The following is a 72089-nucleotide window of genomic DNA, read 5'->3' on the forward strand; positions in this document are numbered from 1 at the left end:
AATCTGCCTTTTTACGTATTTAAGTTGATCAAAATGTCATTATTCTATGTCTTATAAAATTATAATGAGCGTTGATACATTCGAAACGTTAACAGATTAAAAATGTCAAATTTAAACATTATTATCTTGTCTTCAACTAAACCTACATTTAATCTTTATTTTGGTCATCTGTCTATTTAAAAATGTAATTAGCCTAGAGTATTTGCCAAGTTGTGAAAGAACGTTATTCAGGTGTTCTCTTTTCTAGACTTACTTTCTGTACAAAACTTAAATCCCTATTCATGCTTTCTATGGTAATAGGTGGTCTTACAATCTCGCGATTATTTGAAAACAATCACATGAATTTTGGCACATTTACACCAGCAGGCTGTGTGCCTTAGTGGCGTTAGCAGGCTGTATGGCCCCGTGTAATTAGCAGGCCTTTTGGCCTCCGGAACATTAGCAAGCAGGCTGTGTGGCCCCTGCGGCGTTAGCAGGCCGTGTGGCCCCTGCGGCGTTAGCAGGCTGTGTGGCCCCTGCGGGACATTAGCAGGCTGTGTGGCCCTCGGGACATTAGCAGGCCGTGTGGCCCTCGGGACATTAGCAGGCTGAACAGGCTGTGTGGCTCTCGGGACATTAGCAGGCTGTGTGGCCCTCGGGACATTATCAGGCCGTCTGGGCCTCCGGAACATTAGCAGGCTGTGTGGCCCTGCAAAACCAGCCTTCCCTCCATAACCTTACCGCATCGCAGCCCTCGTTTTTACCTCGCAGCGCCCCAATTGCAAACTAAGCCTTCATTATCGAACTTGTTAACCGAAACTGCTACAACGTAAGACTGAGATCAAGTATTTGCGCAAAGGCAGCTCTAAAAGTTCTAAATAACGACAAGAGATCAAGAAGTGTACGTTAGGCTATAGATTATGTTTATAAAACTATGTAATGAGCAGCTTATGTGTTAATCTATCTGAGAATCAAAGGCGATTAGTTTACATTATGTATATAAAATACGCAACGTGCAGTTTTTTGTGTTAATCTATCGGAGAATCAAAGTTTAAATTAAAGCATTTATGACAGCCTAGCTGTGTCTCATGAGCGAGTTTTTGTTGCTGTTATTATTTTGTTGTTGTTATTATATATATAATAGTCCGCCCAATGAATGATGATTGATTGCGTCTTATTATGAAATTGAGACTAGCTAATTAAAAGCTTTATCATTGAGAATTTTCTACCTGAAAATATGAGCCGTGGGTGTGATTATACCAAATCAAACACAAGTATTTGCCGCAACAAAATAGAGAGAATTACATTTATTTTAATTTCAAGCTCTACAAAAAAATATTTATTGCGCGCTATTATATTAAATAAAATATAAACAGTGTAGAACAAGCGCGTTAATTTTTCATCAGGCATTTATTTAAAAATTCAAATAATTCTAATTCAAGCCCAATTAATAAACTTTAGCTTGCACCACATTTGGCACTTAGAGCTCTCAGTCTAGAAGAGCAAGAAAAAGCATACGTCATCATACAAAATTAAATCTCAATACATGAGAATAAATATAACGACGACTTTAAGGTTTAATATTAACTGGGCATAAATATAATAACTTCTTTAGTTATTTCATTCATGTGTAATTGAGAATAAGAATGGACTAAATTAATGTGAACACATATATCGATATCCATTCAGTATTTCGAATTGAGGCAGAAGAACACTAAATAACATTAAATATTAGTTTATTTCTATTGTTATTTAAAACTAATTATGTAAATATAAGTTGCATAAATATCTCAATTCAAATTCAAAACGTTTCAAACGAGCCATTTTTTGAAGATGTATTGAATATGATATAGAAATAGAAAAATTAATAAGAACTAGAGGTCTCTTTACACACCACGCAAACAATGAAATTTGTCTCAGTCTAAAATTCAGAAGATGTTAGTGATCATGCATCTATACGGCAGCCTATCTTCTGTGTTAAATACGAAAGATGCTATTTGTTTAGCTTTGAAGATGCTATTTGTATCGCTTTAAAGATTAAAGATGCTATTTGTATCGCTCTAAAGATGCTATTTGTATCGCTTTAAAGATGCTATTTGTATCGCTGTAAAGATGCTATTTGTATTGCTTTAAAGATGCTATTTGTATCGCTTTTAAAGATGCTATTTGTAGCGCTTTAAAGATGCTCTTTGTATCGCTTTAAAGATGCTATTTGTATCGCTTTAAAGATACTATTTGTATTTCTTTAAATATGCTATTTGTATCGCTTTAAAGATGCTATTTGTATCTCTTTAAAGATGCTATTTGTATCGCTTTAATGATGCTATTTGTATCGCTTTAAAGATGCTATTTGTATCGCTTTAAAGATGCCATTTGTATCTTTTAAAAATGCTATTTGTATCGCTTTAAAGATGCTATTTGTATCGCTTTAAAGATGCTATTTGTATCGCTTTAAAGATGCTATTTGTATCGCTTTAATATTATGGGAATAATAAATAAATAAAATAAATAAATAAATAAAAAACTGAATAAATATTAATATTTATTCAGTTCAATACAACCGGCGATTTATCGGAACCCATGATAGGCTGGCTGTCGGCCAGCGTAGACGCGACGTTAAATGAATCTTCAGGCTTTACGGATGAAGTGCGCAGTACACTGCATTATATTCTTATAGCTGCACATGTATATATACAACTGCCGTGCACTTGTATACATACAGCTGCGTTACACATGTATACATACAACTGCGTTGCACATGTATACATAAAGCGGCGTTGCACATGTATACATACAGATGCGTCGCACATGTATACATGCAGCTGCGATGCACATGTATACATACAGCTGCGTTGCACATGTATATATACAGCTGCGTTGCACATGTATACATACAGCTGCGTTGCACATGTATATATACAACTGCGTTGCACATGTATACATACAGTTGCGTTGCACATGTATACACACAACTGCGTTGCACATGTATACATACAGCTGCGTTGCACGTGTATACAAACAACTGCGTTACACATGTATGCATAAAACTGCGTTGCACATGTATACATACAGCTGCGTTGTACTTGTATACACACAACTGCGTTGCAGATGTATACATACAGCTGCGTTGCACATGTATACATACAGCTGCGTTGCATATGTATACACACAACTGCGTTGTATATGTATACATACAGCTGCATTGCACATGTATACACACAACTGCGTTGTATATTATACATACAGCTGCTCATGTGATGTGCGCTGCAGTTTTACGATGATACGGCTGCTGGCACCCAATGTTCATTGAAATTTCCCCACCAGCTCCCTGTGTCGTTGGAGTGAAACAACAACGATATTTCCTGCCACGTTTCTAACATTTAATTAAATTTTGCACTGCTTATCGGTACGCATTCATTTATTAACGTAATGAACAAATGAAATGGAAATAAATCAATTAGTAAAGTAAAATGCACTGTCAGGTTTCAAAATGGAAAAGAAATAAATAAGACATGAAATTAACGCTAGTATACGGCCTATCTATTTACTATTTACTCTTGAAATAGGAAATAGATAGGCCGTTTACTAGCGTTAATTTCATGTCTTATATATTTATTTTCCGTTTTGAAACCTGACAGTGCATTTCACTTTATTACTTTACTAATTGATTTATTTCTGTTTCTAGGACTGAACTTTTTCTGAACAGAATTTTGTGTTATGAACTGACGATGGAGCTGGACTCCGAAAAGTTTTCTCTTATAAAGATATGGTGAATTTTTGTGGTATTTTCTTTGCTTTTAAATTCCTGGTTAACTTGCGATTCAAGCAAACAAGTGATTTTAATACAAATGAAGTGAAAATTTGATTATTGGCAAGCTTATTCACTTATCGTGCAATTCACGATATATTTCTTACTCGTTACCTTTAAATAACGCAATATTTTCTATAATGACAAGACTAAAATAGCGGCACTCCGTTAATCAGCAGCTAAATAAGCAAGCATTGAGCTCTGCACAAAATAATAAACAAAGACTGAAGGCTTTTCATTTAGCAACTCAAAACAATGCTAAATTTACGTACTATATCAGCAGCCGTGCCCTCACTTCACTTCAAAAAGTCCGCGCATTTGCTTCATAAAAAGCTAAAAAAAATTATTCCTTCAAGTTCACCTTGCTTTGGACATCGCAGCCATAGAGTCAGGAACTTTGTTCCAAACCCTCGAGCGAAACTTGCCAGATAAAGAGAAAAAATACCAACGAAAAACCTACTCCATCTTCTCAGCTTGAGCTACATTCCAGCGAAATTTGTCAAAGGGAAAAACTACCACAGAAAAATTTACTCGAGTTTCTCAGCTTGAGCTACATTCCAGATGGCAAATAAGATGACACAGTGATCCTGGTCTCAGGGCGACAATGAGAAGATCAAAGGACCAGCCGTTGTAGAAACAAGCCAGGCCGTTGTAGAAACAGCCGTTGGAAACAAGCCAGGCCGTTGTAGAAACAGCCGTTGGAAACAAGCCAGGCCGTTGTAGAAACAGCCGTTAGAAACAAGCCAGGCCGTTGCAGAAACAACCGTTTGAAACAAGCCAGGCCATTTTAGAAACATCCGTAGGAAACAAGCCAGGCCGTTGTAGAAACAAGCCAGGCCGCTGTAGAAACAGCCGTTGGAAACAAGCCAGGCCGTTGTAGAAACAGCCGTTGTAAAAAAAATATAACTCAGTACTCACTGCAGTGAATGACAGAGAGCGCATTTTCTCGTCGACGAAAACGTTTTCACGGACGGACGGACGGACGGACAGACAGACAGACAGACAGACAGACAGACGGACATGACGAACACAATAGCGCCTTTTTTCCATAAATGAGAAAATGCGCTAGCAAGCCAGGCACCGACGTCTAACAAAATCAGACCCATCATCTCTGGCCCCAGAAATTGGAAGCGAAATAAGGTAGTTGTCTTGAGCCTGTATGACACTGCACGGCTCGTATGTTAAATTGCGTCTTACAAACCTGACAAGATTTAAATGAAGTTGAGCGTGGGTGTCGTCTTGCCAAAGCTACAGAGCACTCGCGAGCTCTCTATATTAAATTTCTGCATCTCAGAGAATGATTTTCTAGCTAATTTCAGCGAGCATAATATCCTTGTGTTATACAGAGGGTTTTGAATGTAGGTGTGTTAATAAAGTTCTTCTAGTTGAGAGGGTTTGGTTATGGCAACAAATGGTTACTTAACTTAAAGAATAGGAATAAATTGAAAAGCTTCTCGTAGCGTAACAATAAATGAAATTAAATTATTGAATGTGAGTGTAGTAATAATGTTCTTATTGTTGAAAGGGTTTAGTTGTGGCAACAAATGGTTATTTAACTAAATGAATAGGAATAAATTCTATTAGCATTTTTTAGTAGCGTAACAATAAATGAAAATCAATTAGTAGATTTGGAATAATTAACTTTAGTTATTAACTTATTTTTGATGGCAACAAAAGCGGCTGAAAAATTGTTTAGACATATTTATTCTAATTAGCTGCTAATTTTTTAGCCGAGTGCAACCAAACAGCATATCCGCTTCAGACTATTTTTTTGTAACGTTGCACTGAAGTTGAAAATCGCTAAAAATAGTAAAGAATAAACGTGACATATTTTCGTCCGCCTAGTTTGTAAATATTATCAATGACTTTGCAAAATCTTACTAATCTTGCGAAAATTTCGTCAATTTCGTTTTCGAGCGTTTTAAACTTTTGTTTAAATTCACGTGGTCTCTACACTGACTAAGGACGTGACCTTCACACAGAGATCCTACTCAACACTTCAAGGGTTGGCTGAAAGATTATCTACAACTTTACCCGAGTCGCAAAGACACCATGGAGAAATTTCCCTCTTTTTTCAGAAATTCAATCTCTTGTTCCGAGACTTGCCTACAGAACACTGAGCTTGTCAATTGCTAAATAAAAACGTCATGAATAGTTCTTTGATTTCATGTTAAGAAATTTATAGCTGTACTTGCGGGTAGTTCACGAAAACATTAAAGGTAATTGTCCCACAACAATTAAAACTGAAAAGCCATAATTTGATGAATTACTTTTCACTTCTAGAGCGGACAAGTCATAGGTAAATGAATTACATTTCACCTCTAGAGCGGCCAGTCATAGGTTGAATAATTACATTTCACTTGTAGAGCGGCCAAGTCATAGTGTGATGAATAACATTTCACTTCAAGAGCGGAAAAATCATAGGGTGATAAATTACATTTCATATCAAGAGCGGTCAAGTCTAGGTTGAAGAATAACATTTCATTTCTAGAGCGGTAAAATCATAGGTTGATGAATTACATTTCACTTCTAGTAATCACTGTGAGTAATCATCGAGTAAGGTAAAACGTATGGAATCAATAAATTTGAATTCATTCTAATGGTTTTTCTTGGTAAAGAGCGACCAAATCAGAGAGTGATGCATGACATTTCACTTCTAGAGCAGTCAAATCATAGGGTGAAAAATTACTTTTCACTTCTAGAGCGGTCTAGTCACTTAAACTAACAGCTTCACTTGCCACAGAGCCTCTGAGCCCCTCAGCTGCTGCCTCCACTGAGGAGCTGAGTGCTCAGCGGCAGTGCCACCCACAGCCAGCTGCAGCTGAAGCGTGCAGCTGCAGCTGAAGCGTGCAGCTGCAGCTGAGCCGTATAGCTGCAGTGCCACGTCTATAGCTGCCAATTTCCGCAGCTGCAGCTAAAGAACATCGCACGCTTGCCCTCTATTGCACACAGAAATATCAATGGGTCGTGTTGTATAAACAGTGTCAAACTTTCAGTATGGAAAATTGATGAGCCTGTATTTTAGCGCATTTTCTCATGTATGGGAAAAAGGCGCTATTGTGGTTGTCATGTCTGCCCGTCCGTCTGTCCGTCCGTCTGTCCGTCCGTGACTTCAAGTTTTCATCGACGAGAAAATGCGCTCTCTGTCACTCACTGCAGTGAGTACTGATATATATTTTTTTTGTCGACCTTAGTCAGGAAGATGACCCGAAAAATATAACTCAGTATACTCACTGCAGTGAGAGACAGAGAGCGCATTTTCTCGTCGACGAAAACTTGAGGTCACGGACTGACGGACAGACGGACGGACGGACAGACAGACAGACCAGTACTCACTGCAGTGAGTGACAGAGAGAGCATTTTCTCGTCGACGAAAGCTTGAGGTCACGGACGGACGGACGGACAGACAGACAGACGGACATGGCGAGCACAATAGTGCATTTTTTCCATAAATGGGAAAATGCGCTAAAAAGGCGCTTTTGTTCTCGTCATGTCTGCCCGTCCGTCCGTCCGTCCGTCCGTGACTTCACGGACGGACGGAAAATGCGCTCTCTGTCACTCACTGCAGTGAGTACTGATCTAATTTTTTGGCCGACCTTAGTCAGGAAGACGACCCAAGCATGAGCACATCGTTTATTTGGACAAGTCCCACTCATTTCTCTCCATGCAAGTGCTGCTAAATTTACTTATGCGGCGATGTTTGTTGTTTGAGGAGTTTTACCTTCAAGGAAGTGGAATTACTTTTTCGACTTGAATTAAGCTTTTGTAATTTCCTACGACATTCATGGGGTTTAGTCTAACTCATTTGAATTAATTTGTGATAGGGTAGTTTGCGCTATTGTCAAAGTTGAAATTATGCACGGACGCTCTCCATCAAAAAAAAAAAAAATCTACGCTGGCAATCAAAGTTGGATCAATTCATGTCAGCTCCACCATATCTCTTAATTTAAAATAGATTTATTTAGTATAGTATAAGTACAGTATATAGTAGAGTATAAGTATTTAGGAGTATATCATGTATATAGTAGATTTATTTAGTGTAAGTCAATTATATTTATATAACATATAATATAATAGTCAGTACGAGGATGTTGAATCTTATGTGTTTTTTATGCGCTAGGATTGGATCATACGAAATTAGGTGAAAAATATGAATATCTTTTCCCGCTCAACGTTATACAATGTGTCTGATATTATTTGCAAGCAAGTATGAGTGTCTCAGGTTATTTTTAGCGCATTTTCTCATTTATGGAAGAAATGCAATATTGTGCTCGCCATGTCCGTCTGTCTGTCCGTCCGTGACCTCAAGTTTTCGTCGAGAGAAAATGCGCTCTCTGTCACTCACTGCAGTGAGTGCTGAGTTAATTTTTTTGTTGTATTATTTGTTAATGCACACACTATCATAAAGAATTATTAAATACTTTTTCGGGCATTTTCGAAAATTCAACAGTTAACTATGTATGGCGTCGGCCGATGGCTGTTAGCCAATCCTGGGAGTTGAATCTTCCCTTTGGGGAGGAAGTTTTCAATTATGGATTGTTGCCAAGAAATGAATTGTATAAGTTACATTATCGTCTCTCATTCTCCATTTCAAGGAATTAAATGACAAACTCAACATTTAGTTAAATTTAATAGAATTTGTCGTGTGTTTTTAGCGCATTTTCTCATTTATGGAAAAAAGGCGCTACTGTGCTCGTCATGTCCGTCCGTCCGTCCGTGACTTAACGTTCCAGATCTAATTTTTTACGTGTGCCTGCAAAAGCTCACAAGTTTCCCTTAAATGACTTCAGAAACAATATGCGTCATAAATTGAACAGAATAATATCACATCAGTGCTTTTGCTTACTATGATTATTGGCTGAAGTACCGAAAGTTTTATTCTAGCTTAGACGAAATCATTTCATAAGATTCTAGAATTTAATAAATTATTTTACAAACTTTGACACGGAGCCAAGCTTTATTCCGTCGCAACGAAACAAAGGAAATTTTAAGATTAAATTTCATGTACCAAAAACTTCGAGAAATGAGAGAACGGTTGTCAGCCTGAGACAATGATAACCATTATATTTTATTTATTTTACAATTGAAAACCTTTTGTATAACAAGAAAACCTGCCTCTTAAAAGGTCGAGGGGGTACTCTGGCTAAATTAGATAAAAATGCTTTTAGTTTACCAGCGCACTTTTGTAACAGGAAACTGACGACACCAATTTAAATTTCGAAAATTAGGATTAAATTTAAAACCTGACAACTGGCACAGCTGGAGTGAACCTGAACACCCATACCCCGACGTGTACATTGTGCTGCAGCTTCAACAGTACATTTGTGCTTTATCATCACTTGACACGTTGACTACGTATTGGTACATATGCGTACCACGAAATGTATTTCTCCAGGACGTAGTGGTACATAATTCAGGTTGACTAAAATCGGCCAAATATGAGAACAATAAAGGCCAAAAAGGCCGATAACTCAATATATACTAGTTTATTTGTAGCTTCTGCTATAAAAATTCCATTTATTTTCTTTTTGCAGTATTTAAAATTTAATTAGGAAGTACCCCTATCATAAATTTTAGCCGGCCAACGCAATTGAGAAAAACTAAATCACGGAAATTGTTCGGAAAAAATGACCGTCTGGCAAAACTGTTTAAAAACGGTACTAAAAATGAAATAATAGTACAAGATGAAGCAATCGTAGTCAACATGTTAACATCATCTCTTGGTATGTCTGCATTGCAGCTCATATCTTCAACATTATCAACTGTCGACTGCAAAAGCTACGATTTAGCGTATTTTACATAAGCAAGCAATTTTGTGTATTTTACCCTATATATAAATTATTCATAGGGATTTTCCAAATCATCTTTTCTAAATTCACAAATGAACTAATTGATCAAATTTTCATTACAAGCAAGAATAATTTCATGGAAACACACAACATAATCGAAAAATGTCAAACAATCCTTCGCTTTGGAGTGTGTAAAAAATAAAGAAAAAAATGTGCTGGCATGGAGCTGACAAGGAGCTGGTAGGAGCTGACAAGGAACTAGTAGGAAGCTGACAATGAACTGGTAGGGAGCTGACAAGGAGCTGGTAGGAGCTGACAAGGAACTAGTAGGAAGCTGACAATGAACTGATAGGGAGCTGACAATGAACTGGTATGGAGCTGACAAGGAGCTAGTAGGGAGCTGACAAGGAGCTAGTAGGGAGCTGACAATGAACTGGTATGGAGCTGACAAGGAGCTGGTATGGAGCTGACAAGGAGCTGGTATGGAGCTGATAAGGAGCTGGTATGGAGCTGACAAGGAGCTGGTATGGAGCTGACAAGTAGATGTATGGAGCTGACAAGAAACTGGTAGAGAGCTGACAAGGAACTGGTAGGGAGCTGACAAGGAACTTGTAGGGAGCTGACAATGAGCTGGTAGGGAGCTGACAAGGAGCTAAAAGGAGCCGACAAGTACCGTCTATGAAGTCGCTTTGCTCCCCAACTTTTGATGTAGTTGAAGTGATGCTTGGAAAGAGAAGGCCGCCCAACTAGCGTCGCTCGCCTTTCATGAGACGTGAGCAAAAAGGAACAAAAACTTTTAAAAAATAGTGTCGCTGAAGACTTTTTCCATTACTTCATGAAGCTCAATGAAAAAAAATATCTAAGGTTCTTTTTAACGCATTTTTTCATTTACGGGAATAATGCACTATTAATTGTGCTCGCCATATCCGTCCATCTGTCTGTCTGTCCGTCTGTCTGTCCGTCCGTGACTTCACGTTTTCGTCGACGAAAAAATGCGCTTGCTGTCACTCACTGCAGTGAGTATTTTTATATTTTTTTATATTTTTCTTGCATTAACTATCTCAGAGCTTGCCTTGTAAACTATTTGTAGAGTTTCGCTAAAATGAGACTACGGCTGTTACAGCCAAACTAAGGTATCACAAATTTACAAGGCCTTCGGGTCGATATATCCAGTTAAAAAGTTCAATGCGAACTCAAACGTTTAACTTACGTTCGAAACTTTCGGCCTCATTAAACTGTTAACGACGCGAAATGCAAGCGATCAGCTCTCCGATCTGCAGTTTTGTAAGCGAAATTCGTCGGCCAACAATACTTCGGTCTAAAGTTGTCGAAAGCGCCAAACTCTACGGAAAATGCCTCCAGAATTGCTAATTCCCGCAGTGCACTTCCAGGCGTGTAATTTTAAATGCAGTTTCGAAATGAAGTTCATGGGAACAAATTAAGCGATCGAAACTTCCAAGAAATTTCCGAAATCTATTTTCTTTCTCACAATCACGTTTATCTTTAGTAGTTATAAATGGAGTGCATTCGTGGTAATGTACGTATAAAAATAGAAAAAACTTAATTTACAGGAAAATAATGTGATATGAAAGACTTAGAATTTCCGCTATAATTTTCAAATACTTCCTTCGAAGTGAAAATTGCAACAAAATAATTAGCAATCGAAGCTAACAGAAAAGCTACTTTGGAAATGCAGATGGAGTTTTCATTTACTGGTGATTTTTAATCCCACTGAACGACTGTTGGCTGCGGCTCGAAACATATCGACGTCTTATTAAGGTCGGATTACTTTTCCCCATTTATCTTGAGTGAACTGATAAAAAAAATTCATCGCAACGAATGTTGGAATGTAGCTATGGTGATGATATACATCCAAGTCCCCTAGTAAGAAAATGTAGATGAAATAAAATGTTAGAAATGTAGCTGTAAGAAAATGTAAACGTTCATTTTTTTCAAATGTTAGAATCTTTGCTGAGAAGAAACGTGTATGCTATTGACTAGTTCCCCTTAGTTAATGTTCAATGTTTCATTGCACGACCGACTAAAAAATATCATACCAGGTTTTTAACTCTATGCACATTACAGATACACGCTCGAATGGCCTCTATGTATTAACAGAGCATGACTTCGAACATGAAACTTTTTTACTAATATATGAATTGTCAGTGTCAGAACAGTTTTCACGAGGGGTTTGAATACAAAATATTCATCACATTGGCTTTCATTATTCAGTACACCGATGTTAAGTTATTCAAGCCAACGCTTGAGAAAAAAATTGTAAACAAATGTTGAAGAACTTGGTAGAATTATCAGTCAACTGGTAACAATTAAACACGATTCCAGTAAATGAAAAGTTATTTTGAATGTATAATCCAACTCCTTTTCAATGTTTCATGGCTTCAACACTCTATTTCTTATCCAAGTTCCCAGTAGGCTATATATATATGAGAACGAACCCATATATACTCTATTGCCAGTCCGGTTCCCAGTATATATATGGCAATCTATCCCTGTATATAAAGAGCGGAAGGTTCAAGACAAACGCCCACTCGGATAATAAAATATGTGCGGTAGATTGGCTCGGTGCCAATTCTTTTCAGCAGAATTTTTATCCTCTTCACAAACTGGATGGTAGAAAATAAATTAGGTATCAATACTCCTGCATTGGATGGAAATAATAGAAAAATTTGAATAAAAATGGCGGCTGCAGTGAGTAAAGTCAAGTTGCAACCACATATAATTAATTTACCAAATGCGTTAATCAATGGAGCGCAAACGTTTTAAATGTAATGCGAGCGTTTTAAATAAGATCTGAACCATAATCTGTCATGATAGGATGTTTTCAAAGAGGCCGAATTTAAGAGAGTACAAATTTTGATATATACAATTACAAATAATAGTAGAGTACAAGTGTTGAGGGTGAGGTTCCGATAACCAAATATTACTTCATAATGAACATTACTGATAGTACAATAAAGATGGTGCACGACAATAGATGGCCACAGCCCTTGGCAGCAATTCCCAGCTCAGGGAGTCCCATAACTTTAGCAATAGGACATCGGACTTGTGACTTGGATCCTTTATTTGTTTGCCATTCAACTGACTTGACCTTAAAGCCCGACTCCGAACTGGTGTTAAGTTCACTACATTTAGAAGGATGAAATACAGTTCTTTTCGGATTTGTCTTGATCGATCTATGTTTAACGGTTCCTAGGAAACATATCCCATGTTTTAATGTCACCTTCAGGACATTGTTGGCTCATAAACGATTTATTAGGCAAGACACTTCAATGTTATGGATATAGTTTTATGATTGTTCTATTGTTACCGATTATACGGCAATGAAATTTTAGTGACTATTGTTTCGTGCAGTTCTCATCCGGATTTGTCTTGATCGATCTCTGTTTGACTGTTACTAGGAAACATATCCCATGTTTCAATGTCATATTCTGGACATTGTTGACAAAGAAACGATTTAGTGAGTAAGACACTGCAATATTCTGGATATAGTTTCATATCGGTTCTATCGTTACCGATTATACGGCGATGAAATTTTAGTGACCATTGTTTCGTGCAGTTTTAATTTGTCTTGATCGATCTATGTTTAACGGTTACTAGGAAACATATCTCTTAATTTAAAGTCATATTCAGGACATTGTTGACAAAGCAACGATTTATTGGGTAAGACACTGCATTATTCTGGATATAGTTTCATCTCCGTTCTATCGTTACCGATTATACGGCGATGACATTTTACTGACTATTACTTCGTAGCAGTTCCCTTCTGACTACACGTAAATACTAATTAATACTACAATAATACTACGTAATGCACTATATTGCAGTGCAACTAACTATTAACTAACTAACCAACTAACTAACGAATTGCACTGTATAGTAAGGAACTGCACAATGCGAACAGGAACCTGCAGTTAGTGCTGCACAATAGAACTCAATGTAAACTTGAATGACGACGTATATTATTAGTGTTAGATGGCAGGATTATCTCAGCTTCGTTATACACGTGTGATTAATGACCAAAGAATTCATTTAATTAAATTTTTAGAATCGAACAATTCTTCAGATGACGTTAGTTAGAGTCTAAAAATAATAATAAACTAATTAATATTCGCACATTTCAATGCCAACTTATGTGTGCACAACATCTCAGCGCTAACTGTTAACAATACAAAAGTGCATTGGCGTTAGCTTGTAGTCCCACATATGACCAGCACGTTGTGCTGCTGATGTTGAAAAGCTCTGAAGTGAAAGTACAAAGCGCTGAAAAGCTCTGAAGTGAAAGTGTAGAGCGCTGAAAAGCTCTGAAATGAAAGTACAAAGCGTAAACCTCTGAAGTGAAAGTGCAGAGCGCTGAAAACCTCTGAAGTGAAAGTGCAGAGCGCTGAAAACCTCTGAAGTGAAAGTACAAAGCGCTGAAAACCTCTGAAGTGAAAGTGCAAAGCGCTGAAAAGCTCTGAAGTGAAAGTGCAAAGCGCTGAAAAGCTCTGAAGTGAAAGGGCAAAGCGCTGAAAAGCTCCAAAGTGAAAGTGCAGAGCGCTGAAATGCTCTGAAGTGAAAGTACAGAGCGCTGAAAAGCTCTGAAGTGAAAATGTAAAGCGCAGAAAAGCACTGAAGTGAAAGTGCCAGAGCGCTGAAAAGCTCCAAAGTGAAAGTGCAAAGCGCTGAAAAGCTCTGAAGTGAAAGTGCAGAGCGCTGAAAAGCTCTGAAGTGAAAGTGCAGAGTTGTACTCGTGCCAAGTCTGATGCTAGCCCCACTTCCGACCCTGGGCTAGTGACGTCATCAAGACTGAGGAGGGGGGGGGTTTATTTTAAGCATGTGACATGGGGGGGTTAACAATGGGGGGGCTTAAAAAAAGCATTACAGAGGAGAGATGGGGGGGGGCAAGATACATGCACTCATGACCTCACATATGTCCTCAAGTGCAGCTGTATGGCACTACGGTACAGCTGCATTACGGCTGCTAGCTGCAGTACAAATGTATAATGATAATTTCGATTACAATGTAAGGTTTTCACTGCGGCAAATTGATAGCAGCAATTTGCATGTGAAAGATTTTTTTAATAAAGCGAATACAGGCACGAAATTACAATTTCGTGTACAATTACAATTTCGAATTATAATTTCGAAATTACAATTTCGTGTCGCACTGTAATTACAATGAGCAATTGGTGTTCAAACAATTCAAACAAACAAAACTACGTGTGAAAACAATTCTAAGTGACTTTTAAATAGTCACTTCGAATTAAGTAGTCACTTTTACTTTTTAAACAATTCTAAGTGACTTTTAAAAATAATGTTCGTTTCCTATATTTTTCACAATTCACGAATTAACTTTGATTTCTTTGCTATTGCAATTTAAATAGTCACTTCAAATTAAGTAGTCACTTTTACTTTTTAAACAATTTTAAGTGACTTTTAAAAATAATGTTCGTTTCCTATATTTTTCACGATTCACGAATTAACTTTGATTTTTTCGCTATTGCAATTTAAATAGTCACTTAAAATTAAGTAGTCACTTTTACTTTTTAAACAATTCTAAGTGACTTTTAAAAAAAATATTCGTTTCCCATGTTTTTCACAATTCGCGAATTAACTTTGATTTCTTTGCTATTGCACTGAGCAAGCGAGCTTGGCTCAAGAATCCGTTGTCAACTTTAGCATATTCAGCGGTGTGTTTTGTTCATCGCATTATTTATTTTCTCTATTCACATTTATAAATGTTTAAACGCCATTTAAATGAACAAAATACGCGCGTATTTAGTTATATAAATGCGCTTCAAATAAAATATGCTTCGGTTTCAACATCCAGCGATATTGAAATACAGTTTAGGAGTCGATAAGTTCTCGCGTGTAGCTGTATTATCTTACACCAGATTTTCGCCTCATATTTTTGATGTCATTTAAAAGAATACTTGAGAGTTCCAATATATTGTCTGAAATTTGCATCAAACCGCGTCTTGCAAAAAAGATTAAACAGAATAAAATATTGCATGAATTATGTCATTTAAACTAAAAGAATACTTGGGAGTTCCAACGTATAGTCTGAAATTTGCATCAAACCGCGTCTTGCAAAAAAGATTAAACAGAATAAAATATTGCATAAATTATGTCATTTAAACTAAAGGGATACATGAGAGTTCCAATATATAGTCTGAAATTTGCATGAAACAATGTCACTCAACTTAACAAAAAAGATGCAGAAAACAGTACAAAATAATGCATAAATGTAATAAAAGAATTCAGTTGCAAAAAGAAAACAGATCAAATAATGCAGAAATTTAATAAAGGAATTCAGTTGCAAAAAGAAAACAGAGCATAATAATGCATAAATGTAATAAAGGAATTCAGTTGCAATAAGAAAACAGATCAAAATAATGCATAAATGTAATAGAGGAATTCAGTTGCAAAAAGAAAACAGATCAAAATAATGCATAAATGTAATAGAGGAATTCAGTTGCAAAAAGAAAACAGAGCATAATAATGCCTAAATGTAATAAAAGAATTCAGTTTCAGTTTTTTGCAAGGTTCCTTCAGTCTCCACTAACGTCATTATGTCTTTAGCTATAAATATCGTCGCTAGACGCAGTTTGCAGCCTCAGAATAGATTATGATAATTTTATTGCCTCAAATGCGCTTTTAAAATCTGAACATTAAAGGGATGCCTAAAAAATAAAAATTACTCTCGAGCGCGCACAAACTCGTGAATAATAAATTTCGATGTTATCACGATCTTGTGACATCAGGGGCCATTCTTTCAAAACTCGCTAAGTGAACGTAAGTACTTACGTTCTATTTTCTTGTCTATGATTGGTGGATTTTGCTTGAAAGGCCGTCAATGATTGGCTGATGAACTTACGATCTCTTAACTTTTTTTGAAAGTATAGGCCCAGGACTTGAAAAATTTTAGACTGCTGTAACAATAGACGTAGTTTTACTTAGAAAGTAGACGTAGTTTTACTCAAAAGTAGACGTAGTTTTACTCAAAAAATTTGACGTAGTTTTACTCAAAAAGTATAAGTAGTTTTACTCAAAAAGTAGACGTAGTTTTACTCAAAAGTATTCGTAGTTTTACTCAAAAAATAGACGTAGTTTTACGCAAGAAGTATAAGTCGTTTTTCTCAAATAGTAGACGCAGTTTTACTCGAATAGTAGACGTAGTTTTACTCAAAAAATTAGACGTAGTTTTACTCAAAAAATAGACGTAGTTTCACTCAATAAGTATAAGTAGTTTTTCTCGATAGTAGACGTAGTTTTATTCAATAGTAAACGTAGTTTTATTCAATAGTAGACTTAGTTTTACTCAATATAGTAGACTTAGCTTCACTCAATAGTAGACGTAGTTTTATTCTATAGTAAACGTAGTTTTACTCAAATATAGTAGACGTAGTTTTAGACATTAGTAGACGTAGTTTTTCTCAATAGTAGACGTAGTTTTACTCAATAGTAGACGTAGTTTTACTCAATAGTAGACGTAGTTTTATTCAATAGTAGACGTAGTTTTACTCAATAGTAATCTAGATGTGTATAAGAGACAGAGGCACTAGACACCAGCTGCAGGCCACTAGACACCAGCTGCAGGCACTAGACACCAGCTGCAGGCACTAGACACCAGCTGCAGGCACTAGACACCAGCTACAGGCCACTAGACACCAGCTGCGGGCCACTAGACACCAGCTGCAGGCACTAGACACCAGCTGCGGGCCACTAGACACCAGCTGCAGGCACTAGACACCAGCTGCATTTGCAGCCCGGTGACCAGCCTGAATATTAGGGCCGATTTAAGGCCGGCCGTTCGTCGCCTAATGTTTGGCCACCTATTTTTGGTCTAATGAATCATAATTGGGCAGATGATGGACAGTAATTTGTGCTTATGAAGAGCTTCTTTTGTGGTGGTGGTGTGTGGTGGTGGTGGTGGTGGTGGTGGTGTGGTGATGATGGTGGTGGTGGTGTTGTGGCGGTGGTGTTGGTGGTGTGATGGTTGTGGTGACGGTGAGGTTGTGATGCGGGTGTTTGCTTGCAAGTAAACAGAAGAAGGTCTTAATTTTGACGTACCCATTCTACTAAATATCGTATCCTATCTTTTAAAGGAATATTTTCCTCTTAAATTCACAGCCAATACATCCAAACTAATTCCATGTTACCGTTTTCACCATTGCATACCGTTCGTTTTGCAAAGAACTATTTTAAAGAAAATGGAACGAAAAATCTTGCATTTAAATCCTTCGTCGACGAATATACATACGTTACAATATTTTTAAAACCCTGAACTTGTATTTAAAACATACATTTTTTGACGACAAGCTAAACCGTTGCGTTCATTTCCCTTCATGTCACCGCAGGTCCGTTCAATAGAACACCCAACGCGGTCAACAAAATTTTATTAATTGATTCAATTAAAAAGTGAACTACCTCTTGTTTGAAATGCTGGCATGCAAATGACATACAAACGACCGAAATCTCTTTCATTTTGAACTTGCAGCGGGGCTGAAAAAATAAGGTCTTTGATATGAAGGTCGGGTCAATTTTCCGGCCTCGGTCATATTTTTTTTCTTTTTCTTTTGATGTTTTCTGTGATTTGATAATACATACAAATTTGCCGCAGGTTTTTTGAGGTAATTGAGCTTGTGTGCGAGAGAGACAGTTTGCCGGCCGAGTTAATCTGAACGTTAGAATTTATTTTAGGACCCTTGACTAACCAATACCTGATATTTTTCAGTAAAAAATAGTAAAAAATAGTAAAATATCTATACGGAAATATAAATAAACATGTGTAATTTATTATGCAGCTGAGTGTGTAATAATAATTATGTAACCCAAGCAAACTCCATTAATACAGTTTAAAACAAATTACAAGAACAAACAAATAATTCTACAAACAGACTTAGTGCCGGCATTCTTATCATTAGAGGCAGTTACATGGTAAAATGGTACATTAACTACTTCAAAATTTGTTATTTTAAATTTGAATCTTTCAGCAGTGTCTTTGTGGCAACAATGAAAATAGTTTGATTGAAAAAATTTTTTAAAAAGATATATTTAGCAGGTGTCCACAAAAATATCGTAACTAGATGACTCATTTCCAGAAGCCTCGTTTTCGCTTCATGTAATATATACGGTATCCGTTATCATAGGGTGGCATATTCGTTTTATATTCGTCGTATATTTGTAGTATATTCGTTTTATATTCGTTAAATATTAGTTGTATATTCGTCGTATATTCGTTGTATATTCATTGTATATATGTTGTATACTCGGTGTATATTCGTTGTATATTCGTTGTATATTCGTCGTATATTTGTTGCATATTCGTTGTATATTGGTTGAATATTCGTTGTATATTCGTCGTATATTTGTTGTATATTCGTTGTATATTGGTTGAATATTCGTTGTATATACGTTGTATATGCGTTGTATTTTGGTTGAATATTCGTTGTATATACGTTGTATATTCGTTGTACATATGATTGATTGCTTACGTCAACTATTGCAAAAAGAAGATTGTGTTGTTAGTAACTCCAGTGTTATTTATGGACTTGCTGACGGAGATGCTAAATGCTTATTAAATTCAAAAATTTCTACTGAATATAAGCTGAATTTTATGACCATATCAGGAAAAAAGGCACACGCACAAAGCTTACTTCAAAGGAAAAAATAAAGGAAACAAACTTCAAGGAATTTTGAAATTAATAGAAAAAAAGGCATAAAAATTAGGCTAAAGCCTTTTTCCTACCTCCTCCTTGAGTCTGTCCACCTCCTGCTCGAGGCTAGCCACCTGGGCACGCAGGCTAGCCTCCTGGGCACGCAGGCTAGCCTCCTGGTCTCGCAGACTAGCCTCCTGGGCATGCAGGCTGGCCTCCTGGTCACGCAGGCTAGCCTCTTTGGCACGCAGGCTAGCCTCCTGGTCACGCAGGCTAGCCTCCTGGGCACGCAGGCTGTCCTCCGACTCGCCCGTCTGCCGCCGCCAATCTGCAGCCTGCGCCTGCAGCCTCGCCTGATGCAGCGCCTCGGCGCCCTGCAGCCTCGAGCTCAACGTCGCCTGCGCGTCCTGTAGCTCCTTGACCTGCTTCTCGTGGGCCTGCACAGCTGCCCTGCGGAGCCGACAATTTAAAGGGGCACTAATATATATTAGTTCACTCAATATATTAGTGCAGGGCAGCTTCTCGTGGGCCTGTACAGCTGCCCTGCAGAGCCGACAATTTAGAGGGGCACTAACATATATTAGTTCACTCAATATATTAGTGCAGGGCAGCTTCTCGCATGGGCCTGCAGAGCCGACAATTTAGAGGGGCACTAATATATTTTAGTGCGCTCTACGTCTTATTCCGTATATACTCTATGAAGGCATGAATCATTAAATTTTTCATGAAATAATTCTCTTCATCATTTATGAAAAATCATAAATAATTTTTATGTAAAATGAGCAGTGAGCCGTCTATGTAATATTGTAGTTACCGCAATTTCTGCGTCCGGTGTCTTTGCATGCTATCGGAAAATTTCAGAACCGAATCATGAATTTCTTTCAAATATTCCATTAATAATTCATATATTCCATTCTTTCATATATTCCAAATTGAAAATACGCAGAACATCCCATATTAAATGCCATTAAGTTACAATGGACCCACAGACACATTAAAGCACATTGAAAACCTCGTACTAGCACAGAGACATTTAATATTGGATAACTGTCTCGGAGACTTCGAGAATTTTCTCTGGAGATATTCAAATAATAGCGTAATTGGACATCGAGTCTCGTTCAGGGAGAACTACCCCCACTCTGTCAAGGTTTTTTGTTAGTTTTGGCAGTTCGTGTAGAATTACAACCAGCACGATCCTTGTCTGGATAGAACATCAGCCTCTAATAACTCATCACAACTCATTAATTTTACCTGAACATCCCACGCGGTGATCAGGGGTAACTTTTACGAACTAATATGTACACGATTAAAAGATGACCGACTTGATCGGAATAGAAAAATACACATTTAACGCGTTAATCTAATAGAAATGAAAGTTCGAATCACGGGTAATTTTTAACTTCACAAAGAAAACTAAAGTAAGTCTTGAATCAGCTCGCAAAAAATAATTTAGTTAAAGAAAAATGTTTCACTTGTATTTTGGAGCCAAGTCGAATCTACGGTAGCAAGAGGAAGAGAAATTTATTTTAGGATTAAATAAAGCAAAAAAAGTTGTACTTCGCATAAAATATACGCTAATGTGAAGCTATAGTTTCCACTTCGGTATTTTGCAACACTGCTTTACAGAAGTTATCCTGTTTCATTTAATTGAAATATTTTTTTATCCCCGCATCTTTGTAGGTAGATTCCATACATGAAATGCTGATTGATGCAACAGTAATAACTGATGCCTACACAGTATTTATGTTATCTGTGCTTCCGATAAATAAAGTGAACGTTATAGGCCTCGACGTTCCTTTTAAAGCGCGCGGAACGGGAAGCAACATTCGCACGGATTTAGAAGCAATTTTAAAACACGGATTGGGAAGTGAGCGACATAACGTAATGAGCCACATTCAATACAAACACCTAGGCCCACACATCATCACTACACTCACAAACATAATAAACATTCCATACATCAGTTGCATCATACCATCAATCTGGACAACTGACAAAATCATTACCCTCCTGAAACCAAACAAACCCCCTCCCCAAAGATCTGCTTACAGTTGCAAACCATGGCTGAAACACTTCACCTGACAGTTAAATACAACACACTGTGTCACCAGCTTGTAGCCGTAGGTGAAAAACCTTTACTAGCAGCAGTACCATAGTAGCACCACACCTTGAAACAGTACTCTAGCTTGTAGTCGTAAGTGAGATACCTTCAAGTAGCAGATGTTCCTAGTAGCACCATACCTTGCAACCGTACTCTAACTTTCAGCCGTAGCTGAAGTGCCTCTACAAGCAGCAGTACCTAGTAGCATCACGCCTTGCAACCGTACTCTAACTTGCAGCCGTAGGTGAAGTACCTTTACTAGTAGCAGTACCTATAATAGCACCCCACCTTGCAACCGTATTCTAACTTGCAGCTGTATGTGAAATACCTTTACTATAGCAATAGTACCAAGTAGCGCCACATCTTTACTAGCAGTACCTAGTAGCACCATACCTAGCAACCGCACTCTAGTTTGTAGCCGTAAGATACCATCAAGTTACAGGTGTTCCTAGTAGCACCACACCTTGCAACCGTTCTCTAGCTGGTAGGAACACTAGAAAAAACTGCCCAGTTTTGGCTCGTTCGTCTCTCTCAATCATGGCCTAAATTGAGGCCACTCGCGCTCCATCTCGCGCCATCGTTTCTCATCCAAAATTCGAGCAAAAATTGTCTCAACGCCACGAGGCCGCGGAGCAGAAAATTGGTCTTCTTAATCAGCGAGAGGATCGAGGCTGGCCTGATTTCAGCTCCTGAAGGGACTCAATGAGAACGATCTCTTCCACTTGGCTTGATGGTCCATAAGGTCCTCATCATGCAATGGAGTCTTTCAAGCGAAAAACATCATCGAAGTTTCAAAAATTTGGCAAATTTGCCATTTACTGCAATGTTTTTAGCGCATTTTCTCATTCAAGCGAAAGACATCATCGAAGTTTCAAAAATTTGGCGAGTTTGCCATTTACTGCAATGTTTTTAGCGCATTTTCTCCTTTATGGGAAAAAGGCGTTATTGGGCTCGTCATGTCCATCCGGGACTGTCTACCTTGACTTCACAAAGCGGATGGACGAGAAAATGCGCTCTCTGTCACTCACCGCAGTGAGTGCTGATCTAATTTTTTTAATTATTTTATGTTATAGTATCAGTTTTTTATTCTAAATCTTAAAGATGGAACTTTTTTCCGTTAATAAATCTTTATCAATTCAAGCAGTTATTTTGACGTCTATGATTAAACTCCGATACAAAAAACACGAGCATCTGACATATTTGCGTTGTCATTTTTATCTAAAGTGAATTTGAAGATTATTCGATCGTTAGTACACACAAAAACATTATCCAGATACCAAAATGTGTTCATTCGAGTTCAAAATTACACCCGTTTGTTTGGGTGAGGTGGAGTTCAGGCGCCATACTTTCAAAACTCGCTAAGTGAATGTAAGTACTTACGCTCTATTTTCTTGTCTATGATTGGTGGATTTTGCTCGAAAGGCCGTCAATGATTGGCTGATGAACTTACGATCACTTAACTTTTTTTGAAAGTATGGCCCCAGGTGTGCAAGTTTAAACGGGCTGAGCGCGGCAGTAGCATGGTAAGATAGCGGAGCAGCTCAGGTATAATCTTTGGACAAGAGAGTCTAAAAACTCAAAAACAGGACCAAATTATTTAGAGTACTTATTACTTATATTTCTTATTCATTTTTTCCTTGAAATTTAGACAGGAATATATTAACATCTACCACTATTTTAAAATTTGATGCCACATGACCAGTGACCATTTATCTAACCTGTATATTCCAAATTTAATAACATTTCTTCAGGGTTCATGTCGAACTCTGAGCTTCCGCTCAGAGTTCGAAGCCTCTGGTCAAATTGTGACCTCCGTATAGTTCGGCTCAGCTAACCCTTCTCACACTTTCAGGCGAGTAAAAAATCGAAAAAGAGATTCTGACCGGAAACTGATTTCTATTGGGTAGCCAAACATAACGAGAATAACTGAAACCTTAAAGTAACGACCCAATTGTTAAGGCGGTACCCGAATTTTCTTAGTTTAGGGGCGAAATGGTTAGGGTATATAATTGGTAATAAGACTTAATGATAAGAAAACATGATAAATGATGAAATGTCATGATATTGATAGAAGATTCCGCTCACCTTAATCTATCGTCGTATATTTGAGCGTCACGCCGCTTTTCATCCTCGAGCTGCCTTATCATGTCGTCCTTCTCTCTTATCTTCTCATCCTTCTCTCTTATCTTTTGATCCTTATCTCGTATCCTTTGCTCCTTATCTCTCTTATCCTGCCCGTGCCTGATCCTCTCTTCGTCTGCCTCGTGCTCCTTCAGCTGCAGCTTCAGCTGAAATCAAGCAACTGCATCAACTGAGGGTCATAGGCTTGACTGAAATCAGGCAGCTGCATGAACTGAAGCTCATAGGCTTGACTGAAATCAGGCAACTGCATGAACTGAGGCTCATAGGCTTGACTAAAATCAGGCAACTGCATCAACTGAGGCTCATAGGCTTGACTGAAATCAGGCAACTGCATGAACTGAGGCTGATAGGCTTGACTGAAATCAGGCAACTGCATGAACTGAGGCTGATAGGCTTGACTGAAATCAGGCAAATGCATGAACTGAATCAGTTCAGCCTCAGCTATAAGCAATCAACTGCTTGAACTGCATCACTTCAGCTTCAGCTGTAATGAGCATATTACTTTCAAGAATGAGATTTTCAGCCTGAGATTTTTATGCCACAAATCAGAATTCACTTCTCGAAGACAGCTACGGTGACCTTAGAAGCTCAATTTTGAATAATTGTCTAATATCATAGCTTATTTTGAGATTTGATATTAGTCTCGTAGAACGAAGAATTATTGATATTAATTTCGTAGAACGAAGAATTGATATTAGTCTCGTAGAACGAAGAATTGATATTAGTGATATTAGTTTCGTAGAACGAGGAATTGATATTAGTTTCGTAGAACGAAGAATTGATATTAGTTTCATAGAACGAAGAATTGATATTAGTTTCGTAGAACGGAGAATTGATATTAGTTTCGTAGAACGAAGAATTGATATTAATTTCGTAGAACGGAGAATTGATATTAGTTTCGTAGAACGAATAATTGATATTAGTTTCGTAGAACGGAGAATTGATATTAGTTTCGTAGAACGAAGAACTGATATTAGTTTCGTAGAACGAAGAATTGATATTAGTTTCATGGAACGAAGAATTTATATTAGTTTCGTATAATCCTATCGTTATCATCATGGCTCTCATATCCCTTTTATTCTATGCTTCGTACACTGTTAGAAAAAAAAGGTAAAAAAACGGTCCCACTGGCGTTCTAGTGGCCGGTCGCCCCGTGAAAATAAACGGTTTCGCTGTTTTTATCAGATGTTTTACGGATTTCTAGCGTTATATTAGAATAAAAACGGCGACATGGTGTTTCTTTTCACGTGCCGACCGGCCACTGAAACGCCGGTAATACCGTTAACGGTAATTTTTCTAACAGTGTATCATCTCATACCACTGACCTTATACAATTGTTAAGTTCAATTTTGAATAATTTCCTAATATCATTGCTTATTTGGAAAATTGATATTAGTTTCGTAGTACGAAGAATTTATTTTATGTTTCGTATAATCCCACACTGTTAGAAAAATTACCGTTAACGGTATTACCGGCGTTTCAGTGGCCGGTCGGCACGTGAAAAGAAACACCGTCGCTGTTTTTATTCTAATTTAACACTAGAAATCCGTAAAACATCTGATAAAAACGGCGAAACAGTTTATTTTCACGTGGCGACCGGCCACTAGAATGCCAGTGGGACCGTTTTTTCACCGTTTTTTCTAACAGTGTATCGTTATCATCATGGCTCTCCTATCCTTTTTATTCTATGCCTCATATACAATTAAATTCATCACATCTGATATTTCTTCTCAATTTTTCTCACCTCAAACTCGCGCCTCTGCCTCTCCATCTCGCGCCTCACAAGAGTAACCTGCTCCTTTGAACCCGTGTCCTCAGAGGCCACTGAGGACACCGACGCTCTACGCCTCAGAGCCTCACACTCGGCCAGCGCGGCCTCACGGTCGTCAGTGAGGCGGCGAGCCTGCGCCCTATACCTGAGAGGCCATCACAGCATGAGAGGCCATCACAGCATGAGAGGCCATCACAGCATGAGAGGCCATCACAGCATGAGAGGCCATCACAGCATGAGAGGCCATCACAGCATGAGAGGCCATCACAGCATGAGAGGCCATCACAGCATGAGAGGCCATCACAGCATGAGAGGCCATCACAGCATGAGAGGCCATCACAGCATGAGAGGCCATCACAGCATGAGAGGCCATCACAGCATGAGAGNACCTGTTGTCAGCTGCACATCACACCTGTTGTCAGCTGCACATCACACCTGTTGTCAGCTGCACATCACACCTGTTATCAGCTGCACATCACACCTGTTCTCCAGCTCTGTCACTCTGCTCTGCCACTGCAGCTGTAGCTCCTCCTCCACGAGGCTGCGGTTGTCGCGTTCGTGCATCAGGAAGTCATGGTGCTCCTGCGGTAAATTTTACGTAAAATCAATGAACAATTCTTGATAATAACCATTATTTACTTGCATTGTAGCGCGAATTTTAGTTTTTTATTCAATTTTTTTACGTAAAATAATGAACATTTCTTGATTATAACCATTCTTTACATGCATTGCAGTGCGAATTTTAGCTTTTTTATTCAATTTTCTTATATTTATAACATTTTTTGGCACATATAATCCAACGGGACTTCTATCTAGACACCTCTACCTTGCGGCCTCTAATTGGTCCTAACCTAAACGCATCTAACTCTTAGCTGAAGTTAAATAGCAAATTGCAGGGTTATGACAATCTAAGGCACCCGATCTGATTATCCTAGCCGTTCTATTTTCTCATCAGTGTAATCCGAACCGATTAATTAAGAGTTGATATTTTTTACTTATATTTTACTGAAACTGCAAATCATTTTAATTGATTTGTGTTTATTAATCAAATTACTTGAACTCCTCCCTATATTAAACAAAAAACAGAGTTAAGACAATCTAAGACGCCCGATCTGATTGTCCTAACCCTTTTATTTGCTCATCAGTATCATACGAACCTATAAATTAAGACTTGATAATTTTTTACTTTTATCTTGACTCAACTGAATGTAATTTTAATTTGTTTGGGTTTATTAATCTATTAATCAAATGACTTGAACTCCTCACTAAATTAAGCAAAAAGCAGAGTTAAGACAATCTAAGACACCCGATATTATTGTCCTAGCCCTGCTATTTGCTCATCAGTATCATCCGTACCTGTTAATTAAGAGTTAATAATTTTTTACTTTTGTTTGACTCAACTGCATGTAATTTTAACTGGTTTGGGTGTATTAATCGAATTACTTGAATTCTTCACTAAATTATTGAAGCAGTTCTTAGATCCAGAATTCGTCAACGAAGGTTGCAATGTGTGCTAGGATGGTTAAAGACAATGATACTTGTGAAGAAACTATCGCATTTACGCTCAAAATAACATCATCGATCAATTCAAACCCAATTAATCATTGAATAATAATAATAAATATGAATTAATTCCTTCATTATCAATTAAAAATGAAACGTACATTTCTATGTTTGAATCAAAATCTTGACCTCCAGCGTGTAAATTTTAAATTTTTTCTAACGTGAGACTTTGTTTAGAATGCTCATTTGTACAAAAATTAAAACCAACATAAAAAAATTAAATGCAGCAAACAAGCCTTAGCGGTGATGAAGTGGTCGTCTTAAATCGACTTACGACTAACGTAAAAAATTGAACATACAAATAAAAACTGGACTTTGAAAAATTATTCCTCGTGAATCGAGTTACGACCAACATAAAGTCATTCAAGAGCTGTCGTTGACGGTGAGATAGTGGAAGTCATAAATGGAGTTACGACAAGCGTAAAGATATCGACCATACCAAGATAACCAAGACGGTGAAATCATAACCGTCGTAAATATCATTTGGCTATAAAGATATGAACATACCAAGCTGACCTAGACGGTGAAATCATAACCGACGTAAATATCTTTTGACTATAAAGATATGAACATATTAGGCTAACCTAGACGGTGAAATCATAACCGTAGTAAATATTATTTGTATATCAATTAAACGTAAAGCTCGTTACGACCGACGTAAATATACCGAACATTTACGCTAACCTTAAGGTTGTCAAGAGCTGCCCTGGCGCGGTCCAACTCGGCCAGAAGGTCGGCCTCCCTGCGCCGCGCGATGTCCAGGTCCTGGCGCAGCGCCGCGACACCCGCGCCGCTGTACGACAACTCCTCTAGCCTGCCAGACGCACGCTTCGTTAATACACGACAGGAAATATAAGCTCCTCTAGCCTGCCAGACGCACGCTTCGTTAATACAAGGCAGGAAATATATGCTCCTCTGGCCTGCCAGACGTACGCTTCGTTAATACAAGGCAGGAAATATAAGCTCCTCTAGCCTGCCAGACGCACGCTTCGTTAAGACAAGATAGGAAATATAAGCTCCTCTAGCCTGCCAGATGCACGCTTCGTTAATACGATGCAGGAAATATAAGCTTCTCCAGCCTACCAGACGTACGCTTCGTTAATACAAGGCAGGAAATATAAGCTCCTCTAGCCTGCCAGGCGTACGATTCGGTAATACAAGGCAGGAAATTCAAGTGTCGTACATGACATTTGAGTCGCCACAGCAGCGCTTCTGCATTTGACTCGCCACTACAAAAAAAATATATTGGTGAAACAAAATCTTTTCTTAAGAGTAATGTGTACGAATTTGAGTGCACTGATGTCTCACTTCACCTCATAATAGGCTTTCGCTCTCGGTGCTCTCATATTAGAGAGCATTAAGCTCGGATTTTTCTTTTTAATAAAGTTACACCATCGCTCTCGCTTCCTGCGGTGACCCAAACACTCTCCGCAAGGAAATATTCTCACACTCGTCGAGGGCTTCATCGAGGGCTTCAACTCTCACACTCGTCTAGGGCTTCAACTCTCACACTCGTCTAGGGCTGCAATAACTCTCACACTCGTCGAGGGCTTCAACTCTCACACTCGTCGAGGGCTTCAACTCTCACACTCGTCGAGGGCTTCAACTCTCACACTCGTCGAGGGCTTCAACTCTCACACTCGTCGAGGGCTTCAACTCTCACACTCGTCGAGGGCTTCAACTCTCACACTCGTCGAGGGCTTCAACTCTCACACTCGTCGAGGGCTTCAACTCTCACACTCGTCGTAAGCTTCAACTCTCACACTCGTCGAGGGCTTCAACTCTCACACTCGTCGTAAGCTTCAACTCTCACACTCGGCGAGGGCGTGTATTCCGAGTGAGAAATAACATATATACTGGAACGTGTCCTTATGTCATTATGTCATGTTTTGTGTTTCCTGGTCCAAGGCCGTGCTGATGCACCGCCTTCGTCGTCAACTGTCCCAAACCGTCAATTGGAAGATCGTCCAGCCATCAGGGTCCGGAGATAATGAGTAGGTTTCTAAGTATCAGTAACGAAAACGTCTTTGAATTTGGCAGAGCAGAATAATATATGTCACCATATCTTCTATGCAGCGGTCCTATGACTGACTGGAAGATGCTATAACAAACAAATGAATTTTGATTGTGTTGCCACTGAATATTGCTTCACTCACACTATTTTCACTCTACATTATTGAGATGGCAAATATCCAAACTCAAAGGATTTTTATACATTGCTAATCCATCCAATTATTTTTTACATTCCGGAACAATATTTATTCATTGAAGACATTCACTCAATACTCAAAACACAATTAAACTCACCGCCTGCGTAAGCTTTCACACTCCAGCTTGTAGAAGTGAACCTCTCCAGCTGCAGCTGCAGCTGGCTCTCCGTCCAGCTGTGGACAAAACCATCTGCATGACGTCAGCAAGTAATACTCTAGCACCAATATACTACTATACTATACTATACTATACTATACTATACTATACTATACTATACTAAACTATACTATACTATACTATACTATACTATACTATACTATACTATACTATACTATACTATACTATATACTATACTACTATATGTACTGTAGGTGATAAAACCATCTGCATGACGTCAGCAAGTAATACTCTAGCACCAATTACCTACATAAACTATATGTACTGTAGGTGGCAAAACCACATGTAGGACATCAGCAAGCAATACTGAAATACATATCACTCAACCTTTACTACACGAGCTTATGTTAGCTTAATAAATTAGAAAGAGAAACAAGTACAGGTTTAATAGTTAATTGGAATAAGCTCCGACTAAAAACTAATGGTATTAAAACAGAACAAAAACATGGGTCATTCTTCGTTTAATCAATGAGTTATATGCAAAACTGAATGCATCCAACAAAGTCATGAATGGATGGAATTTAAATTAAGTAACATAAAATATATTACCAATCCTGAAGCAAGCTGGAAGAGCGATCGACATTTGATATTGTACATACATTCTCCGTAGACTAAAATAAAATTTTCAGCATATGATAACAAAGTCGTGAATGGATGAAATGTAAATTAAGTAACATAAATTATATTACCAATAGTGAAGCAAGCTGGGAGAGCTATTGACATATGATATTGTGCATTTATTCTCCGTAGACTAAAATAAAATTTTCAGTATTTGATATTTCAGCTTTTTATTGAAAATTTTCAGCTTAATTATCAGTCAGATAAGATTACAGAGTTCCTTTATCAGAATATTTCTATTATATTATATTATATTATATTATATTATATTATATTATATTATATTATATTATATTATATTATATTATATTATATTATATTATATTATATTATATTATATTATATTATATTATATTATATTATATTATATTATATTATATTATATTATATTATATTATATTATATTATATTATATTATATTATATTATATTATATTATATTATATTATATTATATTATATTATATTATATTATATTATATTATATTATATTATATTATATTATATTATATTATATTATATTATATTATATTATATTATATTATATTATATTATATTATATTATATTATATTATATTATATTATATTATATTATATTATATTATATTATATTATATTATATTATATTATATNCTCTTACACCTGCACGTAGAGTGGCCTCTTACACCTGCACGTAGAGTGGCCTCTTACACCTGCACGTAGAGTGGCCTCTTACACTTGCATGCAAATGGCCTCTTACACCTGCACTACTCACCTTTTTATTCAATTATTTTCATACCTGTCACTACACATATTCTTTTCTGTTATATATATTCGCTGCGTTTAAAACACATTAATTATTTCAATCAAAATTTCAACACATTTTCGAATAAAACTTACGGCCGGCGCCCATTTTATCTCTCCATCTAAAGGAATAAATCCATGTCCCTGAACACAAATTTCCGTTTGATGGCAGAGTTTTAATGATTATTTTCGGCTTCAATCTTTAAAAAAAATAATTATGCAGCGCGATTTTGAAGGCAAAAGTGCTCTGGTATTGGGGCAGGCTTGCAGCCTATATTGAATATAGGCCTATATATAGGCTTATATATAGGCCTATATATAGGACTTCTCTCTGATCTAATTTAATCGATGCGGCGCTGATAACCTAAAAAAATAATCCTGCGTCAGAGGATCAAAGGATTTTCTTCGGAAGTGAAGGTTAGCTTTCACGGCAAATGCGTTGAAGTACATAAAACTAATCTTGATGACTATGAATATCATTTATTTTTTCTTTAACCGTCACTGCTATTTATTAGCTGAACTGAATAAACCGTAATTCAAATAAATTATGGTATTGATTTTTTTCATTTATTTTTGCTACATTCATAATGAACAATCATTAATGAACAAAAATATGGACTTCTCATGTCTTGTTACAGGAATTTCCGTACTAAAATAAAAAAATTCTCGCCTCAGTTAACATACCTTAGTAGGTATACCTCAGTGAGCATACCTCAGTAAGCATACCTCAGTAAACATACCTCAGTCAGCATACCACATTAAATATACCTCAGTAAACATACCTCAGCAAGCATACCTCAGTAAGCATACCTCAGTAAACATACCTCAGTAAGCATACCTCAGTAAACATACCTCAGTAAGCATACCTCAGTAAGCATACCTCAGATAGCATGCCTCAGTAAACATACCTCAGTAAACATACCTCAGTAAGCACACCTCAGTAAGCATACCTCAGTAAGTACACCTCAGGAAACATACCTCAGTAAGCATACCTCATTAAACATACCTCAGAGGCTGTGTGTGTTAACATGTAGGCAGCTGTGTAGTTTGTGTCGCGTGACATCAAAATAAAAAGATTGTGTTTCTCACACAAATAAACTAGTGTGTTGCGTCACCAGAATTACTTTACACCATCAGTACAGTCTTGTGCATGTGAAGTCATGTTTTCTTTTTTGATGTGGGACTTGCTTTTTGATTTACCTACGCCAGTGAAAAATATCGTCTAATTTTAAATAATTATTTAATTAGTTATTTAATATCATTTAAGAAAATTGAATCTAATTAAGGAATTAAATTGAATTGAAATATCAATAAGAAAATTGGTAATCAAATCCATGCTATGGTTTAAATATAATTTGTATAAAGAAATAACTTCCGCGAAATTATACAAACAAATTGATATGTCCTTATAAGGAAGCCAGAAGTATAAGGATTAGTTAAACCGAATTCCTGCTGAGCTGTGTTGAGTTAATATAGGCTATTATATTATGTTAAAAGAGGGTATTAGTTTTATAAATATTTGTCAATGTTTGTTTGCGTGTTTGTAGCTTGACACCAAATACAAAATGTGTCCCACAAAAATGTCCACGACTATTTAATTGATTATTTCTACGCATCAAATCAGTGTATTTTCATTTTTATAAAATATACGTTTTTTATGCAAACTATATATTTTATTAAACTTTAAATTAATAATTTGCTGCCTTTTTGAACTGGTCTTTGTTAGCATTTTTTTACAATGAACAAAATTATAAACAATAATTATTATAAAAATTTCCCTTTCTTCTAGCATTCTCTTTACCCTTTTTGGTAAAATAATAAGTTTGAACTGGTTTTTCAAAAGCTATAGTTATTCAAAAACTAAATAAAGTTTTCTACGTCGTGAAACAAATTAAACTATTTTAATTTTTAACGAAAAATTAATAAATTACCAAGAATTAATTTGTTATTCGACTGTTGGCGCGCGTCTCCAGCATACTTATCGTGTCGGGATATTAGCTACCCTCTCAAACAGTCTTTTCATGTTTTAAAACGATAGTCAAATGAGCTTTATTTGTTCTATGTAAAATTTTGGTTTTCTATATAAAGAAATAAAATTTAAATATATTTTTGGTATTTATTAATTAGCATAAATCTTTATTGATATTGACGTTATTAAGTGCAACAGGAATTAAATGACTTGAGGTAACGGGATTTTAAATTGCTGGGAGTGTCGAGCCTGGGCAACGCCGGGCTAACCTGCCTAGCATGACATAATTTTGTCATAATTATGATTTTATATGTTCATTACGAAAAATATCGCGATTATGAATTAAATCAACACTGTTACCAGTATTAAATACTGATTTTTTCCGATGACTGTAGTTAACAAAGCAAATGCATGCCTAATGCTTCAATCGACTATATGCGTTATGAATGATCACCGTAGTTAACTGAACACCCAAGAGCCCAATTATGATTCAAAAATCCGATATACTTTATTCCAAAATTCCAATTGAACTTAAATTTCATGTCTCCCATACTTCTGGACTCACACGAACCTTATTATTAACTTCTTCCGTCAATCACCTTACTTTTCTGTCAACTGCCGTGACAAATGACCGCTCAAATAAAATTCCGGACTTTTCCGTTGGCCCCGATAGACAATCAAAGGCGGAATTTTGTAGACTAAATGCAGGGTTATCGCTGGCCTGCGGTAGCACGGCCATAAATGATTGTAAACATAGTCACCGCGTAATAAATGCATTCTTGCTTCCTTTATTTTCCCCTAATTTTCACTTTATTTTCTCATCATTTTCCCATCGTTTCCATATCATTTTCTCATCAATTCCCCATCATTTCCCATCATCTTCTCAATAAATAATGAACATGGTGACCGTTGACCTTGAAGGACAATCAAAAGCGGAATTTCGTAGACTAAATGCAGGGTTATCGCTGGCCACCGATAGCCCGGCCATAATTCCACGCGAGGATAGAATGCCTGATCGAGAAGGACAAACGCGTTCATTCTATGGCGCCATGAAACAGCCTCTCTGTCCTTCTAGTTCTATGGGATCTTCAATGAGATATGCGTGATGTGAGGTATGTGGATAATGTATACAACCTACTACATGAATCATGTATTTGAAGTATGGGAATAATGTATACTGTACAACCTACTACATGAATCATGTATTTCAAGTATAGGGATAATGTATACTGTACAACCTACTACATGAATCATGTATTTGAAGTATGGGGGGGGGATAATGTATACTGTACAACCTACTACATGAATCATGTATTTGAAGTATGGGGGGGGGATAATGTATACTGTATAACCTACTACATGAATCATGTGTTTGAAGTATGGGATTAATGCATACATCGTACTAATGTATCATCTAATTCAACATGACGTGGAGTATGGGGATAATGTATACTCGTACAACCTATTAGATGAATCATCTATTTCATGAACAATGTCAGGTCTTATGACTCAGGAAGCACATAAATTGTAATCGAATATTTAGCTATAGAAACATCTCTGTTATTGTTTTTCAAAGTCACCACGAACTAATTTGCAATAGGAAGTTTTGAATGGACATAGATATGTGAATTAAACGCAAAGAAAACGCTAAGAAACAACCCTTTCTTGACGACATATACATGAGTCGTATTCATCATGTCCTATATCTTCAAAATAAAAATATATATTCAAAGGATTTAGGAAATCCGTTTCTAATTACAAAATATTCGACCTGTTATTAATCTACAATAATAATAATAACAATAATAATAATAATGATAATAATAATAATAATAAATAATAATAATAAAATTAATAATAATAATAAAACCAAAGAGAAACATTCTCAGTTGAAGGTTGCAGATTCAATCAATACTCTGCAACATTCTAAACAACTGCCCCACTAACAAAACATCCACAAAACATTTCCCATTTGCTTCCGGAGCCACCAAATAATACGGTGCTATAAATCTCTCAGGCAATCACCGTTCATTCTCTAGATTAAACCTGCCAATCTAGGGCATGCAAGCAGCAGAAACAATCATCGAAGAGGTAACGGTTACCGCAATCATTAAAGCGAATCAATCAATCGCCGTCGATATCAAAAATAATTGATATCGACGTATCCATGGCGATGTTATTGACGTATCTATGCTATGACGATTATGCAAATATTTTATTATATGTAACACCTTTTTTTATTCATCTAAGCCTTCTTATATGTAACACCTTTTTTTATTCATCTCAGCCTTCATATGTAATATTTATTTATCAAACATTATCATCAATAACCACTTACTTGTGAATTTTATTTCTATCTCCTCACGAGGACGAATTATGAAGAAGTGGTGGAAACATCACGATAATTTCAGTGTTTAGATGGAACGTGAGATTTTAAATTTCGTTCAATTTCAGCAATGTATAGCTAACCACACACTATACGATGGCCGCAATACATCACGTTATTGACTGCAAAGTAAAAAAATTTTTCTTCACTGCTATTTAATGGTGAGGCAGCCACTAAATATGACGATCGAACTTGAAGGAAAAACGTCCGAGTTACATACAATTTTTTTACTGTAGCGTTAATTTCCAAATTTTATAGTATAATATTAAAACGTCGCAATTGTACTTAATTTTGAACAAGAAAACCTCAGTTCCTGCAATATTTAGCAGGCAATTGATCAAAAACCTGTTCATTACCCGTATATTGCACATAACAACAGCAAACCTAGAAACTACATAATGCGAAACATGCAGCAACAGAAACGCCTTAACACATGAACCAACGCCCATGCACCCAAAGTTGCAGTTGTATTTAATTTTGAATAATAAGACGTCAGTTCCTGCAATATTTAGCAGACAATTGAACGAAAACCTGTTCATCACCCGTATATTAATTGCACATAACAAAAGCAAAGCTAGAAACTACATAATGCGAAACATGCATGCAGCAACAGAAATCAAAAACCTGTCCCTTGCCCGTATTGCACAAAAAAGCCAAGCTAGAAACTACATAATGCGAAACATATGCAACAACAGAAACGCCATAACATGAACCAACGCCCATGCAGAACGCGTGAACAGAAACTCAAACGTCGGAAGAAGCCCGCTTTACTGACCTCTTCTTTGTTTCTCTTGCAAAAATCGAAGGATGTAGCTTTTTGGTCGGATTACAGAGAGAGCACAAGGCTGCATTGAGCTGCGAGTCTTGTCTTCAATGCCTTCCTTCATATCGAGCACAAGACCAATTATAAGATGAACCACGACTCTCCTTCAAACTGTATTCAGCACCTTCCCTTTCATTCACTATATATAACCCATTGAACCACGACTCTCCTTCAAACTGTATTCACCACCTTCCCTTTCATACACTATATATAACCCATTGAACCACGACTCTCCTTCAAACTGTATTCGGCACCTTTCCTTTCATACACCCACCCATCTACCCTGAATGTAGATGTGAAATGTAGAATGTAGGAAAAAATATACCTTGAATGTAAATGGGAAATTTAGAATGTATGAAAAAATCTACCCAGAATGTAGCTGTGTTCCTATCACTTCGTCTTTTCAATCTTAGCTGCGCGAATGAAAATTTTTATTACTCACTATCTCTTATTCTCCTATCTTTGCAAATGAATGTAACCTCGTCTTTAACATCTCACACTGTTTTTAACTCCTCCATATTCATTGAACGCATGCTATCTCTCCTCTCACACTGTCTCTAGCTCTCTCACACTGTCTATAGCTCTCTCACACTGTCTCTAGCTCTCTCATGCCCATTGAGTGCATGCTACCCCTCCTCTCACACTGTCTCTAGCTCTCTCACACTGTCTATAGCTCTCTCACACTGTCTCTAGCTCTCTCACACTGTCTATAGCTCTCTCACACTGCATGTCTCTAGCTCTCTCATGCCCATTGAGCGCATGCTACTTCTCCTCTCACACTGTCTCTGACGTGTGACGTCATAGCTTCAACAGTTACTCGTTGCTACATTCCTACAGTTCATTCCTCGGGCATCAGATCAGGAGAGGCGTTGCATGAGGGAGGTTCTTTATGAAGTTCATAATAAATCATATGGTACTAGACAATTGATGGATAGCGAGATGGGAATAAATTTTAATAATCGAAGAAATTTCTAATCACTTGAAAGCATTGATGTTCTTGTTGATTAGACTAATCTAATTTTGGGAGAAACGCGAGCAATACAAATACACGTAAAAATTTTGACTTGAATTTTATTAGCAAATTTATAAAACTGAAAAAAATTAATTAGTAATTATTCAAAATTTCCATTTTGAGGAAATTGACTCACTCATGAATCTGACAGCGCCAAGAAAAGTATAAGATGTATTCCGATTACTGTCGAGTCTTACAGATGCAACAAAAAATTCTTAAATCATTTCACTTAACATAAAAATGTTGACAAAACATTTGAACTTAGATTACTTGGACATTAAATACCAGGTTTGTGTTGCAATTTTTCCTGCCACATTTGAACAAATAAGCAGAATTTGTCACTGATTTCAACCAAAGCAATGTTTATACATAAAGTAGACGGGTAATTTTTCTCCAATTTCCATTTTACCGATGATAGTTTCCACTTAAAACGGTTTACATTTTCAACTTTATTGCGGTGTTCTGCTATTAAACTATTAACTATTTAAAACTCATGTAGCGATAAACAATAAATTGTAATAGTTTATGCCATGAGGTAACAAAAAAACAATAACTATGTAACGATATATAATAACTAATTAAAACTATGTACCGACAAAATAATAGTTAATTGCTACGATGCAACTATATGTAAAATGATAACCACTTGTAACGCTGCTTTTATCACAAATTGTAAAGAGAAAAAATGAACATATAATAGCGTTTTTCTCAATGGATGTTGGCGATGGAGTTATATTACTAAAGGTGCATGACTATATAGGACACTGCAAATCAGAGAACAACTCGAATGCTTAATTATCGAAAAGTTCGTAAAAAATTATTATTATTATTATTTAAATTATTATTAATAGTTATTAATTTAGTACGAATGATACCAAAAGTTCAAGTGGACATACCAAGTTGATTCTCTTTGCGCCAGGTTATGTATTTGAATTGGAATTTGAGGCAGCTTCAAACAGTCGTGTGCAATAAATAACGAAACTAAAGAACATTTACCTCGAAGTTTTATTTAAAAAAAGAAAATGTTTATTAAAATTAGTTTTTTCGTGAGCCAGATATTACTATGTCTGTTTTGGCAACATAAAAACAGTAGATGCGTTTAGTGCGATGGAAGTTATATATTTAAGAAAACTCAACTAACATTGGGCGTCTAATATAAAACCTTCCATATATAATTTTTGTAGTATCTTACAGTGAGAACAAAAATACTAAATTCATAAAATAATAAGTTGTAGGTATTGTCAAAATAGTGACACACTTTCCTATTAATTTTCTATCGCTTCCCGAATTCACCGAGTTGAATTTAGAATATTTGTACCCTATTTTTACCGAGAAAGTTAGCTTGAAAATATTTCTTAGTTACTAACAAAAAATACTAGAATAAATATGAATAACGAGGAAACTAAGCTGCCATATAATAAAAGTTTTCCCGGAAAAAAACATGTTTTTCACATTTTATAAGTCTTTTTTATACCTCCGAACACCTCATATTCCTCGTAAGCTGCATATACTGTGGCCGTTTAATATACCTTCTGTGGTGCATGGTGCAGCGGCTCACTATTCCTCCTTGACCGGTTGATGCAGCTACTCACTATTCCTCCTTGACCGGTTGATGCAGCCATATTCCTCCTTGACCGGTTGATGCAGCGGCTCACTATTCCTCCTTGACCGGTTGATGCAGCGGCTCACTATTCCTCCTTGACCGGTTGATGCAGCGGCTCACTATTCCTCCTTGACCGGTTGATGCAGCAGCTCACTATTCATCCTTGACCGGTTGATGCAGCAGCTCACTATTCATCCTTGACCGGCTAGCAGGCGAATAAACGGCCAATGGATAATGTAAAATCTTTAATATAAAATTATAGCGCGCGGCAAATTAAATTAAATTAAAATGTAATAAACAATAAAATCATTATTAAATAATTAATTATTTAATCTAAATCTGTCTTCCTTTCCTCAGAGTGGTTTAGATGGAAAATATTTGATTAATGAGTTGGATATTCGAGACCCACAGCTAGCGTGAAAATTCTGCGACAGGCCTCTAGGCCATTTAATCTTAAAGCCTGATACTACTTTTATTATTTATAATTAACAGCACACGTAGGTCATAAATGGTCAGCCGTGTGTTTTCGTTCTTAAATTTTTGCTGCACATTTTCTCAATGTAAGGCACAGTCATTTGTAGTGAGATAAACATTATCAAGGTGCACATTCTTGAGATAAAATACGTATTACCGTTGTGAGGCATACATTCTCAGGGTGAGGCACATTTCTTAAGTGAGGCACACTTTCTTAAGGTGAGGCGCACATTCTTGTGGTGCGGCTCACACTTTTAAGGAAGATATGTATTATGGTTGTGGGGATCACATTATTAAGGTGAGGCTCGTATTCTTGAGGTGAGGCATACTTTCTTGGGATAGGCGCATATTATTGAGATAAGATAACATATTCTGTTTGTGAGGCTCGCATTCTTAAGGTTTACCGCATTTTCTTGTAGTGAGGCTCACATTCTTAATGTGAGGCATACTCTCCTAAGGTGAGGTGCACTTTTGAGGGCAAGCAGACATTCATGGGGATCGAGAGGCACTAAGTTACAGTACAACTTTATGTTATGAGTTGCAATATTGGTCATTCAATCAATATTGATGGGTCAAAAATGTATGTATAATGAGGAACAATTTAACGAGGATCGAGGGTCGCCATTTCATATACTGGTTTACAATTTTCTTTGAAGGAATACAATTTTATGTGGCATTTTACTAGTTTATGCGATAGCAAAAATTGTATCAGTTAACCTAAATTTTTCGAGGGAGCTAAAATAATCTCCCACATCTCATTTGGAGTAAGGCCAGATTCTGCGTGCTGCGTAAAAATTATATGAAGTTTGGCTTTATACCATAAGATACCATGAGATACCATGAGATACCATGAGATACCATGAGATACCATGAGATCAGACACTTCATGAGATCAAACACCTCTAGAAAGAACCAGGCAAACTTCCATATGCCTCTCTCATGCGGTGTCATGAAGTTCCTTTCATGAAGTCACTTACATTTTCAAGCGGTAAAGTACATTTTCATCGTCAAGTACATCGATCGTACATTTTCACCGGCCTTTACTGTAAGCTCGGACATTGCCCGTAAAACCTTCATTATTTGAAATTTTTGTTCCAAAGCAGAGCCTGACTCATGAAGTCAGTTACATTTTCAAGCGGTAAAAAACATATTCATCGCGAAGTACATCGTACATTTTCATGCGGCTCTTACTGTAATTAAGCTTGGACATTACCCGTAAAACCTTCATTATTTGAAAGTTTTGTTTTGAAGCAGAGCGTGAATAGAGCCTGATGCAAGGGGAAGTGTAAAGTGCAGATGATGGTCGAATGAAGAGCAGATGATGAAGTGTGCGTGAAGTGCTTACGTGGAGTCCCACGGAGCCCTTCACCACATCCTGGACCACATCTCAGCCTGCGCCCCGCAGCTTTATTTCCCTCCCTGCTGCCTTAAATCACCTTCCCATTATTTTATTAACCTCCCTGCTGCTTTAATTACATTCCCACTATCGTATTAACCTCCCTGATACCTTAAATCACCTTCCCACTATTTTATTAACCTTCCTCTTGCCTCAATCACTTTCCCCTTATCGTATTGCCCTCCAAGCTGTCTTAATCACCTTTCCACTAATTTATCAATTAACCTTCCCATTGCCTCAATCACTTTACCATTATCGTTTTAACCTCCCCGCTGTCTTAATCGCCCTCTCACTATCTTATTACCCATACCACTGCCTTAATCACCCTTCCATTATCTTATTACCCATACCACTGCCTTAATCACCCTCCCACTATCGTATTAACCTCCTCGCTACCTTAATCACCCTCCCACTATCGTATTAATCTAGCTACCTGATGCTTTAATCACCCTCCCACCATTGTATTAATCTCCCCGCTGCCTTAATCACCTTTCCATTATCGTATTAACCTCCCCGCTGCCTTAATCACCTTTCCATTATCGTATTAACCTCCCTGCTGCCTTAATCACCTTCCCATTATCGTATTAACCTCCCTGCTGCCTTAATCACCTTCCCATTATCGTATTAACCTCCCTGCTGCCTCTGTCTCTTATACACATCTAGATGTGTATAAGAGACAGATGCTATTCCTGCCTCCCCAGCATGCTATTCCTGCCTCCCCAGCATGCTATTCCTGCCTCCCCAGCATGCTATTCCTGCCTCCCAGCATGCTATTCCTGCCTCCCAGCATGCTATTCCTGCCTCCCAGCATGCTATTCCTGCCTCCCCAGCATGCTATTCCTGCCTCCCCAGCATACTATTCCTGCCTCCCCAGCATGCTATTCCTGCCTCCCCAACACGCTACAGGCAACACCCTGCCTCTCCAGATCACCCCTGCCTCTCCAGACCACCCCTGCCTCCCCAGACCACCCCTGCCTCCCCAACACGCTACAGGCAACACCCTGCCTCCCCAACACGCTACAGGCAACACCCTGCCTCCCCAACACGCTACTACAGGCAACACCCTGCCTCTCCAGACCACCCCTGCCTCCCCAGACCACCCCTGCCTCCCCAGACCACCCCTGCCTCCCCAGACCACCCCTGCCTCCCCAGACCACCCCTGCCTCCCCAGACCACCCCTGCCTCACCATGCCCACCTCTGCCTCCCCAGACCACGAGGCAGATCGCGTCTGACTCGCTGCCCCGATGGGCACGTCGCGCGAAGCAAGACCGTCGCGACAAATGATCCCCGGCGCTCGTTCATCATCGCGGTTGCCGGCTTAGCGATTGCGGCGTGGCAGAAGTTCTTGCAGTCTGTAGGTTGTGTTTCGTTGGTTAGTATCTTAGTGAAGTCTGCAACGTAGCTAGTATCTTGATTGAAGTCTGCAACGTATGTCAAGGAAAATCAAAATTAAAATGTCAAGATACTCAAAATTCTATGCCTATGTCAAGATCAAGAGATCAAAGAAGATCACAACGTGACGACTTCCGATTACTAGAGAGAAGGCTCCGCATAGAATACTGAATATATAAACAGAGATATGATGATCTCTACTATACACTTGCAAAAAAATCCTTGATTCCCCAGGAGGTATATATGCTCTATATAATTTATCTAGTAAATTAGCGGAATGAGTTCGAATATACTCGATAAATAAATTATGAAGCATGTATTATGTATTAACTAGGTGAGTAGAATGCACAATCTTGTACCGGGAAATTTGGCTGCGTCATTGGGGTCCAGTGACGCAGAATAATCTGTTGTTATCTTCTATTGGCTGTTATCAGAAGCTGCGGCGATGCAGCGTTTGCGCTCGTCACTCTCTATCTGGTATTTTATGGTAAATGTTTTTATTTATTCCGAAAGGTGAAAACATCAAAGCTTTAATAATTCATGTTTGAGTTGCAATGAAGAAATGATCTTCAGATAGCTATAGTATTTCAAATGGAGCATCATCCTCTCGCGCTCATATTCCTTCTCCTAGGGGACAACTTCTGTGAAAATCTACTCACAATTGCGACATTATCAGCAAAACGTCATTTACTTCTAAAATTAACCAGGCACTTACAGGCCAGAAGATACGATGATGACAAAGCATCCGCTGTAGATACGACTGATGTGTAGGACTCGTGTGCCCTCACGGAGGCCCCGCCCGAAAAGTGAAACGTTCACTGCGGTTGCCTGCTTAGTTAGTGTCCGGCGGCCCTGGGGTGAGGTTGTGTCGGTGTTGTATTGCTCGCGTCGTGCAGTCTGTGCCCCAGCCCAGTGAAAATTTACAGACGCGGCAGCTTCTGATTTAGGTTACCAGAAACTGGGGCGACTCTAAATTTTGTTAGGGAGTGTGATGCGATATTCGGCAATAGAGCAATTATTTTCATTTAAATTAAGAGTGAACTCTGTGATCCTGGGCAATGATTGAGCTAAGAGCGTATTTTTAATGAACTACACAAAATTAATGTAAATACTCTGTTGGATTATAAAATCTGAAAACATTTTTACCATTTACAATATAATTCTAGATACAGCTTCATGCTCAGTAGATGTTATACAAAACTGAAATTAAGTAGCCTCACGAAATAATGTGATAAGAGATAAATTGGGATCACTTTTGATCTTGAGTTCAACATAAATATTCATTCAATAAATATGCGGTCATCTATTTGCTATTAACAATTTATAACAAATAACATTTATAAAATTTCATAAACCGATCATTTTTTTCTATCGACATTTATTTGCGCAATTTTATAAACTTTTCGTTCATTCAGAAAATTTAATCGCAATTTCAATGTTGACTCCATGCATTTTCTGGGATAAAATATCACTAATAACATCCAGGAATTGGCGAAAACCGAATCCTAAGATAGCTTGAAGAGAAAATAGTTAAAAATATGATGAAATTAAAAGCAGTATAGTTCTTATTAGAATTTGTTCTTCGATGTTAATTTTTAAATAAGGATGAGGAGGCGGATGCTCTCAAATAATTACCCTATTATTACAGTGCGTAGACCTAAGTCCTTCGATTGAAAAACTTAAACTGTAGTTCACAGTCATAATAGAAGATAGGATCGTCGAACAATTTTTTGTGAAGCTCACCGAGAACAAAAAAAAAAGATGCGAGAGCCGTGGTTATTGTGCTTGTTTTTGATGTTGTTCCTGCACGATGCACGACCCCAACCTGCCGTGACAGGCATGCGATGGTGCCGTGACTTTTGCCTCTGCCCCCACGACTCGGACACGATGCTCAAATGTCTCGAAGACGACGATATTTATCGCCTGATTGATCTCAACGAGAGACACGTGGCACGTCTCACGAGGGCGGGTTGGAGTCCCACCTTGAATCTTGGGTGGTGTGGTGACAACAACTGTCTTTGCAATAAAGAAAGTGGCAAACATTTCGGATGTGGCAAGTTGATGAATGTTCTCACAAACTTTATCGACCAGGCGTCTGAAGTTTTGGCACTTTTCGAGCGCGAGAGAGAGGTGGGTGAAGCTGTGGTATCTGCAGGTGTTGGATTGTATACTCCGCCTGTCGAAGCCCATGATGGTGAGTCCGATAACATCAACATCGCGGTGGTCGAAGACGGACCACACAGCAAAAGAGACATGGACGACGAAGAACGCCGCAACAGAAGACGAGAACGCAAGCACCGACGCAATAGGAAACGGAATCGCATAGGAGGAGAGGAGGACATTGGTGGACCAGTGGACGAATCCGAGTATTTTGCACCACCAAGCTCAGAAGATGATTATCCTGAAACCAACTCCCTTCCCAAGCAAGAGGCTATAAACTCTAACCCCATGGTGACAGCAATGCAACCTCCACACCGACGTCATCCAGCCGTGCCCGCTGTCACCGAAAGTTCCTTCTTCGACAACCACGCAGATGTTGAACGCTACCAACCTCCAATGGAATCTGTCCATCCAGGTTCTTCTGCGATCGAAAGCCACACTGAGATCCTTCGAGAAAAACCGCTGGAGATGAATTCTGTAGCGGGTAAAGTCTCGGAAGATTTGGAGACACTGACAGAAGATGTGGCGCACATTCGGAGTGACGTGATCTTCAACCAAAGGATTCTGCTTGTGACCGTAGGAGTGGCAGGAGTGGCGATGCTTGGGTGAGCAACATCCTGTGCTTTGTTTTATCTCCTAGTAATTCTGACAGAATAGATATTTATAGATATAGATAGATAGATACAACATTAACAGATAGAAATACATGTTCAGACCAGTGAATAGTAATGATGGCAAATAAAAAACACATGAAATAAATACTGAAGTTAATTGCTTTCTCGATTCTGCATCACACTAATTCTTCTCTCTCGATGTAGTCTCAGTAATTCCTCTCAATTGTAAGAGTGATAATTTCAGAAGGACAGACCAATGGTTAATTCATTGGAGTTGGTATTATATATATATTATGGAAATTCTTAATTAGCGAGTATTTATATAGATGGTACCTGTTAGCTGAGAGAAGCTTGAATTTGTAATAACTATGAATTTCATTAAGTTAAGCCACGCCAGATTATTTCTTTCTGGATTCTTTTCCATATCGGATGTGCTGGCTAATTAAATTTCTATTTATTGATTCCAGTTATCTATGCCTACCATGATGAAATAATTAATAATCAAACATGTAAATTAATTAATTTAAAAATCTTAGAAAAGTATTTAATTCGGCATTTCTCATTTAATTCAGTACCTCAAAATTACGCGACCTTAATACTCAATGCCTCGGTGACGAAAAGGCTTCAAAAATAGCACGCATGCATTAGTCCCTCAAGTGACCGATTTAATTGAACCTTTTAATTTAAAGATTTAAGCGGACAATTTATGCGGATCCTTGCTTCACCAATGAGCCGCCGAGCTCGACTAAAACCTGCCACCATTTGCGTGCAAATCTAAGACTGAAATTCGACGTTCGAATTTCAAGAAAATTTTTTTTAGCTCGCTGCGGACCTTTAGCCGACGTCGGCAACCACCAGAAGCGAAAAGTTATCAATAAACAACTTATAACTTAAAATTCAAGTGTAAATTTTTCTAGTTTGAATAAGCCAACACTAATTTAAATAAAAGAATTTCTACTCAATCAAGTTTGAGTCAAACGACACTTGGAGCTTGCATAGAAAAAATCATTATCAGTCATCCAATGTCTCACACGATAGGCGTACGACAAACTTAGACATGGAAGTCAATTATATATGTTAGGTATATAATGATAAACCCAAAATTACGATAGATTTCGACTGGCTTAGCATATCATATCATATCATATCATATCATATCATATCATATCATATCATATCATATCATATCATATCATATCAATATTTCCCATTACACCAGCTCCGCCCAACACACCAATTAAATCCCCATCACACCAGGTCCCCCCAACACACCAAATATATTTCCCCATCACACCAGGTCCCCCCATCACGCCAGGTCCCCCCAACACACCAAGTATATTTCCCATCACACCAGGTCCCCCAACCAACCAAATATATCCCCACTCGACCCCTCCCTCCCCCCGATATATCGCATGCAATAAAGTTGCGTCGGAGGCCGCAGCGCCGGCACTCCTGCCTTGAACCTGCCGCGGTCGAGGCGTAAATTTAGCCCAACGCCGGCGCGGTGTCGGAGCTACACCAGAGGATTACAGTCCACTTATCATACACGATAAAAATTACTCTGAAATTTCTTTTTTTTTTATTATAAAATTTATTTTATGTGCAATATCGCATTAAATATCAATGTAAAAGCTCAGAGAAAACTTTTGGATATTATGGCACAATATGCGATGCCATTTAATTTTTATGAACGAATAAGCAATTTATCGCGCTTTGGGCAAATTTCAAGAATCTAGTAATATTTGTACTTCATATTCTCCTTTTTGTTTGTTAATAATTCCGTAATTCGTAGACAATTATCGTTACCGCAGCGAACTTCAATAGCAAGCGTCATTTGAAGGCCAAAATTGTTCCCACTGCACTTCAACTTTAGTGCGCTGTTGAACATTCGACCTAAAACTCAACCCAACTTAAATCCTTAATTTACTCAGCCTTACAACTTGGCCCAACTGCATCTCAGCCCAACTCCAATCCGGAATTCTAATCCTCAACCACAAAACTTGGCCCATTTGCAACTCAGCCCAACTGCAACTCAGCCCAACTATAACTCAGCCCAACTATAACCCAGCCCAACTGCAACAGAGGCTAACTCCAATCCGGAATTCTAATGCTCAGCCCAACTACAACTTGGCCCAACTACAACTCAGCCCAACTACAACTTGGCCTAACTGCAACTCAGCCAACTAGAATCCGACATAGCTTCGTGAAAATAGTCCTTACTAGCCATGTGCACCGCGCATGCCGCATGATGTTGCGAAAGAATTTTATGTTACTGCGTTATGAAGGGATGCCTGTAATGACAGAACGTTCTGCTCGTTGCAACATAAAGAGATGTATAATATATGCTGCATCATGCGGCCATCAACAGAGCTATGGCCATCAAGCGGTCATCAAGGAGCTGTGGCCATCAAGCGGCCATCAACAGAGCTGTGGCCATCAACACGGCTGTAGCCATCAAGCGGCCATCAACAATGCTGGGGTCATCAAACGGCCAACGAAAGAGCTGCTTGATAAGATAACTTTATGTGAAAACCTTGTAACGCAAAGTTTTTGATGTCGATTGATTATAATGAAAGTCAAAAGCGTCAAGAAATAAGGGTCGCTCTCGTCTATATGACGAATACGTCCGAGTTTTTCCGTGTTCTCTGACTGTAAATTAGATCCACCGACGAGTATCGCCGAGCTTAACATCCTTCGAGAAAATCAATGGCGTTTTATAGGAGGCCGATGAATCGTCGGCGGTATAATGGCTCTAAAGTCGAACAGGGGAAAGGCCCAAGTGATTAAACAAGGCTCCCCTAAGTCGTTACCGGTCATATCATTGCCAGTCAACTTTTACAGGCGCAGAAGTGACAGCTGGCAACATCAGATGGGAGCCAGCAAGTCTGTGCTTTGGGGCCATACTTTCAAAAAAAGTTAAGAGATCGTAAGTTCATCAGCCAATCATTGACGGCCTCTAGAGCAAAATCCACCAATCATAGACAAGAAAATAGTGCGTAAGTACTTACGTTCACTTAGCGAATTTTGAAACGGTTCTGTAGTTTTCAAGACAAATTTTCTTCCTAATAGCTAACAACACTTTTCAGCACAGTTCACGGTCATAAAAGCAAGGAAGAACATTGGAAAGTATACGCAGAAAGACAATTTTCATTAAGAAAATTTCCTTTTGAAAACTTGTTTCTTTATTTGGCAGTTTCATACGAATATACGATAAAATTTTTAAAAACAATTTAGCCAATTTAGCTTCCGATTTTTGAGCGTAATTTTAATAATCAAATTACCAATTTTATTGCGATTGAATGGCAGTCTGGAAATTTTTTACTAATTTTTCACCATAATCATAATAACTATTTTCCATAATCACTTTCTTACGCTGTCATCAACAGAGTAAATGAACGTAATTACAATTTCGCCGTTCATTTCGCAGAGAGGTAAAATAACGCCATTTAAATGATAAATTCCCAGCAAAATTGTACCGACCCGCTGGACGTTCCCCACGCGAAATCCCTACACAAGGTTGAAAATAGCCATGCGGATCTCAACCGTGAAACATGAATTCACTTCGAACCCGCGTCCCACGATTCGCGTAAGAGTTTATGAGAAGCCTGTGCCATTTTGGCCGCATTCTGGGCCATTTTGGCCTCATTCTGATATACAGTGGCCCTCAAGCCGACATTCGTGTGCCATATAACAGACCACACGACTCTTCTTCGCACGTGGCTTGGCTACACGTCGATTTTAAAACGTGATAATAATTAGAGAAAATTAAGTGTGACATGATTATTTATAAATTATTCTCACTTAAGTGGTCAATGCATGATTCAATGGAAGAAAATCCCGCTAGATTACAGCATTTCGTAAGGAAATCCCGCAGTTAAAAGAATAAACATGAAGTGTTCGGTGTTGTGCAGAGTATAACGGTGAATGTGTGCCGCTAGACACTTGAGGACACTTAGGTTGTCTCGTAGAGCACTTGAGAGATACTGCAGAAACACTTAATGGATCACTCCTGAAACACTTGAGCATTCTGCCCCATGCATGGCTAAGGCTGTTGATAACAACTAGGACGGGCCGTGTCTAGATTTTGATCCTTGAAATTACCTGAATTAGGATCGAACAAAGAAAGATTCAAGTCAAAATTGTAAATTTATTGACCTGTCACCTCATGTTTATTTGTTTTTCATTTGTCAACTATAGGCATTATTATTTTCAATTTGAATTTTAGTTTACTTATTTATTCGGCTTGTCTTATAGGATTTTGAACTGACGATTGAGCTAGACTCTGAAATTTTTGCCCTCAAAAGAAATGGTGAGTCTTCGCCTGGTTTCTTTGCTTTTCTTGAAGATTCAAGTCTTGTCGGCAGCTTCGCACTTATGGGCTATCGTAATAACACTGTATACGTATGTCGACCGCAAGTTTAGTTTTGAGTCATAAATCACTTACTTAAAGCTATTTGGTTTCAAATTATGTAAAACTATGAATAACTCAGAGATTACGCGGAATAAGGGGTGAGTAGCACCAGAAATCATTGACTGAGCTGAGCATGTAACTGCGTTTTGAGACATTCTATATTCATCATAAATTCGGAACAAAAAATAACTTTAATTTGCAATAATATACAAGTGGGAATAAATAAACTAAGTCATATAATAAATATTCCCGATAAATAAACTCTTAAAGTCAGATTATTCACAAAAAATTCCTTTGGTTATTAGAAAGTACTCACGAAACCAAAAAGATTTTATCCATTAATTTGGACGATCATTTTAGGGCGCTCTTGAACTGGCGTATGAATGAAAACAAACCGTTTTTCGGAACTGCTATCAAACTTTTTTCGAACTGCTATCGGAACTGCTATCAAGAATGACCAATCTCAGGTTTCATTCACGCTAGTCATCCAGTCTCCTCCGGGGAATGTTGGATTAAACGCAATCGTTCTAATCGTGATTACAAAGGTCATCTCTGCTGCTGTTATTTGTGAATAGTCATATTTTCGCTGTATTCTGGTATAGCGAACCATGAGGCAGAAATTTAGGAAATAAATTCACAATGATAAGGAATTTAAATCAGGAAAAGGTCACCATGCCCAAGATCAGTAGTCTGAGCATTACGTTAACGGCTTTGTCAGTTATAATCTATTCAGGTTCCATTCAAATACGACTATATCGTGATAAAAATTAGTTATTGTATCGTTGTTGTAAAACGTTAAAATAATGTTTCAAATAATTACTTTCATTTATTAATTAATTTGTTAGTACACAACTAAGTTTCTTCATTTCACCTCCCCTTTCATCCAGCCTTTGTCTAGAAAAACAGTTTAAATGCACCACAAGTTGACAGTGCAAAATATTTGTTATAGAGAATTTTTTATAGTATTCCGTAATCAGTAAAAAATTCAGTCAAATTCAGTAAAAGCTCATGTTCAAAAACATATCGTAAACTCTCCTAAATTTTCCCTCTAAATGCTAGTAGAAACAATGAATTCAGTTCGTTCCTAAATTTTGTCCCTAAATGTCAGTAGAACAATGAATTCTGTTTGTACTATATGAACTCCCAAAGCCAACTGTTCCCTTGAGGGGCATTTATTTAGGAGAACTTTGTTTGAAGTGTGCAATGTATCGTTAGTGATAGTATACCCATGCCAGAGAACAATGTTTGTTGGAGCGCTGTTCAACCGTACACACCGAGCCGGGTAGACGGCTATAATTGAAGGCGGCTGTAGACAAACTGACCAAGATGTAGACAAACGATAGTTAGTTCGGACTGGGCTTTACATCAAGACGTCTCGTTCAGCCACGATCGACGGAACTTGAATACAAAATAAGGCCTAAGACCCTCCAAACATTTGTGCTAGACACAGGCCTAATTTTGGTAAACATTCGTCTGGTTTTCGGCTGGTGGTGTACATGGTCACAGTAAACACAACAACCTAGCAGCAGGCTCGTGTCCAATGATCCCAACGTAAACAAAAGTCGCTGCGCCGAACTCGAAACGAGACTCGAAAACCAAACGCAAATCATCAGGATTTATGATTACTAATCAGGATTCATACCTGAGCTGAAAGTTGTAGATAATCCTAGAGGTTAGAATCTTCGTGAGAATTACTTCGCTCGTCTCTTTAAAAAATACCTGAGCTTATCGTCTGAGGTGATAACGCTCATGACTGTCAACGAGTAGAGCGTTGAGCTTAAACATCATGTGCCCGCGAGATGGAGGATAATATGTTAATAATTCTTTTGTCATTATGTGTGTATTGCAAATGGGATAAATATTCTGTCATCCTGCGACTAATACTTGCACCATAAATCATTCAACTTTTTTTCATCATTAAAAAAAATCATTCCTCATTTTAATCTTCATATTTATGAAGTTTAAAATATCCACGCTGGGCGTCTTATCTGACAAGTTTATCAGCGCAGCGTGGGGGCGTCACGCTAGACAAGTTTATCAGCGCAGCGTGAGGGCGTCACGCTAGACAAGTTTATCAGCGCAGCGTGGGGGCGTCACGCTAGACAAGTTTATCAGCGCAGCGTGAGGGCGTCACGCTAGACAAGTTTATCAGTGCAGCGTGAGGGCGCCACGCTAGACAAGTTTATCAGCGCAGCGTGAGGGCGCCACGCTAGACAAGTTTATCAGCGCAGCGTGAGGGCGCCACGCTAGACAAGTTCATCAGCAGCTTGAGGGCGCCACACTAGACAAGTTTATCAGTGCAGCGTGAGGGCGTCACGCTAGACAAGTTTATCAGTGCAGCGTGAGGGTGCCACGGTAAACAAGTTTATCAGTGCAGCGTGAGGGTGCCACGGTAAACAAGTTTATCAGGGCAGCGTGGGGGCGTCACGCTAGACAAGTTTATCAGCACAGCGTCACGCTCAGTCGCTTTTACGGGCGAGTGTCACGCTAATTTAACTGCTCTGAGCCTGAGCGGGCGACCGGTGAATCTTCGGCGTGCGTGGCATGCGCGTAGTGCCAGAGCGTGACAGCAGCCGTACGCGTAACGCAATGGGTGACGACGAAATTTACTTAACGGGTGACAACGCAGGATGATTAATGGATAGCGTCAAATGCTGTGCTATGGGTGACTACGTTGGATGACCAATGGGTGACTACGCTGGATGCACAATGGGTGTCTACGCTGGACGATCAATGGACAGCGTCAAATGCTGTGCAATGGGTGACTACTCTGGTTGATCAATGGAGAGCGTCAAATGCTGTGCAATGGGTGACTACGCTGGATGATCAATGGATAGCGTCAAATGCTGTGCAATGGGTGACTACGCTGGATGATCAATGGACAGCGTCAAATGCTGTGCAATGGGTGACTACGCTGGATGATTAATGGACAGCGTCAAATGCTGTGCAATGGGTGACGACACTGGATGATCAATGGACAGCGTCAAACAAAGATGTGCAATGGGTGACTACGCTGGATGCACAATGGGTGACGACACAGGACATTCATCGGGTGACGGCACAAGACTGAACAATTAAGGACTACGAAAGGCACACAATGAATGAAGGAATAGAAGCGTCAGCCCCAAGGGTGTATGTGTCGGCACGCGTTTGAAGTCAAGCGCCGACGCGTCGCTATGTTTGTTTGCTGAGCGCAACACGACGGATGTGAGACGACGGCTGCGTCTCATCGCGCACTAACAACAAAAAGTAAATCGATTCAAATAATAGATAACGGGCCTTTTACTCTACTAATTGATTGTATTTGTGTTTCTAGATCTGAACTTCTTCTGAACTGAATTTTGTGAACTGACGATGGAGCTGGACTCCGAAACGTTTTCTCTTATAAAGATATGGTGAATTTTTGTGGTATTGTTTTTGCTTTTAAGTTCCTAGTTAACTTGCGATTTGAGCAAACAAGTGATTTTAATAATAAAAGATAAATTACACGTGATAAAACCTCAATTGCATTGCAACGTACGTATGTTTCATCGCGCACTAACAACAAAAAGTAAATCTATTCAAATAATAGATAAATTACACGAGCTAAAACTTAAACTGCATTTAAACGTGGTTTTGCTTCAATTTAATAGAAAGAGGTAAAATCTAATTTTTTCGTGAACTTTAATGAGGAATTTGAGGTTTTGATTTGATTTTGATTGAGCTGTATAGTAGAAAATAGAAATGTTAAGATGGATACTGAAATACCTCAGAAGAGGTTTCGAATTCCCTTTTGTTTTTTGTTTTCTTTTATTTAGCAACCAATATCTACCATTGATGTCAGAAAGGCATTCCCAATTTATTCATCTAATTTTTATACGCTGGACTATATGGCCTTTTTTGGCCCTAAGTATTTCACGAATGTATTTTACGTTGCCTAAATTTTCCCCTCAATTACGTCAAAGACAAATAAAACTTTAATATTATACAACTTCCTAGATATAAGATGATATGATAAATACAACTTCCTACAAGATAAGATGATAGATAAAGATAAATAAATGAATATAAGATAAGAATGAAAAATAATTTGACGATCGTAACATGTATTCGCCTGTGCTAGCACAGATAAATAAATTAATATAAGATAAGATTTAAGAGAATCGTTTGACGATCATAACGTGTATTCGTCTGAGCCAGCACAGATAAATAAATGTATATAAAATAAGAATAAAGAGAATCGTTTGACGATCATAACATGTATTCGTTTGAGCCAGCACAGATAAATAAATAAATATAAGATAATAATTAAAAATGGTTTGACGATCATAACATGTATTCGTCTGAGCCAGCACACGCGTCGTGAAGAGAAGGCCGTAAGATTTGTAGCCGAGAAGTTCAAGTAATTTATGGAGATCGCGAGTCGTGATAAGAAAGATGTTTAGTACACGCGACTCAGCTGCCTACACGTGCAGCGTTACTTGCGTTACTTTTAATCCATATTCGTGAACGGTGGTAGCGGTTAAAGAATTTTTCCAGCTCTGGGATCGATTATGAATAAAAGTTTCGCTTTTGGGAGACTTTTAATCCATATTCGTATAAGCGGTGCACATGGTAACGGTTAAAAAATTTTACAGCCCCGGGATCGATTATGAATAAAAGTTTTGCTTATAGGAAATTCCCGTGAATTAATTGTTACTATAATATTTATCTCAAGGATCATTATTTTTATGGAGAAAACGTATTGAATCATCGAATATTTTATATGATGATATGGCCTCTATTTTTCTATTCTCACGATCTTGAATTTGTTGCTGCTTTGAAGTCGATATGATTTAGATCAATTCCGAGCTGTATTTTCTCAAAAAATTAGCTCATTAACACTTAGTGTTAATTAAAATTATTGACCAGCTCCGTGATCCCGATGATATTAATTTGAAGTATCTTGCATTTATTTTACTCAAAATTTAAAACGATTTTGCTTCCCTGGAAACAGATCCCCTGCTTAGCTCATGATCATTAACACTTAGTATTGATTAAAATTATTAGCCAGCTCCGTGATCTCGAGGATATTAATTTGAAGAATTTTTCATGTATTTTAGCACAATTTAAAACGACTTTCCCTCCCTGGAAACAGATCCCCTGCTTAGCTCATGATCATTAACACTTAGTATTGATTAAAATTATTAGCCAGCTCCGTGATCTCGAGGATATTAATTTGAAGAATTTTTCATGTATTTTAGCACAATTTAAAACGACTTTCCCTCCCTGGAAACAATCCCCTGCAGTGCAGGTTGTGAAGATGATGAAGAGGAACCATTGTTTGTGTTACATTAGGGGCGGCCGCCCAGCCCTTGTTGCTCTAACTTCTTTCACATGTGAGTCTTGTGAGCCCTCACACAGACCCTCACATACTCGCCTCATATGAGCTTCCCTCACACTCTCCTTCATCTGAGCAGCAGCTTCCCTCATATGAGCAGCAGCTTCACTCACACACCTCCTTCATGCAGCAGCATCCCTCACATACCTCCTCCGTGCAGCAGCATCCCTCACACACCTCCTCCAATCCCTCACACACCTCCTTCGTGCAGCAGCATCCCTCACACACCTCCTCCGTGCAGCAGTATCCCTCACACACCTCACAACCCCTCTCTAATACATGGCCCTCTTAGCAGCACTTCAGCGACCGCTGCATGGGCTCTTCGTGGACTCACTTTGAAGTCTTTTATGGGCCACCGGCGGCCACTGAATGCGCTACGATAATTTTGAACGTGTTTTTTTTACTAAATGTGAGCGTCGGAAAGCTTGAATTTTATTTTCAGACTGCACAAAAAATTTGCATTTCAAATTCTTGTTAATAGCCTGCATGGACACATACAAAAAACCGTTCAGTCGATTGTTGTGAGTCACTTCTGGCTGAAAGTTCGCTTGTTATGAATGTCTCATTGACTTACTTATATACACTCCGAAATTGTCATATTTATGAGTAATAGTTTATTCATGTTTGAAAGTTTCGTTCTTTGCTTTGATTCACTTCAGAATGTTTATCAGATAATGCAAGTTCCATTCAAAATTTACAATCTGGGTGCAAGCTTTGCCAGAGTTTTTATTCGGTTATGCTTATACGACAAAAACAATGCTCCAGCTAAGCTTTATATGGCAATCTTCCCTTTAATTACATCCCAAGTCTGCGTAGCTAGTAAGCCAGCTTCTCAGAGGGCGGCCCCCGCTATCGCCGGGGCGAATCACAAGCTTTTTATCGTCCGCGCTCTAGAGGAAATAGACACAAAAAAGAGACTGCGTAACAGATGTTCTCTCGGGGCAAGAACTCTAGCCGCCCCCCTTCCTACTCTTCAAAATCTTTGCGTGCTTATATGGCCGGGCCAGTGAACGTGTAAAGGTTGCCATGCGACCATTCGGTTCTGATAATAAATGAAGTTTATTTTGAAGACAGCGGCGACACAAAGAAGGTTCTTTATTTTTCTATAGGAGGTTCTTCTGTACAAATAGAAAATGTGAAGCTTTGTCTGCGGAGTGTCTCACTCACTCTACTGTGTGCATGCCTCACTCTGACTACAGACAAACTAATTATCCCTCTCGTCTCCCCCTCACTAATGTTTGCTCGAGGATTCATTGTTACATTGAGACGCGGGCGAGAATTTTTTGTCTTGTTTTGTTGCTTTCGCCAGCTTAGGATCTTAAGTGCAGTGACGCGTAAGCCAATCTTATTAATTTTGACTATTCTTACATTCGATTACAGTCAGCAAACCAAAAGCCAAACGAATACTTAATAATTATTGGTAATAATGAATTTGAAAATTATTTATGAGAAGAATCATTAATTAATTATAGCCTTGAATTCAACATATATTAATTAGAAGAATCATTAATCAATCATAGCCATGAATTTAAAAAATGTTAATGAGAAGAATCATTAATTAATAATAGCCATGAATTTGAAAAATATTAATCAGAAGAATCATTGTTTAATGATAGTAATGAATTGAAAAAATATTTGTGAAGAAACATTTTCGGATCTTGTCTTGTACTGTACCACGTCCTGATTTTCTAAACCAAAACACGGCCGTTCGTAGCACGCAAACGTTGGATGATGTTATGTAATAAACTTTCATAATATATTGTGATGGTCATGGCATTATGTCTTACACCATTCCTTGTAATAGAACCAGCGTGGTAAGAACCGATGCACGATCACTTGTAATAGAACCAGCGTGGTGAGAAACGATGCACAATTTCATATGACAGTAAAAGTTATGGTTATTTTTGCAGGGCTACGAACTCCAAAAAGAAAAATATAAAATCATAATACATTTGAGTAGATAATAGGAAAATAATTATATATTTTTTTGCAATTTTGTTGTGTATTACTTATTTCATTCATATTAACAGTGATTTTGCTACGATTGCAGCTCACTAAACGGTTCTTGATTGTTTCGCGACACTTATTCGTTTGATATTCCCATTCATTCTATTATGATTACAGCACTTCAGAAGGTTATGTTCAACTATACTCTTTCCACTTATTTTGGGATTTAAATGTAATTCAATATACAATCATATAGAAAATTTAGCATGAGACACTAATTCATCATCTGATAATCAAGCTGGAAAATTAGAATTTTTTTCATTAAACCTACCGTAAAACAAAAACTTTTCAAAACTTTCATTTTCAACTCAATAACTTGTTATATTGGGAATGAACAACTTCTTTTAAAAACTATTCTGCTAACTTTGTACGTGACGAATATAATCCTTTGTTACTTTAAAACAGCTCCATACTCTAATTTTAAATCCATTAAAACTCCATACTCTAATTTAAAATTTTTAAATTTAACTTTAAAATAATTTTTTTTAATTTAAATTTTAATTTTTTAAGTCCTTTAAGTTTATATTGGTTCACTAATTATTTAATTTCGTCAGGGTGGTGGTGCTGGCGCTGCATGCGTGCTGCGCCAGGAGGTCCAGACGAGCGCACTTCACTGAGAACGGTCGGCCGGACGACCTCCACCATCATCCTTCCTCTACCGTCACGAAGGTGAACATCAATGAAGCCTGGTGACTAGGCGTGACCTCTCCTCCTCTGATGCAGTGGCAAACTAGGGACTCGACCGGTGACATCATCTCCTGTCAACTAGAAGCTTCGACAGAACCTAGACCTACCAATAACAAAGCAATACCCAGTGGCAGCACCCACTTTGACAAGCCCACGGGTTTCGCCAATCGAATTGACAGATCTGATTTGGACCAGGAAGCGGCCAAAGCCGCAGCGAATAAGAATACGATTATAGATAACCCAAGCGAACATGAATCTTTGAGTGGCAATAAACCCACATATGGTACAAATTTAGCAGTGCCTACGTTTTTAGATCATTTCCCGTCTAACCCTCAATTTGGACATACCTCAGTTAGGCGAAGTCCAAGCATCTCAACCACATACTGCAGTCAGCCTGAAGCTCATCATGAAATATACAAGAAAATTCCCATCAATGGTCTTCCGAGCCTGAAGAAACCCGAATGCAATCAACAATCTCTGCAAACTCGGATGCTGAGAAGCAATCTTTCAGGAGCACCGACCGCTCATTTGTTGCCTCGACCTAAAGACGCCAATCACTGTGATCCACAAAGGACGACGCCAAGCACACTTGTACAGCCGCTCCTTGCCGAGAAAGCCAACTCTCTTCAGAGTACTCTGGTTAAGCCTACACTAATGAGTGTGGATCAAGCAACTCAGACCGTACTAACTTTGCCTGTGACGCCTGTGACCATAGAGCAAACTTCCATCGGAGAACTGAGCAATATTCCAAAAGTGTCCGTCGACAAAGCTCCTTTGGGCGTCCCGCTGCCGAAGCCATGCGACAAAAATGAGCAAGGCACTCCGATTTCCCCAAGACAATCCAGCAGAAAATTTCCCAAAGAACACAAATCAACGAAGATGTCAAGCAACCCGAAGTCCAGGATGAATTTCACGACACCAGAGGCCAACATCAGGGAGGAAGAGGAAGGTGAAACTAATGAGGTTGATGGTAAACGTCCAGTCCGAGTGGTCTGGACGAACCAACATTACCGCTGCCAACAATAACATCCATCCTCATGAATAACTTAATTTAGTGTTTCAAAAATAACGCCTGAAACATAGGAAACACATAACGGCCATAAACAGTCTTACAACTGGTACATTTTTCGGCAAAATTATACTTAATACAATGAAAATTGCTACTGAATTTTGTTACAATGAAGTTATTATCAAATAATCAATATTTATTAAATAACTATTTCAGAACCTAAATTGCAAATTGGCACGATTTACGATAGGAATAGTGCCAGTACAACTTTTATAATGATACAATCCTTCACATGATCCAAAGAACCTTCTATTCAAAATACTCCATTTATTAAAAATGTTCTTAAATTGAGTGATCAACCGTATTAGAATTTTCCAACACACTATTATTACGTGCGATTCTCTTTATCGTTTAAATTTTGAGAGATGCACTGAATTTCAGAAAAATGTTAAAGATTTCTTAAATCTTTATTTATCTCTTTATTTCTTAAAATTCTAAATGTCTCTCTTATTTCTTAAAATTCTAAATGTATTAAGAAATTCGTTAAAGATTTCGAACGATTTGTGAGCCATTTACAAATTATCTTGCCCGATAATATATTCTTGGTAGCGACAAAAGTTCGCGTGCAATGTACTTAGGAAACCAACAAGCGGAAAATTAGGTTCAAAATTGAACAGCAACTCCAAAATATGGAATCTTGGATTGGTTTGGTTGGCCACTCAAAATAAATCGACCACATTCGATTCAGTATATATATTGAATACTGCCGCTTATTTGTATGGGTTTTTCTCTGATACAATGTACTTTCGAGAGCAAACATGGCCTTTGCTTGTTGTACAGGCTTGCAATACGAACGAAAACAAATATTCATAAGTATATTTGTAAGGTTATCTTTGTACAAAACCTCTACTAACTCATTGGTCTCGGTTGAATGCATTTATAACTCCTCATCGTGTTCATGTTACTTGATAAACTTTCGTCATTAGATTTGATCTTCTTAAGCCTCCAGGCGCATACTAATTAGCTATAACAATTTAAATATTTAACAACCATTTTTTTACTTCACCAGCCGCCTCGTAAAATCCAAATTTTATGAAAATTGCGTCAACGTAGAACCGATTTAAAGTTCCTCGCGTGCAGTTCTCTAGTGTCTATATAATTACCTTATAAAATAAATCTAAAATTGATTATCATTTAATGTAGATTTAACTTTATTTCATAAGTTAATGTTATTCTTGCGAACTGAGGAAGTCGCTTTAAAAATCATCTGATGTGCGAATATCATTGCTGATTCTATTTTTTCAAGTAATTTCTCCCTCTGGTTTACTATCACAAGTGTTCAAATAGTTATGCGTGCAACGTAGAATTCAACGTAGATCTAATTTATAATTTAGTTCATTGACGTATTAGCGTATTGAGATGAGCTTGTTTCAAAATTGTGCATCAGCTCAATATATATCACTACTGGCCGGGTTGATTTAAAGTGCTTATATATGACCACATTTATTCTACTGAATGCAATTAAATGAATTTAAATGTTCAAATTGGTGCAAAACAAAGTGTAGCATGTCTGTATTTATAATAAAATTAACTCCGAGTTGCGGTGATTATTCAATTCCAAATTTATGTTTGCGCTGACAGACATTTTTAACAATGTGTTTGGTTCACGAGTACAATAATTATTTTGATCAATGAAACAAAATACCCTCGTGTGCAAAATAAAAATGTCTACGTTCATAAACTTATTACAATAAATTTATAAACATACACATGATTTTTCGAGAAATTTTACTTATTTTGATTGAGTAATATTAATGCGTATAGTAAAAAAGAAATGTTGCTTATCATTTAGAATCGTGAAATTTTATATCACCATTCCTTTCATTGTCATTTTATGAAAATGCAAACTGCAAAATAACTACATAAGCGACAGCTTGTAATTTATTCAACAGGTAAAAGCACAGTGATTCTCTCTGCAACAATGTTCTTCTAACCAAACGACTTGAAAATATTTATAAAAGACGATCAACATAACTCGAAACAGCAGCGTCAAGATCAAGCATGCCTCATAACAACAGCGTCAGGATCAAGCATGCCTCATAACAACAGCGTCAGGATCAAGCATGCCTCATAACAACAGCGTCACGATCAAGCATGCCTCACAAACAAACATTCCTCAAAACAACAGCGCCAGTATCAAGCATGTTTCATAACAACAGCGTCAGGATCAAGCATGCCTCACAAACAAACATTCCTCATAACAACAGCGCCAGTATCAAGTTAAACAAAATTAGAGGCAGGCCACAACAACTTCATTACATTTATGAGGCTATCAAGTGGCGGCACCGTGGACAATCCCAGACTAAGCTCAAGACCAGCACGACGCCAGACATTACGATGCTCTTGACAACAACTGAATATGGCTCACAATAATTATTATCTTCACTCAACTTCTTTATTTTTCGCGCATTTTCTCATTTATGGAAAAAAGGCGCTATATTGTGCTCGTCATGTCCGTCCGTCTGTCTGTCCGTCTGTCCGTCCGTGACCACTTTTTCGTCGACGAGAAAATGCGCTCTCTGTCACTCACTGCAGTGAATACTGAGTTACATTTTTTCCTAATTTGTATATGAGATTTGTATCAGCAGACGCACGTTCTATCCGAGGACCGTAATATCAAAAACCGTTACGAGTTTATTACTATGCCATCTAATCACCGACGGTTATTCAAGCTAAGCACATCAATTACAAACGAGAAATCCGTTGCTATGTGTTATTAATTGAGTTTTTATAATACGGCTCATGATGTTTTGTATGTATGAAGGTAGCGGTGACTACTTATGTATTGACAGTAACTCCTTAAAATTTTTAGAAGTCCTTTACGCTGGTTATTAAATTTAAGACCTGAATATTCATTGCAAGTCGGTTGTTGAGCGATCCCTACTTAATTGTACCATCTAACGACAGCCATATCATCTTCTCATCTATTTAATTCATTGAAAGAACCAATGCTGTAATATTAACCTATATAGCATTGAAATTTTAAAAACACATATTAATAATCAAGTTAAAGATTATTATTTATGTCATCATTCAGTCTAGTGGGATAGAGACATAAAACTGAAAGCCAAACAACAAACTGAAGTGAGCCGAGCCATGTAAGCATCTGCTACATCACTTCACCCTCCACCCTCCTCAATGTCAGTGTCACCGTGTCTCGTATGCACGCTCTTCGTGTTTCTTGTGCCTTCAAACTGCGGTCGAGTTTCGTAGGGCGAGACTGCATATTTTTAAGACCAAGTGAACTTGAACTTATCAACTTAATTAATGCTATTTTGCTCGAAAGAAAGCTGTTACTCTTATGCACTCTCTTCGTGTTTCTTGTGCCTTCAAACTGCGGTCGAGTTTCGTAGGGTGAGACTGCATATTTTTAAGACCAATTAAGTGAGCTGAACTCATAAACTTAATGCTATTCTGCTCGAACGAAAGCTGTTACTCATATGCAATCTCTTCGTATTTTTTGTGCCTTCAAACTGCGGTCGAGTTTCGTAGGGCGAGACCGCATATTTTTAAGACCAAGTGAGCTAAACTCATCAACTTAATAATGCTATTCTGTTCGAACGAAAGCTGTTACTCTTATGCACGCTCTTCGTATTTTTTGTGCCTTCAAACTGCGGTCGAGTTTCGTAGGGCGAGTCTAAATATTTTTAAGACAGAGTGAACTGAACTTATCAAATTTATGCTATTCTGCTCGAACGAAAGCTGTTATAGAATAGCAATGATTGGAATAATGCAGGAGTACATTGTAATGAATAGTATTGTGATAAGATAGTATTAACTGGAATAGTATTGTTATACAATATTATAGAAATATATTGTATAGAATAATATTTTTATACAATAGTATAGAAGTATATTGTATATAATAGGATTGTAATAGAATATTATTTGACACTGGCACAATGAATCTCATTTTGCTGTTTTCATAGGCCAAGTATATACAAATTAAATTACTCGAATAAGTTCAATGAATGCATTGCTTTATCATTTAAAGCTTTATACAAATATATTTTAGCTGCTATAGTATTGCGTTACGGAGCGGAATTGAAGAAGTTAATTTTCCGGTGATGCTTCAATCAGCGGACTGGCTGGGAAAAAGTACAATTCTTATACATAATTAATGGGACTTACACCGGGAAACCAATTTATATATATTGGTCGTATTATTTTCGCGCGCACATGTTCACTTAGTTTTGTGTACATAAAAAAAGTATATAGTTTTAAGTAAGATTTAAGTTCATTAATCTCTCTCTTTGAACCACTTCACCTACGGCGGCTTCTCTTCACCACAGGTTTTCAAGAAATAATAATGAGAAAAATAAATTATGTATCTTCACTGCTTTGTGCGTTTTTAAGGAAGTTGATCGGCACATTTAAACGTTCACGAAACTGGATTGGCAGTATGAGTTCGAGAAGGTTTATTTACATTTAAAACATGTAAAAAGTACCAATAGATCTTAAAATAAATACTAGAACAAGTACAGTGGCACGCAAAAGTATTGGATACATTACAATTTTCTTCATATCACTAATTAAAGTTCGAGATTTTACCTAATATTTGGTCACTAATATTTTACCTAATATGCTAATGGTACTAGAAACAATATATAGAAAGGATGTTGAAAAGTATGCAGTGTTTAGATTTTATTCAACAGATAGAAAAATTCACCCACGCAAAAAAAAGTATTGGGTGCATGTTCAAAATGATAAAACATTTTTAATTTATTTTTGAGACCCTTTTTTAAGGTCTGCTGATTGTGCAATTTTCTACATCAGTCCCAGCTTACTAAGGTCGCTTTTAATTTCACCACGAGTAACAAACGGGTTTTTATGTACCTTTCTGCTAATCCACCTTGCATTACCGTCTATTAGTTTCCTTAATTGGACGACCAGGTCTTGGAAGGTTAGCTGTTACGTGTTTACGTATTACGATCAAATTCACATAGAACTACTATATTGTCAATAGTATATGTCATGTAAGGCCAGCAAGCCTTTATCCTTCAGTTTTATAACAGCATGCTCGGATGATATCATCAGGATGATTGCTTCCTGATGATATTTCCAACTGTACTTAATGATAGATCAGGCTCCTTGGATATTATTCGATACCCCTTCCCTTTCTTGTGACAATCTATGATCTTTTGACGCAAATCTGTCGCCAACTCTCGAGTTTAAGCCATTTTAAATTAAATTTTGAAGATGAAGCTGAAAAATATCTTCACCGGAACACAATATCTCGTAAAAATGGCAAACTGCTCTGATTGGCCAATTAGATAACTCGATATGAGATTAGTGGAACGTTTAAAGTGAAAAGCGAATTTTGAGTACCTTAAAAAAAGTTATTTTTGGTCATTTTTAAACATGTACCCAATACTTTTGCGTGGGCCAATTTTTATATCCGTTGAAAAATCTAAACACTGCATACTTTTCAGCATCCTTTCTATAATTAATGTTTCTAGTACCATTAGCAATATGCTGACCAAATATTAGGTAAATCTCGCACTTTAACTTGAGATATGAAGAAAATTGTAATGTATCCAATACTTTTGCATGTCGCTGTACATAGACCGATCAATCTCGCATTTTGCCTATCGCAGCCGAAGACTGGAACGAAACACCCGCGAATTGTGTCGGATTTGGCATAACTGCATCGTCCTTTATGCATTGTTTTCGCAAGTATGAAGAATAAAGTTTCAGCCCGCTTACAAGCAATATCGCTCATTCGACAAACAATTAAGCTTGATCACATGTTACGTCCACTCTGAAGTGAGACTGAAGGGGCAGTTCAGGCGCCAAACGAAATATTTCATGGGGTAAGTAAAAGAAACATGACAACAATGCATTGCAAATTAGGTGCCAACTTCTGCGTCATCCACGATATATATCTCCTTTTAAGAACTTCCACATGTGTTATCTTGGAACTTTTTGTCATTGAACAACTTTTACATCTTCGGTATAGTTGAACAAAAAAATTGCCAACAATTCCATGCTTTGATTAAAAATGTAAATAATTCATATACTAGCAAATGGAAAATCTAATTGGCTACAAGTAAAAATGACAAACAACTGATGACAAAGACACAATATCATAGGAATTGGTTACAATATTAATAACACAATAGCTATACAGCAGTTATATTCCTTTATTAACAGGCCAACGTAATTTGTATTTATTTGATGTCAAAATGGCGCGGCTACATGTAATTTTTTATTTAAATTTAATCTGATCTCGCGCATTGAAATTTTTGCATAGTTACTCATCAAATCATTTTCTAAATTGTACATGAATATAAAAAACGGCTGTATCTTTAACTATATTCTTATTAATTTGAGATTCCTGGAAATTTCTATACTCATCTATGAACCTGTTGCATTTCCAGTTAAATTTTCTCCAAGTATATTAGATTTAACACTCATACCACAGTCACAGCTACAGGAACTTTCATAACCATAAGCCTCAGGAGAGCTCAAATCTTAGTTGCGGAAACCACACTTCTCTAACTCGCCTGCGAACTCGTCTGCCGCGTGAAGCGCAAAACCTAACTTTTCGCTCAACCAAACTACTCATTATTACTTCAAAACTGAGCGGATCAGTCTTGAAATTTGCAATATAGTTATGTAATATCAATGCCCTGCGAAAGGAACAATTTAAGATTTTCGTATTATTTCGTTTTCAAAACGAATAAACGCAATGTTTAGGAAACCGAACAATTGATAAGTCCTTCAAACCTGAACGGATCTGCTTGAAATTTGGAATATAAAGATTACACCAGCGAAGCGGAAGGTCTACATTATTTAAAAATTTTCAAACCATTAATCACCCACAATGGACGGGAGGTCTCAGGTGGAGGGCTAGCGAAGCTGGCAAGAAAAGAGTCAACGTTAACGAATAATGAGACTAAGTAATAATTGTGGGATAGTAGAAATGCTACATAAACGAAGACACTCCTACAAGAAAGAGGTCAGGTACAAGTCAGGGGCCAATTTCTCCACTAATTCGCTAGAATTAATGCTTCAGAGCACAAAATGATCTATTTGTGTCTGTTTCAGTTAGTATTGATACGGGCAACTGTGAAGTTTGGACGCTATTAAGTAGTATAATATTTTAGTTTACCATACGAACATTTTCTAATACACCGAGTTTTGTTGTGGTGATCAGTAGTTTGGCATTTCTGTCAAACTTTTATTTTCAATTTGTTTGTGTGGTCGCTGTTGCAAAAAAAATATATTTTTGAACCCATAACCGTCAATGAGACGGTAGGGCTGAAAGAAATATGTAATCAGACCCAGTGTGATTACTGACGGACGGTAATTGGAAAGAGTAGAGGCTGCTCATATTAATTAATACAAGTAGTGATAATAATTTTTTTAGTGTACTTAAATTCACTCGCGACTCTGAATATGTTGCAATGAATGGACGATTCATTCAACGATTTTGAAGATATCAACAATAGTTTTCGAGTAGTTTTTGCAGAACGGTTCTTAGAGTCAACATACATATTCATATCAATGCCTCTAGGAGCGTGAAATTAAAATCTTCTAACATATGACATACAGACATTTGTTATAAGATTTACCAGGGAGTATATCATTGTGGATTTATTGTTGTTAGGGAATTGTTTGCATTAAATATAAGCTTCTAAAATTGTTAGATCTTAACGATACGATCGATCATTATGATTCTCGAGACATCATGTTAAATAGAGGTTTAATTTATATCTACGTATTAGGCTCTGGAATTTTATCACGAGAGCTAGAATTCACTCAAAGCTGGCACAGCAACTACATATGGATTTTCAATGGCTAATTTGTGTGTTCGTGCGTCCGGCCGGATGTTCATCTCACAACATTCAAATTATGGACGCTATTTTTGTACTCTGAGCCCTAAATAGGTATTGAGCGATGATTGTTTTTAATGCATGTGGACATTTTATCTATAGTACTTTGTATATTTCATGAGGTAATATATAAATACACATGCCGGCAATTCAATGCAAATTAGATGCCAACCTCCGCGTCATTCAAGATCTATTCTCCTTTTAAGAACTTTTGTATGTGCAATCTAGGAACTTTTATCCAATCCACAAAACAACTTTTACATCTTCAGGATAGTTAAAAAATAATTGCCAACAATTCCATGCTTAGATTAAAAAAGGAAACTGTTCATGTCGCTAATTCAAAGTTATCAAATCGGCTACGAGTACGACAAAACGAATAACTAATGACAGCGACATAATATCACAGAAATTATTTGCAATATTGATAACATAAAAGCTATACATATAGAAGTTAAATTCATTGATTAACATGACAATGTAATTTGTTTGTATTTTATGTCAAAAATTCACAGCTACGTGTAATTTTTAAATTAAATTAATTCTAATCTCACTTATCGACATTTTTACATAGTATCTCATCGAATTGGTTTCTAGCAAAGATATGAATATAAAAACGTTTGCGTCATTAACTTTATTGTTAAATATTAATGACTGTTTCTGGAAATTTCTATTCTCATCTAGGATCCAGTCACACTAAAAGTTATATTTGCTGCATGTGTATTGCTTCTATCATTTATACCAAAGTCAAGACTACACGAACTTTCATAACTGTAAGCCTCATGAGAGCTAGAATTTTAGTTATGTTATCGACACCTCCAAACTCGCCTGCGAACTCGTCTGCGGACTGAAACGCGAAACTAACTTTTCGCTCAACCGAACTACTCATACGTCATTCAAAACTGAACAGATCTGCTTGAAATTTGGAATATAGGTATTTATTATCATTGCCCTGTGATAGGAAGCTTGATAGTTTTATTTCCTTTTCAATTAACACGAATAAAAGCAATTTTTATGCAGCCGAACAGCTCATAAGTCCTTCAAACCTGAACGGATGTGCTTGAAATTTTGAATATAAAAACTACACCAGCGAAGCGGAAGGTCTGATTATTTGAAATTTCTCAAATCAATAATCACCCACAATGGACGGGCAATCTCAAGTGGCGGGCTAGCGAAGCTGGTAAGAAAAGAGTCAACGTTAGCATAACAACTCAAAGAGACCAAGTGACAATTGAGGGAAAGAGAAATGCTAGTTATGCTACGGAAACGGAGACACTCGTACAACAGGTGAGGCTCAAGTCAGGTGACAATTTCTCCACTAATTAACTAGAATTAATGCTTCAGAACATAATATGATCTATTGGTGTCTGTTTCAGTTAGTATTAATACTGGCGACTGTGAAGTTTGAACGCCGCGACGTAGTATAGTTTAGTATGCCATGCAATCGTTTTCTGATGCGAAGAGTTTGATAGTGGTGTTCAGTAGTTTATGATATGTGTCAAATTTCGTTGTTTAGTAGAAATTTTCGGTAATGAATTTGTTGATTAAAAATTTTTGAACCTATACTGTTAATATGATGGTAGGGTTGAAAGAAAGTAATATTATTGCCATGTGGCAAGCTAGCGCGGATGGTGTCGGTTGGAAATGAGTATTTATAAAGAGTGGAGGAAAATTAATTAATAAAATAAATGCTATTTTTTCCAGTGTACCTAAGTTCACTCGCGACTCTGAATATGTTGTAATGAATGGCCGATTCATTCAATGATTGTTGAATATGTCAACATTAGTTTTCGAGTAGTTTTTGCAGAGCGGTTCAAAGAGTCGACATTCATATATCATATCAGTGCCCCTAGGAACATGAAAGTAAAATCTTCTAACTTGTGACATGCAGACATTTATTAGAAGATATACCAGTAAAATTTACTGTGAGTTTAGTTTTATGTGAGAATTGTCTACATCAAATATAAGCTTGTTAAATTGTTAGATCTTAACGTTCTGATTGATCATTATGATTCTCGAGACAACTTACTAAATTGGCGTATAATTTATATCTACTCATTAGGCTTTGGAATTTTATCACGAGAAATAGAATTCACTCAAAGCTGGCACGGCAACTGCATATGGGTTTTCAATGGCTGATTTGTGTGTTTATGCGTCTGGCCGGATGTTCATCTCACAACACGCAAATTATAGACGCTATTTTTTGTACTCTGAGTCCTAATTAGGTATATAAAATATAAGCGATGATTGTTTTAAATCTATGTGGACAGTCGGTCGATTTGCGTGCAGTTCTGTTGTCGAAGTAACGATTTACATGGAACGATAGAAGGAAGAAGTATATGAAGTTGATCTCGTATAAGTATTATACTGACTTGCAACAGAAACACAACTTTCTGAGCACATGATTCAACAACAGGTTGAAAAATTTGAACGAAATTTGTAACTGCAGGCACTGCCAAACTTCACCTGATTAGCTCACATGGATCATGTCGGCAATTCTGTTTTAATGCCACACCGCGTTCTTATTCAGCAATATGGCCGGCCTGTTAGGTGCCAATTTCTCACTAAGTCATTTTAATTAATGCTTCAATGTATAAAAAGATTTATTGTGTCTCTATTCTATTTAGTTTTGATATAGACCGATAACTATGTAGATCGAATGTCGTGAAATGAGAATAGTTTAGTTTTGCATGCAGTCGTTTTCTATAACAATGAGTTACTTGAACCGTGTTGTGCAGTAGCTTCGGGTTTTCATCAACTTTCTTATGACCGGTCCTCACGCTCAGTTTTAAACAACGATTTTTCTGCGCAGTTCTAATCGTTGCAGATAAAACTTTGCGTGTGGAAGGAAAAACTGAGCAGTTTTGAAGCCGGCGGGAAAACTGCACAGAGAGATCTGAGCTTCAGAGCATAGATTTCGATGAACTGCGAAGATAAGTCGGAACGTGTGGACGGTAGCACCGTTTTCCATTCAATTTGTGTTCAGTTTCAATGATTCTGGCGACAATGGCGGAACTTCTGTAATTTTCTCGTTAATTTATTGCTCCATACAAATGTTTTCCTTGCATTTGGCGAGTAAAATCCAAGGACTATAGTAACAGGGAAAAAAGGAGGAGACATATGAGAGGTTAGTAGAAAAATTCTAATAAATCGATGAAAGCGCAAACAGAGAAACAGCTGTATAAATTAATAATTTGAGAAGTGTTTACTGCAAATAATAGGGAGAAAATTAATAAATCGATTCCATTCGGAGCCGGAGAAGACGACATCTCCAAGCCATCTCTCTGGTATTTTGATTCCTCACATTTCCTAAATGATCCAATCTTTTTTTTCAACATGGCACAATGCCAAAATTGACCAAATACTGCCTTCTCATGGCGAGATCACGCAAAACTGAGCAAACTACACAGATGAGTCGGTACCGTGTAGACGCGCTAAAAATTGCAACGATTTCATTCCGACTTAAGACTGCGCCGACAAATCGTTTTGTAAAACTGAGCGTGTGGGCCCCGGCCTTCATTCATGAATGGATTTTATAAAAATAACTTGTCCTACTAAAATTTTTAGGAAAAAGTAAACTCAAGGAGACTATGGGACTGAGATTTTCTCATCGTGGTGGCACATGAAGAGACGTAAAAGTACCAGTCCCTGCTTGATTCAGCGGACTGGCTGGGGCAAGCGTAAAATTCTTGTATTTCAATAATGGGATTTACACCGAGAAGACAGTTCATATATCTACGCCGTATTAACTTTCGCGCGCACATGTTTACTCAACTATGTTTACGTAAAAAAATCGCTCTCTTTAGCGCGCTTCACCTACCGCGGCTTCTCTTCATCGCAGGTTTTCAAGAAATAATAATGAGAAGAATTATTCGCGGATCTTCTCTGGTTTGAGCGTTTCTGAGGAAGTTGATCGGCACATTTAAACGCCCACGAAACTGGACTGGCAGTATGAGTTCGAGTTTATAATAATTTAAAACGTAGCTAAACTACCAAATGATCTCAAAATAAATACATAAATATGTACTTAGACCGATCAGTCTCCCATCACGCAATTTGCCTATCGCAGCCGAGGACTGGAACGGAACACACGCGATTTGTATCGGATTTGGTATTACTGCATCGTTCTTTATACATTATTTTCGGAAGTATGAAGAATAAAGTTGCAGCCCGCTTACAAGCAATATCGCTCATTCAACAAACAATCTTGATCACATGTTTCGCCAACTCAGAAGTGAGACTGAAGGGGCAGTTCAGTCGCCGAACGAAATATTTCATGGGGTAATTAAATACATATGACAACAATTCAATGCAAATCACATGCCAACCTCTGCCTCATCCAACATATGTATCTATCTCCTTTCAAGAACTTTTACATCTGCAATCTTGGAACTTTTCACCATTGGACAACTTATACATCTTCAGTTTAGTTAAAAAAAATAATTGCCGACAATTCCATAATATGATTAAAAATGAAAATAGTTCATATAGCAAATGCAAAATTGTCAAATCGGCTACGAGTATGACAAGATGAAGAACTGGCGACAGAGACGTAGTATTACGGAAATTGTTCACAATAATAATACCATACAAGCCATTCAGAAGGTAAATTCATTTATTACAACGTAATTTGCATGTATTTGATGTCAAAATTTTACAGCTAAGTGTAATTATTAAATTAGATTAATTCTGATTTCGCTTTTTGACATTTTTACATAGTATCATATCAAAACGTTTTCTATGAAAGATATGATATAAAAAACGTTCGTGTCATTAACTATATTGTTGAAAATTTAGGACTGTTTCTGGAAATTTCTATTCTCGTCTAAGATCCAGTCACATTAGTAGTTATATTTGCGTCATGTATATTGATTTAACCATTCATATCCCCGTCAAGGCAACATGAACTTTCATCCACACTTCTCCAAACTCGCCTGCAAACTCGTGTGCAATCTTATCGTGAATAAACGCAATCTTTATGCAATCGAACAAATCACAAGTCCTGCAAACCTTTACGGATCTACTTGAAATTTGGAATATAAGAACTACACCAGCGAAAGGAAAGGTCTAAATTATTTAAAGTTTCTCAAATCATTATTCACCCACAATGGACCGGAGGTCTCAAGTGGCGGGCTAGCGAAGCTGGTAAGAAAAGAGTCAACGTTGTTGGGGACTAATCAATAAATAAGCATTCTCTGACCCCGAACACTTGGCCAATGATCACAAATAAAAAGGATGAATAAAAAACTAATAAATAAAGAACTATAATAATAAATGAAAGATAAATACAAGAAAACAAATTACAAAACTGTAAACCGCGTGTCTTTCTAACACTTGCCTATTAATTTTTAATCATGTCCAAGGTTCGGAGCCTCGTTGAAAAGCAAGAATAAATAGAAATCAAGGACGTGAATTACCGTAACGGTAACGAATTAATATATAACATATGGATGATAGCCTAATATAAATATTCAGTTTCACCCGAAAAACCACCACTACATAAACACGAAAGATTAACACGATAAATAATTCAGGTACTAACCTCTGTGGTGGATCACAAAGCAATGACAAATAAGTAAACATTCATTTGCGAAATCATCGGTGGCGAATCAAAACGGAAATGACAAATGTTACGAACCCTATTGTAATCCCCAACACTGTTAGCATGACAACAAAGAGACCAAGTGATAATTGAGGGATAGCAGAAATGCAACAGCAACGAAGACAAGATGAGTCAGGCACAATTCAGGTGCTAATTTCTCCACTAATTTACTAGAATTAATGCTTCAGAACATAATATGATCTATTTGCGTCTGTTTCAGTTAGTATTGATACTGCCGACTGTGGAGTTTGAACGCCGTTAGTTAGTATAGTTTAGTTAGCCATGCAATTGTTTTCTGATACGGTTAGATTTTTTGGTCTTCAGTAGTCTGTTATATATGTTGAATGTTGCTAATCTATTCTGTTATTCATACTTGCGCTAAGTAATATTATTTTTGAACCCTTAGTCGTCAATGTAACGGTTATAGGGTTGAGAGAAACCGAGATAAGAATTAGTAGCGTCAAATCATAGACCCTGACGCATGTTAATAGGCTGAGCTTGGCAGCGCTACTTTGAAATGTAGCGGCCGCTACCGCTATATGCGCTAAATGCAGCGGACTCTACCGCTACACCCACTAGATTGTAGCGAGCTGCTACAGTAAATGTAGCGCCGCTACAATGGCCGAAATTATTGGAAATCTCTAAATATTTACATATTGTTCTGCTATTGAGATTTACTCATAAACATTT

General features: G+C 37.6%; 2 protein-coding genes across 2 annotated transcripts; one reads left to right on the forward strand and one right to left on the reverse strand.

Moving 5' to 3' along the window:
• Positions 1-19309: 19309 nt before the first annotated feature.
• LOC108665340 (golgin subfamily A member 6-like protein 6) lies at positions 19310-40839 on the reverse strand. The gene is made up of 7 exons (XM_018152086.2): positions 40832-40839; positions 29120-29212; positions 27497-27626; positions 25731-25831; positions 25223-25394; positions 23422-23624; positions 19310-19685 (listed from the first exon to the last, which is right to left on the reverse strand). Exons 1-7 carry the CDS (start codon positions 40837-40839, stop codon positions 19310-19312), a joined length of 1083 nt encoding a protein of 360 aa, XP_018007575.2.
• Positions 40840-43299: 2460 nt separating this feature from the next.
• On the forward strand, positions 43300-56899 carry LOC108665354. The gene is made up of 2 exons (XM_018152097.2): positions 43300-44420; positions 56761-56899. The coding sequence occupies exons 1-2, from the start codon at positions 43417-43419 to the stop codon at positions 56897-56899; spliced, it is 1143 nt and encodes a 380-aa protein (XP_018007586.1). The 5' UTR covers positions 43300-43416.
• The last annotated feature ends 15190 nt before the right edge of the window (positions 56900-72089 follow it).

This window comes from Hyalella azteca, unplaced genomic scaffold (assembly GCF_000764305.2).
Source record: "Hyalella azteca isolate HAZT.00-mixed unplaced genomic scaffold, Hazt_2.0.2 contig4627, whole genome shotgun sequence".
In the NCBI taxonomy this organism is placed as follows: Eukaryota; Metazoa; Arthropoda; class Malacostraca; order Amphipoda; family Hyalellidae; genus Hyalella; species Hyalella azteca.

Bases quoted from the DNA above. Each gene is read 5' to 3' on its own strand.
- LOC108665340 (XM_018152086.2), bottom strand. The intron at 23,625-25,222 runs GTGAGAAAAATT...GCTTGATTTCAG, and splicing joins GGCAGAGGCGCGAGTTTGAG to CTGAAGCTGCAGCTGAAGGA. The intron at 19,686-23,421 runs GTGAGCGGAATC...TCGGCTCCGCAG, and splicing joins ATATACGACGATAGATTAAG to GGCAGCTGTGCAGGCCCACG.
- LOC108665354 (XM_018152097.2), top strand. From the start codon at position 43,417: ATGCGAGAGCCGTGGTTATTGTGCTTGTTTTTGATGTTGTTCCTGCAC. The intron at 44,421-56,760 runs GTGAGCAACATC...TAATTTCGTCAG, and splicing joins GCAGGAGTGGCGATGCTTGG to GGTGGTGGTGCTGGCGCTGC.